At 35.5% G+C, this 72,089-nt stretch overlaps 2 protein-coding genes and 1 pseudogene across 2 annotated transcripts in view; 1 reads left to right on the top strand and 2 right to left on the bottom strand.

Annotated features, from left to right (window-relative positions):
- Nucleotides 1-27,159: 27,159 nt before the first annotated feature.
- Nucleotides 27,160-55,612, top strand: LOC129275840 (6-phosphogluconate dehydrogenase, decarboxylating-like). The gene is made up of 14 exons (XM_064109773.1): nt 27,160-27,333; nt 33,312-33,345; nt 33,703-33,744; nt 34,343-34,522; nt 37,511-37,576; nt 39,636-39,821; nt 40,570-40,704; nt 42,549-42,674; nt 43,410-43,473; nt 44,534-44,664; nt 51,107-51,240; nt 51,968-52,067; nt 52,593-52,715; nt 53,275-55,612. Exons 1-14 carry the CDS (start codon nt 27,320-27,322, stop codon nt 53,392-53,394), a joined length of 1,455 nt encoding a protein of 484 aa, XP_063965843.1. The 5' UTR covers nt 27,160-27,319; the 3' UTR covers nt 53,395-55,612.
- LOC135156700 (uncharacterized) lies at nt 38,344-39,616 on the bottom strand (annotated as a pseudogene).
- Nucleotides 55,613-64,117: 8,505 nt separating the features above from the next.
- Nucleotides 64,118-72,089, bottom strand: part of LOC129276597 (trichohyalin-like) — a 31,162-nt gene continuing 23,190 nt past the window's right edge. Inside the window, exons 19-23 of the mRNA XM_064109772.1 lie at nt 68,278-68,336; nt 67,461-67,546; nt 66,300-66,415; nt 65,237-65,278; nt 64,118-64,555 (exon numbers count right to left, since the gene is read on the bottom strand). Coding sequence (XP_063965842.1) covers nt 64,493-64,555; nt 65,237-65,278; nt 66,300-66,415; nt 67,461-67,546; nt 68,278-68,336 — 366 coding nt within the window. The 3' untranslated portion in view covers nt 64,118-64,492. The remainder of the gene's footprint in view (nt 64,556-65,236; nt 65,279-66,299; nt 66,416-67,460; nt 67,547-68,277; nt 68,337-72,089) is intronic.

Here is a 72,089-nt window from a genome sequence, read left to right as displayed (position 1 = left end):
AATACTACATACACTAAAAAAAAAGGTCTAGTCATTCAGACACAACCCATTTAATTCAAAATGATGCTACAGTCACAGCAAGAAAACGATTCCAATCCGATCAACGATATTCCAGTCGGATTAACGTAGCTTTGATCTGTCTGGTTTCGTCGGTGTAACTTGTGATTTGATTGGTTAATGAGCAAAAAAAAAATACGGGGACACAACATCGTGTGTATGCGACAAAATTCCCGAAGAGATATAGAGCAAAATTTCGAACTTTTCAAAATTAGAATCTAATTTTGCGATTAAGTTTGATATAATATTCAGAAAATAACATCAAATCCTACACTCGTTCTTTCCTTTTCTTTCCCCCGTTTCAATTTCTTCTTCGTCGTGGTATTTAATAGGGGATGGGCATGGCATGGCTCCAAGCCTCACCCCCCCCCCCCATACGCTAGTAACATTATACTTGTACTAATCCTGCTATACCGTAGAATCCATATAATGTTTATTACAAAATGACTTTGTTTCAGTGTGCATGTTGACCTTTTGGAAAAGATAGAAGAGACATTGTTTTTACAGGTGACATGAAAATAAGTTCTTGCATAAAAAAATTATCTAAGCATACCCACTTCGGAGGCTTGTCGAAGTTACCCCCCAATACTTCCTTTATTTTGACTTTATAAATTATTTGAAAGCATCGTTTTTAGCGAGTCCCACTTTGGGAAAAGGGAATTTATGTCATAAAATCTGTTTTTATTTTCATTAACCTCTTGGAAAAGATAGAGGAGACATTGTTTTAACCCCGACGTTACATGGATAGAATTTCTAGCCAATTATTGCCTATCTTCACGAGAGGCCAAAGCTATATACCCCACCCCTTTCCATATTTTTTTTTTTGAAAGCTGTCGTGTTAAGTTATAAGTCATGCACTCCCCATTCCAACATTTACTGTCCACTTGGCAGTATAGGTGTATTTTTATTTTACTGAACTAATTTTGTTATTGGAGAACGATGGAATTATTAAAGATATGCGTAAATAATATCAAGCCAGGTAGTCAACTGAGAACTCCTTACATGTTTATGACGTCATATTTTTAGCAGGACTTCTGAAACCGGTAGTACTGAGCACCTTTCAAAGAACAAAAAATCCTTCTTTCCTCTCGTTGGCGCCAGGAAAGAAGGAAGCATATCCTCAAAACCTTTGTGAAGAGTCCATAAAGTAGATAGTTTTCAACCGCTCTGCCTTTTACCATGTTTACGACGCCGTGGCGTTGTAGCTTATTTTTAAGGCACATGCACTTGTCAGAAAGTTCCTGAAGGGAAAAAAATGAACGGATTTTCTTTGACAAATAATTCTTTGAAAAACAGGGTTGTTATCTTAATGAAATAGTCAGACCCTGGGAGACTTTCTGGCATACGAGAGGTTCATCTGTCGTATCATAATATATGTCTGAACATTTTCCATCTTACGTTTCCTTTTGACTTTAAGTTAACATGCGTGATGAACCATGGACAATAATTGTTGCGGCTTTTATATTTTGCCCCCACTGATACATTTGTTGAGCATTCTATTTTATTAGTAATTCATGCCCGCCTTCCCTCTCACGGCTCCCTCTCTCGTTCCCTTTCCTTCTCTTCTTTTTTTTGCCCTTTCCTTTGTATTGTATTTTTTTATATAGGCGTATCCCGCCACAAGCCTAAGCTTACGCCTTCTTCTTTAAACCCAATATGTACATATTCATATTCGTTATAACAAATTGATTTTAGTATGAATTCATGTTTACAAAAATAGTAATGAAATGGAAGAAAATAAATGTTTATTGGAATTTTAAAAAATCAAGTTTTGCACTGCAGCATATATATATGGATATATATACAGTGCGTATCAAAAAAAAGTTTACACTTAGAAAAAATCCTGTAAAGTTATACATTTGTAATATCCTGAAGATTTTTCCACATTTTTACATTGGTACAGATCCATTTAAGCAAATGACGATATAACTGTCGAAAAATATTTCCGCTTGAGTGAGCACCACTTGCTTTTGAAAAGTTAGTGAAAAATGATTTGCGGTGAACTTTGAAATAGTTATGCGAATAAAAGTAGACCTTAATCACGAAGAACACGTGGAATTTAGCTAGTAAAGTTGATTTGAAGATATCTTTTACCTTTTTAAAGGTCAAGTCCACCTCAGGAAAATATTGATTTGAATCAATAGAGAAAAATCAGACGAGCACATTGCTGAAAATTTCATCAAAATCGGATGTAAAATAAGAAAGTTATGACATTTCAAAGTTTCGCTTATTTTAAACAAAATAGTTATATGAACGAGCCAGTTACATCCAAATGAGAGAGTCGATGATGTCATTCACTCACTATTTCTTTTGTTTTTTATTGTTTGAATTATACAATATTTCAATTTTTTTCAATTTGATGATTAGGATCTCCTTGCCTGAAGCACAAAATGTTAAAATAATGGAATTCCATGTGTTCAGGGAGGAATGAAACTTCATTTCACATGACAATGACGAGAAAATCAAAATATTTCATATTTCATATAATAAAATACAAAAGAAATAGTGAGTGAGTTATGTCATCAGTTCCCTCATTTGCATACCGACCGAGATGTGCATATAACTGTTTTGTGAAATGAAGCAAAACTTTAAAATGTCATAACTTTCTTATTTTACATCCGATTTTGATGAAATTTTCAGTATTATGCTTGTTGAATTTTTCTCTTTTTATTTAAATCAAGTTTTTGTTGGGGTGGACTTGTCCTTTAACTTGTTTCCTTGCCCAAAACACTTCGAAGGGTGCATTGCGCTCCACCCCACTCCCCCATGTACCGAGGCCATCGTGACGATATTTGCTTTACACTGAACTGTGATTTACAAGAAATAGCTTGATTTTCATTTTGTTAATCATTGTCAAGCTTGGAAAAAGTGTGGAGAAACAATTAGTAAATGAAAAATGACATGTAAACCCACTTAAAATGATAAAAACTTAGTGAAAAATGCTGGAGATGTCTGATAATTTTTTTTTAAAGATTCAGTTATGTCCTCAGATCCAGCTGGCACAAAAAGGGTAAAGGTTGTGCTTACTAAGTGTTGAAATTTCAATTTGGGTGTCAAAATTTTTACAAAATGCTTGAATGTATCCGTTTTATTTCAATAGACTAAAAGTGCAAGGGAAATGTATGAGATATGTTTCGCAGGGTAAGTTTGATTTGTCCCTTTTCCCTTGACACAGCGTGAAAACGAGCATTTCTGCGCAAACAGATTTCTGCGAGCTTTACAAAAATGGACAGTGCTCACTCAAGTGTAACATTCTGTCAAAACTTTTACTTTTATTGGATAGATGAGACTTAAACCCAAGATTATATGTGAAAAAATTACCCACATGTTGTATATTTTTTAATTCCCAGGGCTTTTTCAAAGGGTGGACTTTTTTTATACGCACTGTATATATATATATATATATATTTTTTTTTTTTTTTTCTGTAAGAAAGCTTACAGATACAAATGAACATTGCTGTTTGAATTTACTTGTGCATTTTACCGGTACTCATTTAATCTATACTAATTCTTATTCCTCTCAAAGGTCGCAAGAACAATGACAATGTTCTTTATTCCCTATAGCCAATATTGCTTACAAGATTTTTTAGCACAGTCGGCAAGTCAGGCCCTTGGGGTGCTTCATGAAACGCTTAATTTACGTCTAATTCTCAGCCAATCATATTCAGGTATTTTATTTGAGAAATATTTTTGAAATCGTTTATGAAACGCTCTCAAGGTGAACGCTAGGAACGACGCGAGCGAAAAAGACAATATGTTTTTTTAATAAAATTAGTGCGCTGACAGAGCTCGATATAACCAGAAATATTTATAATTCAAGATCAATAAGAGGCATGTATTTTCTATCCAACAATGGTTCTAGAATCTTAATTTTATTCTAGAATTTTTTTAATTCTTTAAACTAAAAAAGGACGGAAGAGGGAAAAGAAAAGGTCGTTTCGTGAGAATAATGAGGAAGGCAGAACGTGAATGGCAACCACGTGCCTTCGGCTCGTTTGCTCTTATTTGTTGTTTTATTGATTCAAAAATAGAAATGAAAATAAAATAGAATGTGTGCAAATAAGCAAAATTGTTTTAATTGATTTAATAAGATGGGTGGTGCCGTGGTGGCACCTCGCGCAAGGGTTTGCAAAGTCAGAAATAAATTACAGATGAATAATTTTGATACAAGATGTCGATAGTTTGTGCGAAAGGCATAGGGAGGGGGTAAACATGAGATATAGCTATATAATGACCAAAAACATTGAGTCGATTTGCTTCACTTTTCCCATCAATATTTGCAGCAGAATTAAAGTGGCGAGAATAAACTTTGAGACGTTAAAAAATATAGTATAATTTGGGGGAGGAGAAACTGGGGCGTGTCAAGTACTTACGAAGGTGATAGACTTGATACATATATGAGTGCATTTTGATAAGCATTACATGGAAAACCCTTGCAAGCATTAAATCTTTTTCCAAGTTTAAGAGTTTTACCATGATTCAGGTCCATAAAGTTCAGTTAATGTCACTGAATCCATTACAGTTTTTCCCGTCAGATACTTGATACGAAAGGTAGTATTAAAATCGAGATGATAATTACGAAGCTCTAATTCAGAGAGTCTGAATAACTAATGTCACGGAATTGTAAACAAATTATTCATACGTTTCCCCGTATTCTCTACAAAAAAAGTTCCTCTCTTAGCACCAGTTCGATATGAACTAAGCTGATATATTGACTTTAAAAACGTAAAGCAGAGCTTAACAGCAAGTTAAACTGTAGTTTGTATATAGTACAGTATCCTAGTATGATCAATATTTCAATTGATTGCTTACATGTATATCATCCATTAAAGTTTCAAGAGTTTTGGAAACAAAATCTCCATACGAAATGCGAAGATTCTAATTACCTCCTAATGTTTGGATTTATAAAGGTTTTTTCTCTATTCCTTCTTTGATAACTTAATAATATTGTCATTAGATGTTTAAGGATGTTGAAAACAGGATCGATAAAAGATAGACAAATGCAAATGTAATTTAATTTAATACCTACGACACTTACTGATAAGTATTGTACGCTTTAGAGTGTTAAATAAGGAACCAAGAGCACTAAAGATAGGCAACTAATATCAATGAATTTTTCAATACGTTTTTCCCTTTCCCCCATTTTCTGTGGAGCACTGATATATTATGAGCATGCCATGCAACAATAAACACGTATGTACCAGTGAAAAAAACGAAAGTGTTACAGTTTTCTTAAAGTTTATATAAATGAAATGTGGTAAGTATTCACTTGGAAGCTCGTCGAAAGATCATTTTCATAATCCATGCTCCAGGGCAGATCCAGAAGCTAATATCACTCGAAACGTCAGCTAATTCATTCATAATTCCATGGTACACTGCGACTTATATATATATTTTGGGGTCAGATTTTATTGAGAATTTATTTCAGTATTTTTCTCATTGTATAATATCAAGTCTTAGAGTATATGGAATTCCAATGATTTAAATAAACGCATCGAGTGCTGAATTCTTGTTCTGCCAATGCCAAGTATACTGTATATACGCTTTGAAGTGTTGGTTAAAATGCATGCACTGCTAAATAAGATATATTTCCAATTTTCAAATACTATTTCTATCTAAATTATGCAAACGAAAAGTACGCTTTTAAAATGTTGATTCAAATGTTTCCATTGCTATATAAGATATATTTCAATTTATATTATTCTTGTGGATGTTGGTATACAAATTCAGGTCGGGTGGAAAGCCCATGGGCTATAATAATTTTGCAACCTGGACTTGTATTGGAAATTGCCTCTATACTTTCTGTCTTTGTATAGCCTATATATATATTCTCATGTAGATTATTTTTTGCACAAATGCTGAATAAACTAAACTAATGATAATGCCCGCATATACTACTACCCTAATAGTGTAGCAGATTATCAAGTGTCGTATAGAATATTTGTAATTTTAATAACTATTTGCAAGTGGAAAGTTTATTGATTGATTTGATTGATTGATTTATTTATATAGACCTCTCGGTTATACAGTTCCACATTTATCAATTCCATATTTGATTGATATCGATCTATCAAATGTTTTGACTCGATAAAATTATGGAAACAAATACGAAATTGATTATACAATATTTGGTATTATCAAATCATCGACTGCATTTTGCTAAATTTGAAGCTATGGATAATATTTTGAAGGAAACAATGATTTAAATATTTTTATGATATGCCATTGTCGAAGATTCTTCAATTTTTTTCCACACCAGTATCTCAAAATCAAATTCTGAAAAATAGTGTTCTCTCCTTTTCCGAATAATACCTTGGTGCAAAGGATAAATATTCCATCGCATTATCAGATTTCAACTTTGAGACACTTGGTCTCCAGAAATTATGGATAAATGCAGATAACAGACATTCTGACGCAGACATATTCCGACGCAGGTGTACAGACAGACAGACACCATGGTCAATGGAAATAAAAGCGGCTTTCATTGCAAGATCAATATTGCTGCCTATGACTGACAATGATTCTTCATCGGTGAAACAAAACTATAAAAAAAATCTTTCTGAAGAATCGGAGAGAATAATGTTCCTTGACTCATCACTGACCTAAAACAATGGCGTGAGATGAAGTCCTTAAAATGCACGTGGCAATTCGAAATTTTACTATCCTCTTACAGGTGCTGACGTCATAATGTAAAATGAAGATCGCCATGATTAACGTTTAGACCTTTAGGGATATTTGAATAAAGGTGCGCATTACCTCATTACTTTGATGACAACCACAAATTGCTTGCATTCGCCGTTCACGAAATCTGATAATACTACACCATTCTATTGAGGAATATTTCGATTAATTTGCGTTTACTAAATATATCCATTTTGATTCCATGAAATCCAGAATTTCGATATGACAAACTGTTATATAAGATTATTATACAACAATGAGTGAGAAGAACATCCGTTTTCATGATAAAATTGGTATTTTGATTAAATTAATGGAGTACATTTCTTTGAATTCATCTTTTAGGAAGATAATATCTCCTTTTGCATGTTTTGCCAATCTGCCAACATCAATCCTTGAAAAGAAATATAAGGCCCGATTCATGATGAGATTGAACATAATACTCTTAATATCATTAATATCTAAGTATTTTGATATGAAAATGAGAGATGAATCCGTCTGATGAAATAAGATTAAGGGGCATTTTTTTTCCTAGTGGAAATAAATTACAGGTACGTTGATTCCGATAAGGCGAAGCCCAGCCGGTCGAAGGGGCTAGAGATGGAGCGGTTTTCAACTGCGTTCGTTGCCAGCTGTGCACACATAATTCATGGTGATCCGTGATATCGCGGTAGAATTGAGGCTCTTTTGGGAGGGGATGAACATGGTGAAGCTGTTTTTATATTTCTCAAGAGAGTTACTTTGAAAGTTGGGATCATTAAGGGTGGAGTAAGCAGGTTATGGGGATGGACACAAGTAAAATGAAATAAAAGGAGGATTATAGAAAGGAGATATCAAATGGGGAAGCTTTCAGTTTTATGCAAGTGTTATCATTATATTGATTTCCGTGCTGGGAGACATTGGCGTAACGAGCCAAAATTTTTGAGGGGGCCAATTATGGCGTATCGGGCAAATTTTATTTAAAATTTATAAAAATCTTGACATTTCTTCATTACGAAAATCCAATTTTGCGATAGTTTTTGACATAATGTTCGGAAAATAATATATTTCACCCTTCTTTCCCTTTCTTTCCTTTTCTCTCTTTTTTTCTTTGTCGAGATTTTTTTTTGAGGGGGGCAAGTACCCCAAGCCCCTCCCCCCATCTGTACGTCACTGCTTGGATGTGTTATGTTGTGATATTTTCGTATTTGAACCTTGTCACATGATGAATTCGAAGACAACAAATGTTTTGCGGTGTGAACGAGCCCCTGCTTGCCGAGTGTAAATATATTAACTTAAACTGGTTATTTCAAGTTTGTAAAATACGTCTAAATGGAAGTTTTTCACTTTGATTGGCTACTAATAAGCCCCATATTGTAGCACCAAAAGACAGTGGCACATTTTTGTCACCTCTGATCTGATGGTGTCGCCCCCTTCTGTGAGTCATGATAGCACATCACATCGGTTTCTGGCGCCTCAAATAATCGTTCCCAGGGCAGGGCCCTGGAAAAAAGCAGGGCAGGGCCCTGGGAACGATTTTTTTTTTGGTGGTGGTGCTGCTGAAGTAAATTTGAGAAGAAAAAAAGGGGTTCACTCCTAATCGAAGGCCGTTTTGGTCCCAAGAAATTTGAAATTTGACATGCAAAAATTTTTTTTAAAGGTTTCAGCACAAAATGTTTGTCATTTTCCATACATTCCTCCTATCCAATTTTACACGCCTACCAGAATTCCAGGTGGTGCTGCCTATGGAAAATAATACCCACAGCAGCCCTTGGGAAAATCTTGGGGTGCTTCAACCCTGCTTCCCATGGCCATGGGCAAGGGGAGCATTTCATCAACATTTGTATTTGACAAGTTGTCAGATCTGAAACGTTTCCTTGATCTTGATTGGCTGGAAAGCACTGTTACTATGGAAACGGTCGGATAAAACGTCTGACAAGACCTGCTTCGACTACTTTTTGTTTGGACTCATTATGGTTTGTAAGTCCAGTTCGTCTAATACACTCTGAAAAGGGATTAGTCAAAATGACCATTCTCTTGGTTATTATGACTCTCCAACCAATAAAACTGGTCAAAGTGAACCAAATTCCTAGTAGATTTTGGTTGATTTTGACAATTTTCCTTGGCTGAACACATAATTTAAACCAAGAGAACAGGGTCATTTTCATTAGTCATTTTGCAGAGTGTAGCCGTTTAGTGTCATTGCCATTGTATTATGGCCCATAGATTTATAGCCCTCCAAATTCGTCTAATATTACTCTAACAACACATAGTCAATAAGCTGTTTATTACTTCTAAGGAGACAAAGTAAAAGATAATGTCAGTTAGATGAAGTGTGAATTAGACCAACTCGGTGTTATGTCAAATTAGAATTACTATTTAAATGGGCGGTATTCTGGTAGCCATGGTTAAAATAAACCTTGGTTAACTTATAGACCACAATTTTATGGAGTGACAGTTGTCAACCCATTCACTATGTTTACCAATATAAATTATTATTAGTACATTACCATGATCATAACAGAAATATGAGAAAATCCATCAGTCCATAGATGTATATGGTTTAAAATTCTAGTTTAGACTCGGGTTAAACCTAGGTTTGAATATCAAAATACCACCAAAGGAATATGAGACAAAGTGTAGTGAAGACGAATCAGTAATCAGACCAAACTAATAGTGAACCAATTGTTTTTTCACCCATGTGTCTAAGATGTAGTCCAGCTGCTTGTTACCAGGTGAAGGCACATCCAGTGTTTCATGACGCCCAGTGTTTTCATGGCGCATTAATCGTGGCGCCACGACCGGTGCCAGGTTTGATGTGTAAAGGCCACCGCACACCTTACGACTGGTCTGCGACCCGATTTCAGAATAAAATGTAATAGAATTTGATGCTAATATTGAGACTTGGAATATCTTACTGTGTAATGTTCTAAATCATCGTACGAATACCTATGATAAAATTCGTGACTATGCTATCATCCTTCTTAGAATAAAAGCGAATTTAATATCTAGTCGTAATGACGTCATGGCAGTCGTACGATTGGCTACGATTTGAAACTAATTTGGACTTTACTCCAAAATAAGGACTTGCAATCTTTCAAAATTGTTATAATATTATTATTTCAATTAATTTTAACCTCAAATAAAATGATATGTTCCATTCACATCTTCAGAAAATGAGCAAAATGCGATTTGTTCCAAAATCGGGTCGCAGACCAGTCGTAAGGTGTGCGGTCGCCTTAAAAGCCGGTCACTTGGAACAAAATATTTCTATTGATGTTACCGTCACGCTTGTCTTCTTCTTTCATCTGAATTTCAATTGGTTTCATTTTACCTTGTATAGTGTGATCTTAATAATAAGGATTTTTCACAGGTTTCATACATAAGGTCGTTTTACACCATTTCTCATATAGTTTTGCAGTGAAAATATGACTCGGAGCTTGAATGTGACACTTAGCGATAACATACATGAACGTAAGTCTGTATGGTGTATTAGTTCTGCACGCTGACTAAAGCACCGCTAACTCGATATCAATCTTTTATAAAATGATGATTATAGATCCTCATCAAACTTAATGATTGGCTAAATTCGATCACATGACTTGTCATTTATTTTACGTGACAAAAAATGTTAATGCACTAGCTTTATTTACCATTCATTGTTTTGAGATGAGAATTGTTAATCTAATAACAATTATCCATATCACTATCTTAAAAAAAAAACATATTTTGCTCGGGCATTATAGAATAATTCACACACTTGTTAGCTTTCAAATAGCTATTCGCTCGGCTAAGTCTCGGGCGTGTTATGTTCCTAAGGTACCTCGTGCGTGTAATTGAATTCTCACTAATGACCAAGATGATGTGTACTATTTGGATGAAAATAACATGTACTAGAAACTGAAATAAAGCACTTCCCTTGTTAAAGATAATCTGATCAGGATTAGGGATACATGCAGCAACAGTGAATCTTTATATATTTTTAAAATTTGATATTCATATTCTTCCACTTTTCTGACACCTGTTTAATCTTATGAAAAGATATCAATTCTTTTGCAGGTGACGATGCATTGTGATAATCATACAGAGTAGATAATTAATATCGAGTGGGGTCGACCTGTTATTAACAAAATAAAGAGAGTAAGCTTCATTCGGTCTAATAAAGTTTCATTGTTGAGCGGCTACTTCAGGTCACCCTGGAAAAAATAGTCTTCAATCTCACACCCATTACCGCTCCCTTACTATTATGTTTTGATTAGTAACGACAACTTAGGCATACTCATTTTCTCCCTTACTTTAACGAACGTTACTTTTTAAGTTTGTGCATTTCCAAAGTAATCGTTTGGATGTATTGATAAAAAAAACTATAATAACTGTTCATGTCATTGCATGACAATGTAAGGTTTACATAACAAAATCATAATTTTATTCAAATACATACATCGCCTTCTTCAATTATGTGGAGTTAAAGTCTGCGAACATCAGACAACTTCAACCCTAATGGATCCTTGGAGAAAAAGTTCAAGTTTGCACCTGCGTGCTTCAGGCTCGTTCCCTGAAAATAAAAATGAATAAATATCAACGATTCACTATCCGCCCCTCCTGCTTGTTATTCTAAGGCGATATCTTCCTGATTAGCTTGGTTGGAAAAGAAATTAGTTATTGCTTCTCAGGAAAGTGAATTAAATGAAGAAGGAAATCACAGAACTCTGTTCACTTTAAATCAGACAGACACACCTGCACTTGGTTTAGAATATTGTATTTCTTTTTTTCCCTATAATAATCAAATTGATAGGGGTCTGCTGATTGTATCTTATTTAAGGTCAAGCCAATAACCATCAATAAGTTTCTTTTCTTTTCCATTTTTCTTTATTCAATTTCTTCATGATTCTCTTTAATCTTAATTTGTATTATATTATTATTTTATTTTTTTAAATTAAAAAGGAATATGGTGTTGAATATTTTTACATATTTTACATATTTTTATACAAATCTTTATGTATGCAGATGCAACAATTAAACATGTTAAAACATGCGTTTTGCTCATCACTTTAGCCAACGACCAGCGTATTCCTTTTTACCCAATTTGTATGATTATAGCGTTTATTTTTTCTTAAATTAAGTAGTACTACTACATACTACTACTACTACTACTACTACTACTACTACTACTACTACTACTACAACAACAACTACTACTACTACTAGTACTACTACTACTAATAATAATAATAATAAGGGAAATAATGATAATAATAATAATAATAATAATAGTAATAATAATAATGATGATGCTTATGGTGATGATGATGACGATGATGATGATGATGATGATGATGGTCATGGTCATGGTCATGGTGATGATGATTATTGTGATGATGATGACGATGATGATGATGATGATGATGATAATAGCAATAATAATAGTAATAAAGATAATAATAATATTAATAATAATAATGATAATGATAATAATAATAATAGAAACAGTACTTCTTGTATAGCGCATGACACATTATGATATAACGTATCTATATGCATTGTTGATTCGAAACGTGAAACATGTATATTAGAACAATAGCAATAGCAACAACAAAAAATATATAAGCCACCCCCCTACCCCGTTCCCGTTATGTGTTCAAATGGTAAATAATGGAATCCGAGACTTGACTTGGTTGACCTTCATCAAAACCTTTTAAAATCTGTAAACACATTTTCTATCCGACAATACTGTCTTCGAATGTCTCCACACTGTTTAAAAGGGAGTAAACGGGAAGGTGGAAAGCTGGGGAGGGATAGACTAAAGTGGGGGAGAGAGAGAAGGAGAGCGAGACACATACGCGCATACGCACACATATAGAGAGGGGTGGGTGCGTGAGGCGTGACAAGTATTCGATTCGAATAAACATTAAGGCCCCCTCACACCTAACCAAATTGCCTGAAATATGCCTTGCGATGTCTGGCGAAAGGCATTTAAAAAAAAGTCGTTTTCAATGGTAACTGATAGTAAATCATATTTACCCTTCGTGTTTGGGTTCGTACATCTTCTAAACTAACAGCTGCTATTCAAATTCGCACGGAAATTTTGAACATGTTTGAAATTTCCCGGCGAATTGAGAAATCGTTAGTCATCTGTTTGAATTCGCATCTCTTATTTAGTCTGCGGTAATCGTTCGTTTATCGTTCGTATGTTTTTGTCGCGCATAGTCCCTCTTCGCGCTTTTGCCAAAGTGGACCAATCTCGAAAGAACCGGTAACGAAGCAACACGATGACACAACGAACAAGATTGCCTGATCTATTCCCTCGTCTTCGTTGCTAATCGCACGCCATATCAAACCATTGCTCACTGTTCCTTCGTCTTATTGGGTTATATTAACCCTTCGCTCGCCTTCGGCCGCAATTTTCTCAAAGAGGTGAACCGAAAAATCGATATCCTTTGCATGTCATATTTATCCTTCGCTTACCGTTTGTTGATAAAATTTGACAATAGTTACTGATCGCATGATTTGACGGAAATTTTATTTTAATTCGTTGAATTCGCGTGCATTTCGTTCATTTTTCCCATTCGTCACCCTTCGTCCGCCTACATTCGGTCAGGTGTGAGGGGGCTTTTAACTCTATTGTTTGCGAATTATGTATTCGGAATACGGTTAAAAATTGTCGGGGTATCCAATTAAAATGAATCTTGCATTGAAATGAAAGGAAACAATGCCTGCATTCTGCCCTCCACTTTCATTGGCTCTTTAACCACGACATTTTTTTTGCCATGTCCTATCATGTCTAACGGGGGCCCCTAATTGGATAGCATCCAATGATTGGTACATCGTTTCTTAAATTGTCTCTAGAAACCAGTATGTTTCGCTTCAATTTAGAGGAACTATGCCCTTTACCTTTCCCATTTGCGAGAAGAATGACATTGATTTCATGACATTCATTTTCGCTTCTTTCTTTTTTGACGCCTCTTTTCAAAATCTGTGCGCAGAGTGCGGAATCATGCCTATTAAGAAAGGTTGTGCTCTACTTGTTTGCCTTTTAGGGACAAAGCTGCAAGGCTGTAATGTTTAATGATCGATAAATACATTTCTTTTTATATGCTGCTTTATGTTTGAAAGATTCGCTTTTCACTATCTACATGTGTTTAACTGTGTTATTTATAGGTTTGGACGTGAGGGTTCATCAATAATGAATTCCGTCGATTTTCCATAACGTCATGATTTTATGAGTATCGCCTTATAGAGTTACAAAACTCTGAATAACACAATTGAACAGAATTTTGTAAACATCAATACACAAACCTTTGTGCAGCGAGAATGAGAACTTGAACTTTAAATGCATGTTACCTTCGACTCATACAAGGCAATAAAATTTATGTTTGCTTCATTTACTGTTGGGTTCGTTGACATATAGAGCTGATTTATATTCTATATATATTCGTATTATCGTTTTAAGCTATGATGAAAGGGAGGCCCCCGAAATTCGATGAATGATTTGTCATTGGGAAAATGCTTTGACTCATTGACCATTCGACTTTCATTTTTTTCGTGAAATATAAAACTGACATATGCTTGGATTAAATTTCTTTTCAACTGATTCTATGATTGTTAACAAAGGTCTTTTTATCATCGTGGTTGGAACTGAGGTTTTATCAGAGGAGAGTCAAGAGCCTTTTACCGCTGCATTCTTACTTTTATTTGATTGACGCTTTCCCTCGCCTCCGTCATGTACACTCCTTATATTTTTCCTTCCATCTCAAGCTACACGACCGTTGTATTCCTGTTCACCATGGCACTGCATGGGAAGCAGGGGTGCTGGGGGTGCTGTGTACTTATTCTCCATAGGCAACACCCCTGGAATTGTGGTAGGTGTGAAAAAAGATCAATATAACCAAAATGATCTTCTTTTTTTGCTTGCGTGCTTGCTTGTCGAATTTCTCGGGACCAAAATGATCTTCAGTTTGGAGTAAAACCCTTCTTTTTTTTGCTTGTCAAATTTACTTCAGCACCCCCAGCCAAAACATCGTTCCCAGGGCCCTGCTGTTCACGTAACCAAACCCCCTCCTTACGGATGGAGGGTTTAAGTGGGGGTCTTATATTAAACTCTACCCCAAACCCCGTTAAAATCACTTCAACTACCTTACGTGTGCTGCACTAGTAGCACGCTTCTTGATGCCTGAAATGCGGTCTTTCGTGAAAACGTGTCCTGTATGAAGAATTGAGCAGAGGACTGGTGGTAGCATTCACAGCGATTTCGTGACATTGTTTTTGTCATTGAAGGGGGGAGGGGGCAGACGACCCCCTACCATTTAGGCTGCTGTAGAATTTGAAATTTGAGAGTGTGGGACAGAATCACGCCCAATCGCCGATAGGATTTCTGATTTCAAGGGGGGCGAAACTTTCCCCTCACCCCCCCCCCCCCAAAAAAAAAGATCCCCGTGGAAAAAATGCCTTTTTTCAAAATGGAAAATGTTTTTTTTTTTTCAAAATGACATACTCTTTTTGAAGTAAGACAGTGCATTCTAGGTTAGAAAATCACAAAAATTTTAGCTCGCGCTCGTTTAGTAAGGTACTCATCCTGTTCATGGTTACAAAAATGCTTAGAATGTCCAGATTTCAGGTTGGAATATCACAAATTTTCAGCTCGCGCTTCGCGCTCGCATTATTTGATTGGTGAGATATGTATCCTATTCACGAGTCATGAAATGCAGTCCTTAACAGGTTCGTTTTCCGGTCAGTATATTGAGTAATTCAATTTGCATAATTTCTAATTATTCTTTACCCAAACTGATTATAGTCTATAAAGTGAACTTTTTATGAACCAAATTTTGATTTGACAAAGTAGCAAATATTAAGAAAACGAAGTTGAAAGTAAACCATTTGCACTATAAAAAAAATACATTGGGTAAAAATGATCCATGAGGGTAATTATGTGTCCAACCAAAATTGGGCACTTCTTTTGAGCATTTTTATTTATCCAGTCTGACGAAAATTGTGCCCATTCTTAAGTAATTGCTGCTTATTTTTAGCCTTACTGGACAATATGCTTCCCCCACTGATTAAAAAAATACTGCCCAAACTTGGTTGGAATCATAATTATCCTCGTGCTGGTTAAATTTTTACCCAATATTTTTTACAGTGTGGACATTAGACTAAATGAGATTTACACGAGTATACTAGGCATAAGACTGGAGCGTTGTGGCCCAGTGGATTAGTCTTCGGACTTTGAAACAGAGGGTCGTGGGTTCGAATCCCAGCCATGGCGTAATTTCCTTCAGCAAGAAACTGATCCACAATGTGCTGCACTCAACCCAGGTGAGGTTAATGGGTACCGGTAGGAAGTAATTCCTTAAAAAGCTGTGTGCGCTATGAACGCCTAGCTTAGCCGGGTAATATAGGAGCGCCTTGAGCACCTAACAAGGTGGATATGTGCGCAATATAAATACCCTATATTATAAGACTAAGTGTTGTGTAGACGAATCTGTAATTAGAGCAAATAAATTAATAGTAGACCAATGGGTTGAGTACCTTAATAAACAATAATTGATGCGAGCGCGAAGCGCGAGCCAAACATTTTTTGATATTCTAATCTAAGATGTATTGTTTTTCTTCAAAAAGGGTATTTCATTTTGAAAAAGGGCGCATTTCCTTTTGAAAAGAGACATTTTTTTCCTACGGGGATATTTTGGGGCAAGTCCCCCCCCCCCCCGTTCCGCCGTCCCTGGAAGGAGAGCAAGTACTTGCTGACCAAGTGCATTAAGCGGGAAAGAGGGCGGGGGTCGATTGTAGGACAGGATTTCTCATGACATTGAACGTACCAGAAGTCGTGCAGGTATGTTAAGTGCATTCACCTCCATGATGAGTTTGTGAAGACATCAAAAAACGTTAACAACGCTTTCTAGACCGTGTCTCTCCTATTGACTCGTTACTCCTCACATGGACCCAGTGGATGTTTAGACAGTCGATTGAGATTCAGACGACGTGTACTTTTCATTAAGGGGGCACGGGGAGGGGTAGGGGGCTTTATCCTTCTACATCCTTTTTTTTTCAATAAAGATGACCCAAAACGTAAAAATGATATCATCTTATTGTATTTGGGGGAGCACGGACAGCATCCCACCTCCTACCCCTCTCTTTCGTCCCAGCCCTTCTCCAACTATCAGACCATTCCGCACCACTGTCATTTTATCTGTTTCTTAAGATGAAAACATTTCATACATAATTATACAATCACACAAGGTAATATGAATATCTTTGGTGATAGAAAAATAAAACAGTCGAACTTAAGATTTTTTAGTCAAATCCATAGGAATTAGAGCGTAAGAAAGTACATTAAATCTTAGAAGATTTTTTATTCGTTCATATCGAATCACTTATACTGTTCTCATAATCTTGTAAGAATTGCAAAAATTACTATTTTCTTGGATCCCATGCATGCGGTCAAATCATTTTCATAGTCTCCAACGAAACGTTGAGAAGATTTTATTAATAAAAAAGACGCGTCGATATTTATCAATGTGGTACATTCTATGACCAAGCCCCCCCCCCAAAAAAAAAAGGGAGGAAAAGATAAAAAGAACCAAAAAGAACCAAACGTAAAGCTGTAGAAAAATGGTTAAATGTGTGAAAACATATTTTCACTGCATCAATATCATGTCAAAATCTATCAGAAAATTACATTTTCATTTTAAGGAATTCAAATTGGTCGCCCGCAATTTTTTAAAAATAATTTTGCCCCGGACGCCATGGTTGCCCCTCCAAGTTTTGTTGGTCCATTGCCCCGCTGATTTCCATGTTGTATATAGTTAGTTACAATCACTGGTGGATCCAGGGGGGTACAGCCTGCCCGTGCCCCCCCCCCCCCCTGATAGGCACAATTAAAATTTGTAATGTAAAAATGCCGTTAAAACAGAAGTGTGCCCCCCTCCCTTGAAGACCTTTTTTTCTTGTCTTTTTTTTTGCTTGTCAAATTTTTTCTCGAGAAAATGTGCCCCCCCCCCCTTTCGAAAAATCCTGGATCCGCCCAGGTTACAATCATTATTTGAAAATGAAGTTCGAAAAGTGGGTATTATACAAAAGTAATGTCTTTGAGAGAACTCAAGAACTTTCTAGATACTTGTATTGAAAGATACCAAAATTATTCATTATTCCGATGTGTACACGTAGTTCAATCATATACATCCGACTCTTTATAATCCAACTAACGGTTATATGTCTCGTAATTATTTTGTATCATTTTAGGCGAGTTTCACATCTTATGGTTGTATTTCTTCTATTATGTGAATTTTATGCGTCTTTCAATTCGAATTTCTATCTGATCTTTTATTTATGTATTCCTTGTATCGGTTACTGAACGGTGTAGCTTTAATCTCAGTCCGAGTGACGATCAGCAAAGTAATTCGCTATATTGATAGCCCATTTAATGTGAAAAGAGTCTAAAGCAGTAATGCCTGTCAGGGGCGTCGATCCATTTTTCAGATTGGGGGGCAAAATTACGAGTCAACGTTCCCATTCCAAAGGCGCTCGATCACATATAACACACCCACCCACACACCTATATATTTATGTATGTATATACAGTGCGTCCCACAAAAAACGAAACCGAGATTTATCGATGATTTATCATAACTTAATCGCAAATACAATAGACAAATGACCTACCATTGTAAAGCTTAGAATCTCCTCTTTCATCTGAAATTACTTAGATTATTTCTCATTCACGCATGAGTGAGCAAAAACAATCTGAAAAGGGGATACCAAAAAGTCACTTGGCGGGCCGTATCTGGGTTTTAAAAAGAAAACCACATTTTAAAAAAGTTCAATATCTGCTCTTTAATTTGATACCTCAATTACAGAAAATGGTCAAGAAATAACAAAGTTCTGGTTATTTGAAATAAGGCTTGAATTTCAATAATTTCATAAAATGAAGAGGTTTTAAAGGCTAGCGTTCAAACTCACTCGAGACTCCGTTTTGTTGACGATCAGCCATGCGTTAAGACTTTTGTTACCGTGCGATAGCTTCTGTGGGAAACCGGTGAAAACACGTTTATTTCATGAAATTATGGAAATACAAGCATTGTTTCGAGGGATCATAACTTTTTTACTACTTGACCATTTTCTGTGATTTAGGTATCAAAGAAAAGAGAAGATATTGAACTTTTTAGTCATGTGATTTTCTTTTTGAAATTCAGATACCCCCCGCCAAATGAGTTTTTGGCATCCTTTCTTCGAATTGTTTTTGCTCAATCATGCGTGAATGAGGAATAATCTTAGTAATACCAGATGAAAGAAGAGATTCTAAGCTTTACATTGGTAGGTCATTTGTCTATTTTATTTATGATTAAGTTATGATAAATCATCGCTAAATCTCGGTTTCGTTTTTTCTGGGACGCACTGTATATATATATATAACTCATGAGAAAGAGACACACATCTTACCAACAAATCAATGCGAGCGCGAAGCGCGAGCTGAAATTTTTTAGTATACTGACCTGAAAACCGGAAAAAGGTACCCGTTTAGGACTGTTTGTAGTAACTCATGAGGAGGATACATATCTCACTACACAGATAATGTGAGTGCCGAGAGCGAGCTAAAGTTTCTTTATATTCTGACCTGAAAGCTTGGTATTCAAAGCATTTTTGGTACCAATGATTAAGATGGGTATCTAAAACAATAGATGCGAGCGCGAAGCGCGAGCTGAAAATTTTGATATTTCGATATTTAGATATTTCAATATTCAAATGCTCATAAATTTCTTTTATTGTTCGTTCATTTTTTTTGTATTCTCACACTTCTAGTGATTTTTTTTGTTGTTGTTCGTTTTCACATAAGCTAACATTTTCAAAGAATTTAATTTTCTTCAAATGACCAAAGGATGAAAACTTTGATATTTCGATCTGAAAAAATTGACGTTTTTAATGAAGAACAAGATATATTGCAAATCGAAGCGGGAGTTCTTTTGAGGTTTAGAACTGAAAACCGGACATTCTATTCACAATTTAATCATGAAAAGTAATGGTTTTTGCTACAGAAATGATGCGAGCGCGAAGCGCGAGCTGAAATTTTTTATATTACAATCTGAAAACGGACATTTTGAGCACGATTTTAAATAAAGAATGAGTTGTGTATCTCAATCTGAGTTCTATGTAACTGAGTTCTATGTAACAGAACAATCTTATTTTATTTTTGCACATGTGGAATTATTGGGGGGCAAAACGATATGTTTGCCCCCCCCCCAATATTTTCATTGGTGGAGCGATCGCCCCCTGCCCCCCCCCCCCCAGGATCGACGCCTCTGATGCCTGTGTTGAGATGACTTTTGGGTTAAGTCCAATCGTTTACATGACAACTAGGTTCATCTGAACACGCGCTGTCACTCTCCCGCGCTAATGGCACCTCATCAAACGTCACATCTCGATCTAATGGAGAAGTTTTTATCGATAAAGACGTGACAAAGAATCTATTGACAACCCTTAAAACTGATCTTAGTCCTTCTTTTCTCTTTCTCATTATTTAACCTTTCCTCAATGTGAACTACAGCAGACATCTGTGATAGGCGGATGAGAGTGAGACATGGTTATATCAGGAAGAAAATAGTACATGGATATTATCGTACAGAATATATTCCGGTAACCGATGTAACCAATGACCAGGGGACTTAACCACCTCAACTCGAACAGAACATATCATGATATGAATCTTTGCCCCCCCCTCCTGTATTTATCATATAAAAAGCAGAATCCTCGATATTTTTTCTAAGTTGAAAACAACTTATGGGAAGCTGTGTAGGTTAAGCCTTGTAAACGTGGGGCAGAGAGCATCGTGTGGGCTTATGATACCATTGCTTTTTCATATTAATTACTTTACACAATACTCATCATCATAATCATGCTCTTCATGGTCATCATCACCACTAGCGCCAAACCATCATCATCATCGCCACCACCAACACCACAACACCACCATCGACCATCACTAACAACATCATCATCCTTATCATCATCAACATCATCATCATCATCATAACCGCCACCATTACCACCACCACGACCATCATCATCATCATCACCATCATCATCATCACCACCACCATCATCATCATCATCACCATCATCATCATCAAAATAACCATCATTTCATTTCATGAATCCCCATTTTTCTATTCCGATACAGTGGCGGATAAGGACTCCTTTTCAAAAAAATCCTTTTAACATGTTTAAGAAACATAAAAAAAAGAACGTCCACACGGAGGTCCTATATCATTGTATATACTGCCTTAGCATTTAGAGTCTGGGAAAATAGCGATGTCGAATAAAAAAAAATACCATGTCCATGGACACTACGTGCTGATCGAACTCTTAAAAAATTGACAAGATACATCCAAGCTACTTTTTATGACTTCCGATGGATGTGAATCAGATGAAGTGCAACCAAAATTTGATAAATGCTGATCTGAGACTACCACGTTCTCGATTCAACAATGTAAAAAAAATAATTAACAATCCTGCAAAATGCTGAATGCAAATGACTAATGGAAGGTAATCGGTATTATACATAGAACTTCGTCCCAGATACAACATAAGCCTATTTTTGTAATCATAATGTATAATATTTTGATGTTTTCTTTTAGTCTGACAAACAGATTATATAAATCGCTGTATGGTTTCTCTCGTCCTTAGTAAATGTTAATGCTCCCTCAGGTGTGTGATACTTCTCTGTCTACATATTGATCCGTTCAATTTAGCTCATTTCACGGAATCGTTGATCCATCGCTTTATTCAGCTAAACCGGGGGATCTGCTGTAAAATGGAATCTTTGAAACCAGTCAGCAGGTATGAATAGGGGAAAAAAGACAAAGAAAGAAACTAATGAAGGTTTGAGAAAAATTGAATGACTAATATGAACATTATGACCATTTAAAGGGATGCTCCGGGATAAAGATAATTATATCTCAATAAATAGAGTAAAATTCACACAGCCAAATGCTGAAAATTTGATCAAAATCGGATAACAAATAGCAAAGTTATTGAATTTTAAAGACTTGCATTATTCTGGTGAAACAGTTCTAGGCATGCCTTCATGAATATTCATGAATGTGTTAATGATATCATATCCCCACTTGTTCTTTGTATGGAATTAGGTTCATTCAAATTTGTTCTACCAAGAATTAAAACAATTGAACTGACAACTGATTAAGTGAATTAGTTATTTCTTGCTGCAAATTATTTCATCATAATGGAGACACATCATCATTTACACATTGATGAAAAATGATTTCATGTAATAATATAAGAAAAAGGAAAGTGGGGATATGCATATTTATTCAGATTTTTACTTTTTATCAAGGCTATCCATAAATCAAGTGCACTTTTAACGGGAGGACTTGTAATGAGGTTTCACAGAATATCATGGACAATGTTGGTACTAACAAAATGAATGCAAATTGGAGGATCTCCATAGTATTAGTTATTTCAATACTCAAATGCTCATAACTTTCTTATTGTTCGTTCATTTATTTTGTATTCTCACACTTCTAGTGATTTTATTCTTTGGGTGGGTTTTTTGTTGTTGTTCGTTTTCACATAAGCTAACATTTTCAAAAAATTTCATTTTCTTCAAATGACCAAAGGATGAAAACTTTGTATTAATGTAATTAGTGAACACTTTTTGTACTAAAATTGAGCTTTCTTTTAAGGACAGGTCCACCCCCAACAAAAAAGTTGATTGGAATAAACGGAAAATCTAACACTAAAAATTTCATCAAAGTCGGATGTAAAATAAGAAAGTTATGACATTTTAAAGTTTCGCTAAATTCACAAAACAGTTATATGCACATCCTGGTCGGTATGCAAATGAGGAGACTGATGACGTCATCCACTCACTATTTCTTTTATTATATGAAATATCATGATTTTCTCCTCATTGTCAAGTAAATAAACGATTAATTCCTTCCTGAACATGTGGAATTAGCATTGTTTAATACTATATGGTTCAGTCAAGTTGGCCCTTATTGTCAAAACTGTAAAAAATGAAATATTGTATAATTCAAACTATAAAAAACAAAAGAAATAGTGAGTGACGGACATCATCGACTGTCTCATTTGCATGTCACTGAGTTGTGCATATCACTGGGTTTTTTTTGTGTGAAAAATAATGGAAACTGTAAAATGTCATTACTTTATTATTTTACATTTTGTTGAAATTCTCAGCGTTATACTAGTTTGATTATTCAAATCAACATTTTCTGGGTTGGACATGACCTTTAAGCGAGATAGAGAGGGGGGTGGAGAGAGAGAGAAGGGTTCATATTTGAATTTCTCAATATGAATAAAGTTATTGTCCAATTTCATTCTCTGTATTATTGATGGTTATCTCAACAATTTTTAATTACTTATTTACGACACACAGTCAATGAGAGACTTCAAAGTAATGGTCAGTTCACTCCCCCCCCCCCCCGAAAAAAAAATGGTGCAAAGTTTCACCTTCTAATTGTAGTTGGGCATTCATCACTCCAAACAGGAACAAAGCGGTACGTTTACCTTTTTCATGTATGGGGGAATGGGTTGATTTAGAACAATGCCAATTCGTCCAATTGCCAACTCGTCTAAATTTTGGTCTACCATCAGTTCGTCCAATATCCACATGGTCTAATTGCCATTTCATCCACTCACCATTTCGTCATAATAACCAGTTGGTCCAATAGCAATTTAGTTGATATACCATTTGGTCTAATTAGACTAAGTGTTAATTGGTCAAAAGGAATGAGAACAAAACGAACATTAGACCAACTGGTTATGAGACGAAGTGGTCATAGACGAACTAGTGATTAGACGAAATGATGGTTGGACCAGATGGTTATTGGACCAACTAGTTGCTAGACGAAATGTTGATGGACAGAATGGCATACGAATAAATGAAGGTATAGACCATGTGGTGAGTGGACGAGCTGGCAGTGGACGAAATGGACGAGTACTGCCATTATCTGTCGTCTTCATCCAGAATTCCAGCTTTCCGAAATCTCGTCAACGTTCTTGTTCTCATTCTTATCTGTCTCCACCACATACCTGTCGGACTAATATGTTTCAGTGATCAATTTGTTACATAATTCATGGGTAATTGAACATAACGCACCAATTGAAATATTTTTCCCCCGTTGGTCGAAATGTAGAAAATTACAAACACACTCACCACAAGCTTAAAGAGGCATGATATTAATAGTGTTATTGTATAAAGTTTCTCTTTATGAAAGTATATACACATGCGTTCGTTCTCAAATGGCACCAGTCCTGCATGTTGTTTGTATTCATTGCGCTCGGGGAGTTGCGCTTGGGGGCAAAACAATTCTCATTTCACCATGCAATCATTTATTTCTTTCTTTTTAATTGTAAAATATATATGATATTATCTAGAAGGAAATAACAGATATACAAATACCAATACAATTCATTCTATCAGTAACAGGATAATTGACGTCAACAGAAGTTGTGTTCAATATGGATCACAGATACAGACAAAACAAAATATTTCAAAGTTTCCTGACTATCCTTGGTCTGTATAACTGCACATTATAAGTAGAGAGAACAAGGGCGGTCGGAAAATATTTGGAAAAAGATAACTAAATATTCATGATTTCTTTTCTCAAAAGGACGTCTTCCAAGAAGTTCAGGTGAATAAACCAAACCGAAGAAACTTGTTTGATGCTTCATAATCCGTATACTGAACATGAAAGGACATACGAAGATTTCCCTTGTGTCTCCTTGGGTTTCGTTGCCATGGAGCACATGATCTGATGATGAATATTTTCTCATGGCTCAATCCTTTTTTATCCTCCTAAATAATCATTCAGTATCCAAAATGAAAGAGAACACCCAGATATTCAGCCTGAATTTCATGTTGTTTTCAAAACAAAACAAAAATATTCGATATCGACGCGTTTGGCTGAACTGCTCGCGTCGCATAATATTTTGATCCAGAGTAAAATTTCAAATACCTGGGGATTTTTCTCAATTATCTTTTTTCTTTAAATCATTGATACTGTGAGTTTCCCTAAAGCTATTGTAGTATAATTAACCAACTTGTATTTTGGATTGTTTTGTAGATCATCTTATTGCCTGTCTCATTTCTCCTTTTTTCAACCTTTTTCTTTTAAGATTTTTTATCTTGCTTCCTTTTGTTATCTAATTGGCTTTCGAATTTTCTTCGTCTTTTTTTCCGCCTTCTTCATTCTATCTCTTATATTATACTCTTCTTTATACTTTTTTAATTTATTTTTCTCGTTTTCTTCTTATTTTGTCTTCCTCTTTTCTGAATAATTCTTTTTTCTCTCCCATTATTTCTTTTTTTTTTGGTTTTCGTCTTCAGTTTCCATCTTCTTCACCATTTAACGACTATTTTTTTCTCTTTTTGTCCCTTTTTCTTTCTCTTGATATTTCTTGTAAAAAACTCCCTCTTTTTTTAATAAGATGACAAAGAGCACTTCATAAAAAAATGCAAAGGTTTATAACTGAATATCACTTTACATGTTCCTCTCATGCTCGTTTGAAGAAATTAAAAGCAATGATAATGGTCTACATGTTTGTTTAAAATTGTTACTTATTATTTGCCCCTAAGTACATTAAGGGCCTTCAAAGTTTTAACAATAACCTTGTTAATCATTATGATGGCGCTCTTCTCAATTCACAGTAGAAGCAAGATCAAACTATACTAGGTTTACACAGTAAAAAAAAATTATACAACGCTGTTTACTATATGAACCTTACAGTAATTGTTTAAACAGTTTAAACAAGTGTTTAAATCTTAAGCAACAAAGTTTAATTTTCAATATCTAATGTTCAATAAATTAAACATGACTGTTTAAACTGTTAAACAAATACTAGGTTGATATATTATACAGCGTTGTATAAAATCTTACTAAACAGCGTTTTTACTGTGTAGCTTATGAGCATACACTCCATGCAGGTTAGCCCCATTTTATTGACTGAAATATATAATGTATTTTGATAACCAAATTGACACATGAAATCACATCTGTGATTCCAGTATTATCAGTAAAAAGTATTATAAACAATGAGAAATGAATGAAATTTGATGATCAATATAGGGCTGACACAAACTTTAACATGATCAAGTTAGTGTTCGTCACTCAAAAAATATTAACAAGTTTTTGCACCGCAACTCAGAACGAATAATTCAAGAACACATGAAGTTAAAGCATTGAAAATGTCCGTCAAATGACAATGAACAGCTGGGAGGTCTTTGTCGGAAATTGAGAAACCGGAACAGCAGATCGTCTTAAGTTTTTGAGCTAACGAACAGTTTAAACTACTAGTATGTCGTAATTGTCCATAGTCCAGGACGAAATTGCTGGTTTGATTCACCAATTTTCGAGATAATGAGAAACTTCTTGGATGTTCTTTGTCATGAAGGGCACTTAATTTTGGTGGTGGTGGTGTGGTTCAGTGCAGGGGCGACGGAACCAGACGGGCCTTTTTCAAAATGGAAAATGCCCTTTTTTTTAATGAAATGAAATGTACCCCTGTTCAAAATGAAATACCTTTTTTAAAGGAAAACAATACATTTTAGATTACAAAATCACAAAATGTTTGGCTCGTGCAGTTCTGCATTCACATCAATTATTGTTTAGTAAGGTATTCTTCCTATTCATGGTTTTAAAAAAAAAATAGAATGTCCAGTTTTCAGGTTGTAATATCACTGGGAATATCACACACCTTTGACTCATGTTTCGCTCTCGCATCATTTATTGTTTATTAAGGTACTCATTCTGTTCCTATAGTTACAAAAAATGCTTAGCATGTCCAGTTTTCAGGTTAGAATAATAATCACAAATTTCAGCTCACGCTTTGCGCTGGCGTTAATTATATATATAGACACATCTTTTTTCATGATTTACAAAATTGCTCGCCTTAACTTTTCATGTCTTAAATGAAATGTCAAAAAGTTTGAGCTCGTGATTCGCAACATCTCGCAAGGATGCCCTTTAACAGTACAGTGTAATTAGCGCCATAATTGACCAAAAAGCGAGTTGTACAGCTTCGATCAGATTTGATTTTTTTTTTCGAACCGCTCGATCGCTCGCGGAAAATACCTAAATATCAATCAGAAATCTTTGCTAATCTTTATTACTACAAAATACACGTTAACTTCTTCACACATAATATAATCTCATGGTGAAAATGCCCATTTTGACATAAATCTAAATGCCCTTTCTTGGCTTTGCCACCCCCCCCCCCCCAACGAAATACGTTCCGCCGCCCCTGGTTCAAGTGATAGTGATGATGATCGAAGGTGATCGAATCAAGGTTTTCTGTTTTAACCCGAGAAAATTGAGGTAAAAATGGAAATGCCAAGGAAATCTCCCCCCCCCCCCCACCTTCCCCGCCTAGCTCCTTCAAAGTCTTGGGGGGAAATCCCGTGAAGCACACATGTGCATCACACACCCACTCATACTTTATATTGCATGCACTGCACACGTTGCACCGGCACCAGTCACGACGTCCGTTGCTCTAGCTCTCGAGATCTCCGCATTTCATTTGCTTCCGGTATCTCGTCTGACTTCGGCTGTACCACGGCAAAATCTCTCCAAAATCAACCATGGCTGAACCAGTGTAAGTGCTATTTTATCAATTTCAAGAAAATAGATATATAGGGGGAGGGTAATATGATTCAATCAACTCGAAGCATTTATAATTTCAATTTTAATAGTAAAATAAAACGGATGATTGGGGGTGTGGAACTTTGGCGAGGATTGCTCGCTGGCCTTCCATCCTGTGAATTTCCCAGGGTCAGCGCCAGGCCATTGGATTCGGCGCGGCGATGACCAGCATGCTGCAAATTTATTCTTGTAAAATGTAGGAATGTTTTATGACATGCTATTCTCCCGTTCATCCATGTTTGACCTTGGCTTAGGATCCTTGAGGAGGGGTTTGAAGAGTAAGAATAAGATCAAAGCACATTAATGTCTAGAGACTAGACCAAAAGCTTCAGTCTCTGTAATCTGTATTTTGGTTGTTCCGCTGAACTGCGTTGGCTCACTCACTAGTAAAGTGTCAGAAATTGTTGAATTAATCCCCAGAAACGACGGTTATTCCTGTCTAATTAGTGTCGACAATAATGACGTTGCTCTCCTACTCGCGCTCGTCACAAGTTAGATATCTACCGTAATGTCACTTGCACGTACATGTAGGCCTATATTTAAGTTGTTTCATTTGCACACCCCCCCCCCCAAAAAAAAAAAAATTGAAATTGAAAAATAACTGCATGTAATTACAACTTAGAAGGTTTTGAAAAACCATTTCATGCCAGCAGATGGTAAAAATCAAGTTTTAAAATAAATCCATATACTGATAAAAGTGATAAATCTTATTTTTCTTCTCGAAATGCTGGACCCCATGCTAGACAAAAAGTTTTTGAGGAAACGTGAGAATAAGTCCAATGTTTTTATAATCTTTGCATGCTTTTGTCATAAAAAACAGACTTAAGCTTTGCGCTATGAATGCACTACAAAGAAAAAGGATTCAGGGATGCTTTTGTACATGCAGTGTCTACATCACTTTAAAATAAAAAATAAAGAATGAACTACAAGTATTAAAAAGTTTGAAATTGAAAATAAAGCTATCCTATAATGAGTTTTGTATAGTTTGAAAGAGAAAAGTATGTGTAAAGCCTTTGTATCCAGCTACATGTACATGAAAATTAATATGAATGTCAGACTTTTCTTGGACTGGTCATTGAAGGGTATTTTCCAATGCCTCAGTGATCATGGCTGATTTTTTCAGAGTTTGGAGGATTTTTTATGTTCATTTGATATTATAACTTATAAGATTCTGAGATTTTTAGTTGGCTTTGCTCATTTTGACCAGAAATTATTAGATTTGATTCTACCTTCAATGAGGCAACATAAGAATTTATTTCATCCAAAAATATTTGTAATATGAATACCAATTTTCAAATTAATTAAATGTGAGAGCCATCAGGAAAATTACAAGCTATGAAAAGTATGATCATCAGCACTTTAATTATCACAGACAGGTCTGAAAATATGCATCATCCCATTATAATTATTCATGCATGACTGATCACATTTTGCAACTTGTTGTATTAAACATGTAACATTTACAATCTAGCAAAATAGGATTTTGTTTTATTTCTAGCAAAGTAGTGCATACATGTTTATCTTCTCCTTTTTAAGTATTTCCTTTGGACATATTTCAAAACTTTAGATTGTGCAACAAGGTGCTCAAATACAGTTGAAATTAGAATCACTGCTGAGGTGTAAAACAAATCGTAGGCTGATTCCAGAATTTGTTAAATTTGCTGGATATAAGTTTAATATTTTAGAACATTATTGGGCATTTGACTTGCTGGCTTTCTGTTGTGCTTTACATGTATGTGTTTTTAGGAAGGGGCTTGAGAATTTGTTTTCAAATTTTGGTGAATCTTTCGTATCGGTACCTGAAAGTTACAAGCTACATGTACATGTATATGAATGTAGGAAAACTAGATACATACATGTACATGTATGGTTTCCATACAAAGTATTCAGGCAACTATTTAAAGAGGACTCTGTTTGAAGCCCCACATTACTGCTTTGAAAAAGCATTTGTCAGATCTACATGTACTGTACATTTACATGCTAAGCTGCATTAAATGCAAATGAGTTGAAAAGAAATTCCTATCATAGACCCAAACTATAGATTCCTTCACTTCCTCATTTTTTGTTCAGCAACTGTTTACGAGGAGGGGACAAATTCTGCTTTCATTTCAATTGTTGATAACAACACCATGGCCGCGATAATTACTGACCCATGACTCTAGTCTAAATGTCTTTTTATGCTCAAGCAGGAAACAGTGATATCCATTGATTGCAATACATGTACAATGTAGGATGAATTCAGACTGGTTTACTAAAAACTATTCAATCTGAATGTTGTGTCCTTAAGCACTTGAGCATTCAGAGTGATGAATATTAGTTGAAAAAAAATATTGTCTGGTTGTTGGAATGGAAAATATGCACTGAGTGTGTCTAATAAGGAGACCATTGACTAGAACAGCCAATTTTGCTTTTAAAAACAAACTTTAATTAGCATTTTTGGTCACAAGAGTAAAGCTATCAGTCCTACATGTATGTAAAAATCTGTCACACAAAATTTGGGATGTGATACTTTATTCCCCGCAGAACCACACGTATAGGCTTTAATAGAACTTTACTACTGATGTACTTCTAATCTTCTACTCGGGTTTACCTGCCACATCAACCATTTCATATCATTATTAAAAGTACTATAGACATACATGTACATGTGACTGATCCTGGTGGGTGTTTCATAAAGCTGTTCGTAAAGTTACGCACAACTTTCCGCATGACTGGAACATGTTCTTAGGTCCTAAATCAATTACATAGGGATGTCACACAGCTCAAGAAAGGATCACTAGTCGCGCGTAAAGTCATTCATATCTTACAAACAGCTTTATGAAATACCTACCAGTACAGTGAAACCTGTCTATTTAGACCATACATGGGAGAGGAGAAATCAAATGTGATCTTTATCAAGTGGTCTTTTTGGACTGGTTTTTGTAATACAATGGGAAATTTATACTGTTCAAGGGAAACCAAACTTCTGATGTGGTCACGAAAGCAGGTTGGTCTGTTTTATGTACAGAACATGAAGAAGTGCGTCTTAGCTCTGGATATGGACAAACTTGTAGATAGTCCCAAATTTCACTCCAAATTATTTGAGTCTTCATCCATGTTCTACAAAAAGTAATTTGTATGCCGTTGTACATTCAGTGCATGCAACCAGGAAGTCATTTACACCCTTTTCTTTGCAATTCTTGTTTGCATCCTGTTTTCATGAATCCCCCAAATTTTAGCTACTACTGTTTGGTTGTGGTTTCCTTTATGAGAGTCATGTCCGCAAGAAAATTTTTGAAGAAATTGATTTTTAAAGGAAATCAAACCCTGGGAAAATCAGTTTTGGTTTTATAATTAAAAAGATGATAGAAAAAAAGCAATTGAAACAAATTCTATCAAAGTTGGTTAAAAAGTGAAAGAGAAAGTGATGATTATGTTTTGAAAGTCTTTTTTTCATATACTGTGTATGTGTGATCAGTTGAAATAACAGTCTTCAAAATCTAAATATTGCCCTTTATTTTCAAAAGGTTTTATTGACAACTCCAGTTTCCATTTCAAAGTACTGTATGCACCTTAGGCAATCTGCCAAGTACCACTATCGCTTGTAAATTAAGCGATAATATTGCCAATAATAAGGCATGCAAGACACAATTTTCAAACATGGGGATTACTATTTTGCCACATGTGGTAGCATAAAATTATGACAGAAAGTATGTAAATCAGGGAAAATCCTGTAAAATGAATTAGGCTAAGGGGTGTTGCAAGAAAATTTTTGCAATTAATCCCAAATATTCTGTTGCAATTTTACAATTGATTGATCACCTTTAACTATGGCGAATCAGATTACACTCCTTGTTTCATGAAGCAGATTTAATAGCATAATCAATCGCAAATTTGCAATTAATTGCATGGCATATGCTTGATATTGGGAACGAAAATAGACTTGCAATTGATCGCAAGTTTCTTGCATTGCCCCATTAGAGACTATAGATACCAGTGTTCATGAGACTTTGAAAGTTGGCTTGTGCATTTGTCTTGGAGTGATGAGGACTGGGCAACATTTGTAATGTATTGGGTCATGTGTTGTCATGGTAACAACATATAAAATTGTACTGTCATTACAGTACATGTATGTTTCTCACATCACTTGTTTTGTGTTTTCTTAAGTGCTTCTCTCTCCATCCCCTATCGATTAATGTTTCCCAAATATTATTTTGCCTGCATACACTGCAGTACAAACAAAAGTATTGAATATGACACAATGAAGTATTTCACTTCATGTACAGTTAAGTTAATCTGATGAATTTTTAATTTTAATAAACAGTGAAATGAAAAGTTTTGAAATGTTATTGTGCGCAGGGAAACCTTGAATAAATAACCTTGAAATACACTGTACATATATGCTGTACTGTAGCTACTGTCTTAAACATTTGTTTTTGTTTGTTTGTTTGTTTGTTTTGTGTTTGTCTTTAACTGTCTCAAATGTTGGAGGATGGTTCTGCCAAATGTTACTTACAAGTCCTCTCATGCATCAATTTGTGCATGCATCCGCTGTTAGAGTGAGTGAGGTGTTTGGCTGTTCAGAATGTTAATGGAGACTTTAATCTAATTTATGAAGGGCATTCTTGCAATTTTAAAGTCACCAGGAATTTATGCACGTCTAAAGTACCTACAATACAGGTACATGTACATGTACGTAACTGTAAATACTACATGTGTACCATGAATACAAGTGGCTGCTGTCTGCCACTGGCTTTCCGAGACAAAATTATAATACTAGTACTTGGTACAGTGTCTAGAAGGAGAGAGGAAGGTGGAGCTAGCACTACTCCTGGCTGTACATCATGAAGTTTGTCATCTCCACTATGTAGCAAAAAATGAGTTATAAAAAAAAGAAATTGGCCCAAAACCAACAAATTACTGTACAGATTTAAAATGAAATGCAAAAAATATCTTTTTCAAAAACTCTATACAGTAAAAATTTGTGAAAACAAGGGTTATCAATAATGGTTGATTGTTTTATGGAATGCATTATTGCAAGTTGTTATAGCAACACCACCCACCATCATGAAAATGAATTCCTCTCCAAACACGCTGTCCAGTCAAATGTTTGTACATTCAATTACCGTACAGCAATGCACAATCTTCTCACACTACCCCTGTGGCAAATTTAGATATTGCAGCTGAAATTGAAAGCGGTAGTGATTTATCTGCAATGGATCCTTTCTGATTAAAGATTGCGCCTAGATATCTGAAGCCTCATTCATTAGCATGCACGCTGCACCTTGCACTGTGACTGTGCTTTAGCAAACAGTCCAAACAGGTACACTGCATGCACCTGTGAAAATGGACCATTTCCTGGTTCCTTTCAATGCTGAAAGGGAGACATCCATTAAAAAAAATCCTTTTAAATTGATTTATCTAATGACGAGTTTGAATAATGCTTTAAAAATGCAGACTTTGGTCTTGCAGCATCATATGTTTATGCCCTGCTCCAGAAATTAATTGAGCATTTTGTTGGAGGTGCAGTGCATATCAACTGATTTAATGATTCAGAAAAAAAAGACGCTTTCATGAAGTTTAATACTGTGTTTTTCTGGTATGAAGTGTGAAAGTGTCATTATGTGTTGTTGTGAGAAATCAATCTTTAAAAGCTTGAAATACCAGTCCATATCAAGAATATCACTACATTACTCATAGAAATTAAACACATTTTGTTTTTTAGTTGAAATCCAGCACTCAAAGATTTGTGAAACATTTGTTTATGATTTTGTACAAATTTAGTACTTAATTTTTCCAAATGCCAGCTAGTTCTTAAACCCTGAAATTCTCCCACAGTCATGACATTTGTACTATCCTTTGATGAAAAAAAAGGTTCCAGTGTAAATGGATAGATTGAAAAGCAAGTCCTGTAATTAAAATTATAGATTTATTCTTAATTTATTTTTTCAGTGCTGATATTGCCCTCATTGGCTTGGCCGTCATGGTGAGTTAAATTTTTTTTTCTCCCCCAAGAAGAAAATTTCCAGCCTAAAATGTGCCCAATTATTGAGTGTATATGTATGTATTTTCTCAAAATTTCATAATTTATCTCTGAAATCTAACATGTACATGTACATGTACTGTATTGTTAATATCCATTGCTTCCAATTAAAATGAATGAGAAAACAGAAATATATTTAATGAATGATGACAGAAAAACGATTTCTGCTATTCTGCTAGATATTAAGCATTATTTATTGTATGTATTCAACAACCAAATCTGACATGCAAAGTGGACTTTTATGGGGTTTGTTCTTGAATATTAATATATTTCCTGTACATGTATATGCTTCATTTCTAGGGCCAAAACCTTGTCCTCAATATGAACGATCATGGCTTTGTGGTAAGTTGATATACATGTAATTTTAAGGTTCCTTAACTTCCTTCTAGTACATGTATGTAAATATTTCTGTTCATTTTACCGTTGATATTTTTTCTTTCAGGGGAGGCTATTGTTTTTTTACTATGAATAATATCTAAATGTAAATCCCAGGGGGATACGCAATTAATTGATTCAAATAAATGAAGAAATCAAATCAATATACATTGTAACAGGGACATGAAGCAGATCTAAAGCATTTTTGGTACATGTACATGGTCAATAATGTGATTTTTCTAAGATTTCAAATGTACAAAAGTTTAGTGGTCGCTCATTTTTTGGGGGGCTGTTGATTCTTAAACAAAAATCGAATGGTAAAATCTTGGGATATATACGTGTAGTGCACTCTCTCAGTAATTTCTTCATTTTTTTCTTTTTAAATGGTCATTTGAGTACTTTTCTTGAAAATGTAGTGATTGAATACATCAGAAAGCTACAGACAGACCATATCCTGAATATGGTCCACAGATCATCCCTTTTCAATCATACTGGAAGTCGATCGTTGCTTTGAGAATGCAGTAAAAAAACTAAATTAATGTGAAATCATCTTTCATGAATTCAGGTATGCGCTTTTAACCGTACCGTCGAGAAGGTCGATCGTTTCTTGGAGAATGAAGCCAAGGGTACCAAGGTTGTAGGAGCCAAGTCGCTTGAAGACATGGTCAGCAAACTCAAGAAACCTCGTCGGGTCATGATGCTTGTCAAGGCCGGAAGTGCTGTAGATGCCTTCATCGATAAACTGGTGAGAACAGTTGCTCTTATGAATTTAGAATTTTGATATATGGACATAAAATTGTATTCAATCCAGTTTTATATGTTAGCATAACTATTATTTTCGGGACATTTATTTTATTGTGGTATAAACCCATTCGACTCCATGAATGAGGATAGCTATTTTTCCACTTATTTGTAATTTACCTCAATTTTCCCATTGGTTGTATCTGTAGAAAATATTTAAAAAGTGCTTTCATATTTATGCCCCCGCAGACGAAGTCCGGAGGGGGCATTAAGCGTTGCCCCTGTCCGTCCGTCCGTCCCCCCACTTGGTTTCCAGGCAATAACTCGAAAAATATTTAATGGCTTTTAAAATTTTTTGGTGTGTAGGTACAAAAAGATGACAACAAAATACAGGATGAGTTCGAATTCGGAGTCCGCAGGTCGAAAGTCACAGCTTATTAAACATGCGAGTTGGTTTCCGCACAATAACTCGAATAATATTTATTGAATTAACATAGAAAAATAAAAACACCTTACATGGTCATAAACAGTAAAGCAAAGTGAGTTGTGTCTAATATTGTACGTACTAGTCTGAAAAGAATACTGACATTGTCTGTCAGTTTGATATGTCTCCTTGGAAAATATATTGTTGTTTTACAGTATGCAGAGTGGTTTCTAGATATACTGTCGAGTAAATTGGCAAGGCCGTTGTACTGTAGCTGATGACCTTGCTTCGTAAAACAATATATTTGTTTGAAATCACTGGCCTGGGTATAGCAAAATAGTGAAACCTGTATTGTATGCAACAGGAAAAAAGATAACTTGAATAAAAGATTGCTCAGTGATGCGTGACCCTGCCAAACTACTGTGGAGATAGTACTTGTGAAAATGGTCACCAACATATACCGGTAGTATTACAATTTCTCTCATGCAAAATCTGCATGCGTACATGTACATGGAGCCAAAGTTCCACCTACCTTACATAAAAGTTTGCATCCCTATGCGAGTTATTCTGAATTCATAGAAATTTTTTCATTATTTAATCTTAATTGAACCCTAATTCTGTTAGTGTAAAAAACATGATGGCCCGTATTCTGAACTCTGGTTTAAATTAAACCCTGGTTTATAGTCGTGGTTTAAGTATGGAGAGCCATTTGGAGCACAAATCCCATACATTTCACATTCAATTTGTCAACTCATGGCACCCAAATTGTTTGTAATTGTCTGGGAATGATAACTGAAGTACAGTATTTTTCTTCGTTATGAAAGCAAAATGAAACAAAATAGTAAACAAGAAATATACAATATGAATAGAGTTTTTTAATTTTTGGTTCCCCATAAATTTAGCACAGGGTTAGACCGTGGTCTAAGTTAAACCTGACTTCAGAATACGGGCCTTCGAACTGATATGAATGGCATTTCAATGTACAAAATATATTGTAAAATTGCTTGAGACCTTGTTCAATTTGTGTGAAATATTTTGGGTTACCCAGTAATTGTATCAGCAAACATGGTACCTGCCTGTAATTGGAAATAGAAATGTGCATGTACCAGCAACTTAAAGGGGGAAGTCCAGCATATATGAGTGAAATATTAATGAAAGCATGAAATGTATAAAGGAAAGATTCATAATAATTGCTGAATGCCCTTAGACATTTGACAAATGAATTGAGATGGTGCTATTTGCATTCCCACACTGGAGCTATGATTTCTACATGTACATGTATAGAATCAAATCATGAACATACTGTAGCAGTTGATTTATTTTCTTAACTTGTTAGATCTAGGGCCCGTCTTCCAAACAGTTGAGATTGATCCGAGCAATCGCAACTATGGGAAGCCAGCAAAGTCAACATGTGAAATGCATGTTTGTTCAAAAATTATTCTAGATATGAATGTACATGTATATCCATAAAAGTCATTGATTTCTTGACAATTTGATGTGTTTTCCTTTGTTTGCAAATTTCCTGTAGAAAAAATTATGACACTGATGGATTTCCAAAGAGTTACGATTGATTGGATCAATCGTAACTCTTTGTAAGACAGGGCCCAGAATTATTCAGGTTTGAGTCATTTTTGAGCATGTGGAGCCTCATCAAGACAACTTGTGCAGTATTTGCTGTAAAGTATGAACATACATCATGCTCATGTAGTTTCCTTAATCACGCCATAGTGAGCTTTTTTTGTAATTTGCTCAAGAGCATTGTACAAACAAAGGTAGACAGTTATTTAATTTCAAGACTATTTACTTTGCAGTCTAGAACTTTACAGTTCACTTTAAAAGCAAAGGTCAATGTCCGAAGAATTGAATAGTTACATGTATATCCCTTGTAGGCATATGCTTCATAGTTTTATGTTTATCAGAAGTTGACTTTATTTCTGCTGTGTCACTGCCACTATGTCCAAGCTGATAATATTGTGTGCCATTCGTGTACATGCATTAGTTACAATCGGTACAATTGCATTGTACCGTACTGGTAGTACTGTACATGTACATGTAGTTTGCGGCATTGTGAAAAATAGTTTGTTCTGAAATTCTCACACAGGTACCTATCATTTACTCCTTTTTCTTTTTTTTTCCTTTTTTTTTTGGGGGGGGGGGGTTCTGTTAACCTGTAAAAGAAAAATATGTTTTAAAGATTGCACATGATTTTAAAAATTGTCTAAAAGTAAAAGCACTTAAATTATAAACTGATAAATAAATGAAGGATTCTCCAGATTTTGCAACATTCCAAATTTGATTATTCTTCACCAATGACTTGAATTAACCTTTCCATGTGCATGATCACATCTAAAAGTCAAAGAGTTATCTTTATACAGTAGCTCTCTTCTGAGTACATGTATGTAAATATTATTATTTGTACATGTACAATTCTTTTAATTCCTTATGCCATACATGTATGTTGTACATTCTGAGTACTGTATGTTTTGTTTTTCTTAATACTGTATGTTACTTGTACATTCACTTATGATTTTTTTTCTTTTTTTCTTTGTCTTGTTTAATTCTCCATAGGTCCCTCTCCTTGAGAAAGGTGATATCATCATTGATGGTGGAAACTCTGAATTCCAAGACAGTCAGGTGCGTATTAAAGCTGGTGTTAAGCTAGGGACCAGGGGGAACAAGAGGGAGGAATGGAGAGAGAGAGAGGGGAATATGCATAGAAACAAAAGATGGAGGAAGAGATAGTGATTGAGAGCATAACAGCCAAATTATCTTTATCATCGATTTACGTTTCATTCAATAAGCTGATAAGATATAGAATTGGGCTAGGTTTATACCTTTGTGTCCTGCATTTGATCTGATTGTAGGGAGCAATTCTTCTGAGTGATTTGGTGTTCTGTCTAGGATTCGGCAACCAGGATCTGAAGGCGGGTTTAATAGTTATGGTGGGAATTATGCTCAAGTCTGTTTGGACAAGGACACCCAAGTATTTTCACCATGTTTACTTGATTTAGAGTCTGGTTGCCTAGTTATACGTGGTATTTACACAGATAAGAAACATCGAAAGTTTCATGAAACTAAAAAATTCACCAACAGCCATAATTCAATGTTGCACAAAAGTCAATTCATAATGATCACAAATTCACATGCAACAATACTAGTTCCTAAAAGTATTCTTAACTCTAGTCATCCATGAAAAAGGAGAAACTTCAGCAACACAAATTGCTCGCTCTCTGCACTAGGGAAACAGTCCCCTCATTTTTCATTCCTGCCTGGTACCAATTCACCTCACTTGGGTTGAGTTGTGGATCAGTTTCTTGCTGAAGCAAATAATTCTATTTTAAGTGGAAGTGCCAAGGTCATGGAAACGTTTAATTTATCAGCCATCAAAGTGAATACACAGATCATCTTTTCTGCGGTAGTCTCAATATCTGTATCGAGCAGGTCTTATCGTAGTGGAAAAAATGATGTTGAGGTGAGGTCATCACCATAGAAACCAAGATAGCATTATCAATTCTATCTTGGAACAGTTTATAGGTACATGTATCTTTGCAGAGGATGGTTGAAGGTACATGTATGTATTGTATTGTATTGTATATTTATTTTCCATTCATAAAAACATGCAAAATACAAACAAAATACATCAGATATAATTACAAAATAAAATGAATACATATGAATGGCTGGATTGCCCATTCAGAGTGGTAGTTATTACCACTCTGTTCTGTCTAGGGGTCCAGAACGTAATAAAATAGATCAAACTGTATTATAAACATCATTAACAAGCAGAAAAGAACAACATTAAACAAAATGTAAAGTAATGAAAACTAGACAATAGACATAAAACAAAATTTAAAGTTATGAGTTCAAGCTATAAGCAAATACACCCCCCCCCCCCCCCTCCAGACAAAACAATGTGTTGCTCAGAGATCAATGTAATTTGAAATCTTAGAGCTCAAAGCTCTAGATGTAAGCACTTCTATGCTGATTAGCTGGTCCACACCGCAGGGCACCGAGAACAAGGCTGGTTGAATTCTTGAATCGTATGTCACATCTGCAACTAGGATGACAGATGCATTTAGACTTTCAAGCCAGTCGCTTGTAACGTCTTCCCAATTGATACAACATACAGAAACCTCGGTCTTTGAAGCAGGAATTTGATTTGGATCCTGTTTCACAAGTCTGTGTTGTTCCAATCCATTTTCCTTTTCAACACAGCACATCTCGTCTTCTTCTAAGGAACCAAACACCAACATCACACTTGCTATACACTGCTCAAGTGTCCTAAGTGGAGTTGTCTGTGAAGTTCTATGGCTATCTTGGTCATTGCAATGTTCTAAAACAGACATAGATATCCCTGCATTGCTCTGGTACATCTGTTGTGAGTTGTTTATATGGATGTTTAATAAAATATTTATTGAATACATCATCATGGCAATCAGAAAATGTGTAGGTCAGAGGTTGGCAGAGGTCACATACTGCTAGACCAATTAATCCTAAACCACTCCCAAACTCCATTACTCTCCTGTATTGTTTTGTGCTATATGTGTTGCTTTATATACAAGCAATCTATTGCAAGGGCCACAAGCATCTTCGGACATTGTATGTGCTCTTTAAAACAACACCATTTATTTTCATCAACTCTTTGCAGATCCGTTACTTTAATATATCTTCCATGTTTAAATTTTGTTTTTAGAGGAGAGTGAAGGCTCTGGAAGAGAAGGGCTTGCTGTTTGTTGGTAGCGGTGTAAGCGGAGGAGAAGACGGTGCCCGCTATGGTCCCTCTCTCATGCCTGGAGGCTCCCCGAAAGCATGGCCCTTCATCAAGGATATCTTTCAGGGGATCTCAGCCAAGGTGGGCAGCGAGCCATGCTGCGATTGGGTAAGTACTGCTGCAACCTTGAATTCTTTCATATCTATTCATGCTTTTTAATAACCTAGTTGCTCTTCTTAGCTTTTACTTTGTAAAGAACTTTTGACATTACATGTACATGTATATATGATTCTGGAGAGTACATTTAAATGGACCATATGAAAAAGAGAATAGAAGACAGAATTCAATCTTTTAAAAGTGAACAATGAAGTAGATTGTTTGACTTCTCCACATGTGATCTTACATGTAGCAAATCTCACCTCACAACATTCAAACGTGCTGTAGTGATAACAGGACTGTAAATGTCCACTGTTTGTGTTTTCCTTGGACGTAATGTAGTTTCTCAATGAAGCATGTGCTATGAAGGAAACTATCCTTATAGCCTATCTGCCATCACATCATGTCCTTGACCAGGGGCCCGTAACACAAAGCTTAGCAATGGTCGTAGAACATTTTTCAACGATTGATTGCATTGACTACAACTTACAATCAATTGTAAAAAAAACAAGCGTGCGATTAATCGCTAACCTTTGTGTTATGGGACCCAGGATGAGCACTTACATGTAAACTATTTTGGAGAAGGAAGCAAAACTTTCAAATGTCATAATTTTCTTATATCTAATGCAGTGAAATTTTCAGGGTTATGCTTGTTTGATTTTTGTCTCTATTTATTCAAATTCTTTGTATGGCTGAACTTCGTCTTTAAACAGTCATCGTAAAAAAGTTCACTGTTTTCGTTTTTATCCTGTGCTGTTAGGTCGGTGAGGATGGAGCCGGTCACTTCGTGAAGATGGTGCACAACGGTATCGAGTATGGTGATATGCAGCTGATCTGTGAGGCCTATAACCTGATGAAGGATGTACTAGGCATGTCATGTGATGAAATGAGCAAGGTGCGTATTCCCTACTATAACTGGGTAATCTATGTACAAAGCCTATGGGAATCACAGAATTCAGTGGTTATTAAGGATTATAACCTGATGAAGGATGTAGTAGGCATGTCATGTGATGAAATGAGCAAGGTGAGCATGAATCTATTCCCGACTATAACTGGGTAATCCTATGTACAAAGCCTATGGAAATCACAGAATTCAGTGGTTATAAAGGATTATAACCTGATGAAGGATGTACTATGCATGTCATGTGATGAAATGAGCAAGGTGAGCATGAATCTATTCCCGACTATAACTGGGTAATTTATGTACAAAGCCTATGGGAATAACAGAATTCAGTGGTTATTAAGGATTATAACCTGATGAAGGATGTACTATGCATGTCATGTGATGAAATGAGCAAGGTGAGCATGAATCTATTCCCTACTATAACTGGGTAATTTATGTACAAAGCCTATGGGAATAACAGAATTCAGTAGTTATAAAGGATTATAACCTGATGAAGGATGTACGAGGCATGTCATGTTATCATTTTTGTCTCGCCTGCATAGCAGAGCGAGACTATAGGCGCCGCTTTTCCGACGGCGGCGGCGGCGTCAACATCAAATCTTAACCTAAGGTTAAGTTTTTGAAATGACATCATAACTTAAAAAGTATATGGACCTAGTTCATGAAACTTGGACATAAGGTTAGTCAAGTATTACTGAACATCCTGCCTGAGTTTCAGGTCCCATGACCAAGGTCAAAGGTCATGTAGGGTCAATGAACTTAGACCATGTCGGGAAAATTATTTTCAAAATCTTAACCGAAGGTTAAGTTTTTGAAATGACATCATAACTTAGAAAGTATATGGACCTAGTTCATGAAACTTGGGCATAAGTTTAATCAAGTATTAGTGGACATCCTGCTCGAGTTTCAGGTCACGTGACCAAGGTCAAAGGTCATTTAGGGTCAATGAACTTTGGTTAAGTTAGGGGTATTTGTTGAATTACCATCATAACTTTGAAAATTTATGGATCTAGTTCATGAAACTTGGACATTAGGTTAATCAAGTACCACTGAATATCCTGTGCGAGTTTCAGGTCACATGACCATGGTCAATGGTCATTTAAGGTCAATGAACTTTGGCCGTGTTGGGGGTAATTGTTAAATTACCATCCTAACTCTGAATGTTAATGGATCTAGTTCATAAAACTTGGACATAAGAGTAATCAAGTATCACTGAACATCCTTTACGAGTTTCAGGTCACATGACCATGGTCAAAGGTCATTAAATGTCAATGAACTTTGGCCGTGTTGGGGGTATTTGTTGAATTACCATCCTAACTCTGAAAGTTGATGGATCTAGTTCATAAAACTTGGGATACAAGAGTAATCAAGCATCACTGAACATCCCCTGTGAGTTTCAGGTCACAAAACCAAGTCAAAGGTCAGTTAAGGCCATGTTGGGGTAATTGTTGAATTACCATCATAACTTTGAAAGTTTATGGATAGAGTGAATGAAATGTGGACATGGGTGTAGTTGACAGTCTTAAGTATCCGTTCAAATGTCATTTATGGTCAATGAACGTGGTATTATGTCATTATATGAATGATGTTTTTGTGAATAATTATTTTATAGTAGTTTTCAAAGTTAGCACTGCTGCTATATTAAATTGCGTAATGCAGGCGAGACTGCCAGAGGCGTTCCACTTGTTAAAGCTTAGGATGTCCTTTTTCAAGCTGGCTAAAAATCTCAAAATTGATTTTTGGGGCGAATTATTGTTGATTTGGGGGCGGCAGATCATAGATGATGTTTATACACCATTTTTACAAAATTGCCATACTCTTTATGTTTTTATCAGGTATTCGAAGACTGGAACAAAGGAGAACTTGATTCATTCTTGATTGAGATCACCAAAGATATCTTGGCTTTCAAGGATACCGATGGACAGTATCTCGTTGAGAAGATCAGGGACAGGGCTGGACAGGTAACTGACCTTTGACCTATATAGGTGTTCAGTACATACTAACAGTGTATGTGTATTCCTCGGGTTGTAACTAGTTTTGAAATTTCTAGCAAAAAGAAAATGATAACTCCATACACAAAAATTCATGGAGGATGAGAATGTTTTAAATTATTTTTTTTCAATGTCTCAAGGTCAAATTATACCAAGATATGCAACAGCAGCGTACTTCAAAGATACATGTATATATCCAATCACACTGTCATGTAGGTTGCGTCATCCATAAACAGTTGTGCTCAAAAGTTAGGGAACCCCACTAGATACATATACTTAATTGCGAAGTCAGGTGATAAAATGTTACATCCAACAAAGTTTGTTTCGCTGGGCTCGCCGAACCTTATAGTGTTTATAGTCTACATTCAACACTCGGCATGGAGGACTACACTTTGTGGTGGGTTCACTTACTGTTGAGCACAACTGTATGAACAATAACCGCTGGCCTTAAATTTCAATATCTTAAGGGCAAGGCTGCTCTTCCATAGGGTACATATCTCGATTCAAGCACAAATGGGAATAAGGGCACAACAAATCTCCAAGGTGAATGAGAAGGGCACCAACACCAGTCAACATGGCATCCACAGCCATGGCCTTGGAATGATTTCAGCCATGTACTGGTATTAAAAACAAGATCAAATAATGATGTGTTTCCAGCCAATTATCCTTTAATATTTTTGTGTTATTTCATATTCTACCGTACAGAAAGGCACAGGAAAGTGGACAGCCATTTCTGCTCTGGATTATGGTATGCCTGTTACGCTCATCGGTAAGTTTTTTTTTTCTAATGGTTGATGGATTGAATTTATTCATTCACAGAAAACTTGCATAAAAAAAGGACTGCTTTTCAGCAAGTCTGTGTTACAAACATAAATGAAACCTCACATAGAAAGCAAAGTTGAATATAAAATTGGTATAATATAAAGAGAGAAACATGAATCATTTAAAGAAATAGTATGGATTTTTGGATTTTCATGCAATGTTAACATGAAACGTAAACAAAAATTCAATCTAAATAGAAAAAATAAATAAACAGGATAGGGAGAAGAAAAACAAACAGGGGAAAGAGGGAGAGAGTAAAATGGGAGACAGAGATAAAAGAAGGGATAGATTGGCGAAACTAGTACAGTTCATCTACCTATTGCTTGAATTGGTAGAGCATTTACAAAGATCTTGTCGTATTCTTGTGTTCTGAAGGATATTGGAGATACTACCTCATAGAAGTGTATTTGAATTATTCTGCAATAATCAGGGTTCCCACAGTAATGGAAAATCCTGGATAAATTTGTGGTCATGGAAAGTCAGGGAATTTGGAAAATTTGTGAAAAGTCATGGAATTGCATTTACCTCTTGGCTATGGCAGCTTTCCAGTTTGTCGTGTCTTGCAACTCTCATACTCTGTGATCATACTCTGCTATTATAATTGGTGTTCATGATTTCCATTTTTCCCAGTTTTGTGACATCCCAAATTCTACATCACTCCCGAGACGTCACGGGAAGTCATGGAAAGCGGCAATTTAGTCATGGAAAAATAATGGAAAATTCATGGAATTCTGTTTTCAAATTTCTGTGAAAACCCTGATAATGACCGATGCTATTTGTCATCGAATCTTACTATTATTAACACGGTATTCATTTTAGTAGGTGAGGCTATGTTTGCCCACTGTCTATCTGCCAACAAGGAGGAGAGAGCTAGGATTAAGAAGTATGTATATGTTTGTTGCACCTGCAGAAGTCTTCAGTATGATAAATGGAACTCCCATCATCATGATTTTCCTATCCATCCTCATCACCATCAAATTTTACAATAATGTTATTTGTTTTAATAGGTGAGGCTGTGTTTGCTCGTTGTCTCTCTGCTATCAAGGATGAGAGAGTGGAGGCTAGCAAGCAACTCCAGGGACCTGCTGCTACACCATTTACAGGAGACAAGACACAGTTCATTGAAGACATCAGACAGGTAGGGACTTAACTACTTATGAATCTCATTCCCGTGCTTTAACCCTTTGCGTGCGACGGGCTTCCACAGAAGCCCAGCGAGTCGTTCACTTAGCTACGACGGGCTTCTACAGAAGCCGAGATATGTTTGGTTTAATTCAATGAAGTTTTTCAGCTTTTTCGTAATTGTTATGTACTAAAATCTCTGCCACTATTTCCTTTATAAACCTATTTCGATAACAGATTGAAAAAAATATACAGCTACGTGGGGAAAAATCCCGAAATTAGGAAATCATTTCAACTTTACCCGATTTTCTCGTTGGAGTCTGACGGGGAGGATAAATTTTGTGACGAGCACGTACGCGCGCGCACAAGGCCTGATCACGTGATTTGTTCTGATCACGTGATTTGATCCATATCGTTGTTCTGATAGATGTACGCAAGATCGTCACGTAATAAGCTACGCGTTTATTCACCATTTTCGTCTTATTTGTTTCATCAAGGAGATATCACTTTAGATAGAATGATATCTCCTTGGTTTCATTGATCGATTGTATTTTCAGAAAAACAAAAAGCTTGTTATGTCTTAGTACTTTGAGCTGATCTTGGTGCACTTTTGAACTTTTTCTCTCCCCATTATCCCCCTTCTTATTATTTTTGTCTACTATTCTGAAAAAAGGAGAAAAGAAAGCAGTTAAGCACACCATTCATCTTCTGCTCTTTTAAAAAAAGAAACGTCCATGTAGTTCATGATATCGGCACTATCCGAACAAAAGAATGTCTGGGCGGCCACTCAAACAAATTCCTTCCGAAAAGAGCAGGATACAGATGGTCAACGCCCCGAACAAAAGGAAGATTAGTGTTTATCGGCAGGATGACCCATTGAATGCTTTTCGTACTTAGCAATACAAAAAGCTTTTATGAATACTTTTTTTTCGACCAACAAACCGTATCTAAAAAGAAAAAATTGTCTCATTTACCGACAACGCAGGTGCTTATGACATCCGTCAGTGATTCATATTGCATAAAAGCGCTACCCCTGGGTGATGATGCATATAAGGATGAACGAAGAATCATTTAGGGAAATTATAGAAAAAATATGTTCAGATGTCACGGAGAACGAGAGAGAATGAGAGACAGAGATAAAAGGGGGAATAGACAAGTGCGCTTTTGCTAAAATTCCATGAATATCTACTTAAACGAATAACAACATGACTTTATTTTTTGGTTAGATTACTTTTAAAAAATCCCACAACGTTTGTTTGTCGCAACTCGGTCCCCAGACCCTTGCCATACTGACGAATTTTTATCATTATTCTTGTTTGACCTTGCCCCCTCCCCAGATGGAAATGTTCTGAACTACACTATAAACTTGCTTGTTTGTCTCCTCTCTCCGATTTTCTGTTTTTAATTGCGAGTAACGCGGTAGAAAAGATAAGAATAAAGACCGTCTTGGCCACTTTTTTTCCCCGTTACGACCCCCCAAAAATATTGCATTTGGGGCGCTTACCATGGTTAGCATCTAAACCAAAATATTTGGAAAAAGATGTTATACAGGGACAGCAATGTTTTTTTATGGTGCAGGGGTTGAGCTGTGAGACGGGGGTGAAGCGGCTAAAAAAAATTACAATTTGTTAATTCATGTCATTTTACAGAATGAATTTATAATAGGTTAGGTTTTAGAAGCTCTCCATCTTATTTCCTTTTCTCTCCCAGATGAAAACTTTTGCATTGAAAAGTTGCCGGAAACATAATCACTTCAAATGATAAAATCAATAATGAACTAAAAGTTTCCTCGCGCGAAATGGAGGAAATAAAATGATACAGGATGATAATTTGTTTGTCTGGTGTGTCATCCGATAGAACCCTCTCAATCCTACAAACTTTTATTCATGTGTGACCTACACCCCCCCAAAAAAAAAAATGTTGATACCGACCCAAATTTTATTGATTTTCCTACTTTTTCGCCAATTTCTTTCTTCTTTTTTTTAACCGGCGAATAGCGTGGTAGAAAAGATTCATAGAGGAAAACAAATTGTTTCCGTTACTGCAAACAATCATTTGGGGCGCTTACCCTGGTTAGCATCAAAACCAAAATATCTGATTTTTTAAAATAAAAAACAGGGGCCACTGAGCGTTTTTTATAATGGAGGGGTTGAGCTGAATGTGGGAGGGAGTGGACCGGCCCCCCAAAAATCATAAATTTATATAGACTTCGGATTTTTTTTGTACATGTTTGCTGAAAGGGGTGAGGACTGAAACTTCCTACCAACTCCGCTGCCTCTGTACTATGAGATTGAACGATTAAAACGATAGAGACAAAAATGAATTCTAACTATTGTGAATGTTTTTTAATGATTTATTTATTACTTTGTTTTCGGCTGTGAAATCAAGGAGACAATATAACAAAACGAAGGAGATAATCGAACAAAACGAAAGAACATGATTACGGATGCTATAATTTATTCAAGAAAAATTACTTTATCTTACTTTCAGTAATTGCTATCATGGCTCTTTTTGAGGGAATAGTAAGATAAAGAAAGAAACGTAGAAAGTGACAAGAAGAGAGTTGGGAGGTATGATTTCAGACTTACAATTTTGGTCACTTTCATTCGTTTAACACTTTGAAATAATTTCAGGATATTACAAATCGAATACCGGTGCGCAAACTTCAGGAACAAAATTATTTTATCATTATAATACTAGTAGCTGCGTGGAAAATCAAATTATTAATAAAATGAGACGTATAATTTATGAAAAAGTCTAAAAAAGAAAATTATTTTTAGTGAAAGATTGAGGCCTGTCTTGCCATAACCCTAAGCCCCAAGTTCACAAATAGTTTAGTTGTGCATTTTTATACAATGATGATGATGATCATCATCATATTGTCTTTTGCGAAAGATATCTACCCATGTTATCAATATAGAAAATGGAAGATGATATAGAATTCATTGTGAAATGACAGTTACAATAGTAATTTTAAAAGGTTTTTCGAGACATTATTTGAGAAACTGGGGGAAAACCCCCCAAAATTTTCGACATGATGACCACGATGAAATAGAACGAGAGGCCCACAAATCCAACCATCTCCGATACAAGTTGGCAAAAACGAGGCATTCTCTCTGAACCTTTTCCGATGAAGAGAGAGAGAGAGAGGGGGGGGGGGAGACGTTAGATGTAATGTAAAATGACAGGTACTGAGAAGAAAAAATCAGAAAGGATTGAGGGGGATGGGGGCGGGTATATACCTCGTAATCCAAATCGGGAAGAAGGAAGACGATACAGATATAATTTAAATGAGAAGAACTAAGAGAAAAAACGGTGTAGAAGGGAGGGGATATAGAAAGACGATAGATATAAGGGAATGAAAGCTGTAGATAATACATTCGGTTACAGGTTAGAAACCAGAGAAAGGGAAAACGAGGAAATCCCTAATTGGCACCGTTTTATAAATACATTATACATGTACATTTTATATTGACAAATGCGCAATAATTTAAACAAATTTACCATCCGCCAGTCAAATAGAAGGATTTCAGTAGCTTTCAAGTGTTATTGAAAATTTGTAAACAAATTTTATATAAAACGGGCCCCTGGTTTATATTTGACCCCCCCCCCCTCCGCTTTCTCTCGTTCTCTCATCCTATATTGCTCTTATTTTTGTCTTCTATTTCAAAGGAAACAAACATAAAATAAAGGAATTTAGCACACCGTTTATCCTCTGCTCTTTTGAAAATGAAAAACGTCCATGTAGTTCTTGATCTCGGCACTCCCCAAACAAAAAGAAAGTCATGGCGGACGCTCAAACAAATTCCTTATAAAAAGAGCAGGGGACAAATAGCCAACGCCCTGAATAAAAGGAAGATTAGTATATTTCGTCAGGATGACCTACTGAATGCTTCTCGTATTTAGCAATACAAAAAGCTCTTACTGCTTTTCATATTAGGACAGTAACATTAAAAAAATAAATGTTTACTCATTTATTGACAAAACATGGCAGGCGCTTAAGACATGGCAAGAACATTTTCTTCTTGAGCATGACAGTGCTTTCTTCACAAAAAATACAATTTCCCCTGGGTGATGATACATAGAGGGATGGAAGAAGATGCAAGTGAGATTAAAAAAAAAGAATAGAAAATGCAAATCGAGATACATGTATAGGAGAATGATAAAACGACAGAAAGGATGGAAGGGCAAAAAGAGGAAATGGACCAAAAAGGTATAATGTAAACCATAATGTGCGCTTTTGCTATTTCATGAATATTTACTTATAAAGAATTATAGAATACTAGTCCCTCACCTCAATTTGTAACTCACGCCATTTTATAGAATGAATTTGTCATGTTAGGTTTTGGAAGAATTTCATCTCATTCTCTCTTTCTCTCCCAAGCAGGTGAAATTTTTTGCATTGAAAATTCGACAAAAGCATAATCAGTTCAAACGCTAAAACTAACAATGAACTAAAAGTTTCCTCGCCGGAAATTAAGGAAATAGAATAAGAATTTACGTTGAGGCATCCACCTAAAAAAAAACATGTTTGTTTGACGTGTCCCGACAAACCCCTCTCAATCTTACACCTAACCCTCCCCCTAAAAATGTTATTAATTTTTTTCGCCAGTTTCTTTCTTCTTTTTTTTTTCTTTTGTTTTTCTGGCGAATAGCGTAGCAGAAAAGGATCCATATAAAGAAAAAAAAGACAGGTTGACCTTTTTTTTTTGGGGGGGGGGGGGGCGCTAACCCTGGTGAGAATCAACACCCAAATATTTGAAAAAGATGTATAAATATATTTAATTCAGATGCTACAATTTCAATAGATAAAAATAATTTACTTTCTCTCATTGTGACGAACAGTAATCGGTAGCATGGTTATTTTGGAGGGAAAAGGGAGATAGAAAAATGAAACGTAGAACAAGACGAGGAGAGCGTTGGGAAGTATGATTTCAGATCCACTATTTGAGTCACATTTACCTCCTTCGCTCTTTGAAATTGCAACAGGAAAACAAATCGAAGACTGGTATGCAATCTTCAGGAACAAAATAATCTTTTTATTACAAACTATAATTCATTAAAGGAGAAACAAAAGGCGATTTTAGTAAAACATTGAGGCCACCGTCTTAAAGCCCAGAAGCCAAAAATCACAAAATAGTTTCGGACTTTCGTTGCGCAGCATCATCATTGTACTTGCAAGGGAACATTCACCCTTTTTTATTCATTCTGGAAAATAAAGGTATTTGGTATGCTGTGATTTCACCCAAAACGGATTATCGTCGTAATTATTCACTTTGCAAATGATCTGTATACAAGGGGGTTAAGAGACCATTCATGAGGAGCGTGACAATAGGCAATGCCGAAAAAAAGCACCAGAGCAGACAACAAAGCGGTATCGATCGAACCCGACTTGTCCGCGCGTGCTGATTGCCCTTACGCATTTTTGTACACAGTGCCTATTGACTTGGGAAAAAGCGAAGATTTGGCAAAATAACAGAACTTTTTCCTCATAAATTTCTTAACTATTCTGTTGGTTTGAGAAGCGAGACCTTTAGTTCTAGAAAGAAAAATGTCTGATCTTTCATCTTTACATTTACTAAAAATCCTGAAAATACTTCAGTTTGGCGCAATTAGCAATAGATTAGGAAAACACCGCCACAGATCCAAATACCAGCAATGTACAAAAACAGCTCCGCCGCAGGGAGGGGTATCCGGTTTCACGGGCCCGCACGCAAAGGGTTAATACCCAATCCCCTTTTTATCACTGTTTTGAAAGGGGGAGTTTCCCCTGATGATAAGTTGGATTCAATAAAAGACAAATTAGATTTAAAAAATATTGGTTAAGTTTTGATGAAAATCCTTCAAAGATTATGAGAGCTATGAATCTTCAAATATTTTGATTTGTGACATCATATGCAAGCAGCTCCCCCATATATCATGAAATATAAATTCTGTGAGTTTTGATTTTTGAATTGAACATGATGAATAGAAATAATTTCCTTAAAGAAGGTGGTGTAAAGTGATATGTCCACACCCCCCTCCCCCGCACAAAAAGAAGTCACTTTCAATATACATTAACCTAACTTTATTAAAAGCATGAAATTTAAACTGAAAAAGCAAGCACATAGATTCCTGCTAACACAGCTTAACACATGTGGGACTGTGTATTATTATTGCTTGATTTGTCCATTCTGTATCTACAGGCTCTATGCATCACAAATCGTAAATACACCCAGGGATTCATATTGATGAGAGAGGCAGCTAAGATCTCTAACATAGGGTTCAGATAAATTAAACCTCCTTTACATCATTAATGTTTTTCTTTTCTCTATCTTCAGGCCCTCTATGCTTCAAAAATCGTATCATACGCCCAGGGATTCATGTTGCTTAGAGAGGCAGCTAAGATCTCTAACGTAGGGTTCAGATAAATTAAACCTCCTTTACATCATTAACGTTTTTCTATTCTTTATCTTCAGGCCCTCTATGCTTCAAAGATCGTATCATATGCTCAGGGATTCATGTTGCTGAGAGAGGCAGCTAAGATCTATAACTGGAAGCTCAACTATGGAGGTATCGCTCTGATGTGGAGGGGAGGTTGTATCATCCGTAGGTAAGTGCATGTTGTATGGCCAAGATGTCTTGATTATTTTATACCGACAGTTGCCTGGGAGGGTTTTTGTTTTCTTTGGTAAATATCCAGTACACCAATAAGAAGGTAAGAAATGGCTAAATCAAAATAATCAATTTTCCCTTTTTAGTGGAAGAAAAGCCTCTTCCTAATTCTGGACATAGTAAAGTCAGACTTGCTTTGGTGACCTCTTGCATAAAAGGATCACTCCCCATAAAGTTCTACCCCCATAAAGTTCTCCTCCCCCCTTCTGAACTGTTATTGAGCAATTTGAGACTGACATGGACTTACTAAATGTTACATAATTTTGGAGCTGTGAACCCGGGTGTCACAAATTTGGTCCCAAAGATGTATGTGCAAAACTTGAAAGTAAAAAGTTGGTGAGCGGTGCAGTAAAATTTTGTGCATGGTGGGGTAGTCACAAAATTGGTGGAGGGAGGGGTCACATTGACCCCCCCCCCCCCAGTTAAATAGGGATAACAATGGTAACAATGACAAAGGATTTTAGAGCTCTTTTTTTTTTCTTTTTGACTTCCCCAAAATAAGTAGATTTGGGTCAAGAATTCTTAGAAATAAGCATTTTGGTACCTCTCTGCTGATTCCCTGTCAAGGGGAATGCTTCGACATGCTTTTAACATGCATAGGTATGAATTGATGCGAGTGGTCACACAAACACAGTTTTATAAGTATTTTTGTTGTTCCTTTTCAGTGCATTCTTGGGCAACATCAAGGCTGCATTTGAGAAGAACCCTGACCTTACCAATCTCCTACTCGATGACTTCTTCAAGAATGCTATCCACAAATGCCAGGTCAGTATACAAAGTTTTTGAAATTATGTCATCAAAACTTTGAAAGTATATGGATCTACTTTGTGCACCTTTGACATTAAGAGGGTAATTAGATATCACTGAATATCTTGCACGAGTTTCAGGTCACATGATCAGGGTCAAAGGTAATTTGTGGTCAACAAACTTAGTATTTTATTAATTATGAATTGTATGTTTTGTTGTTGTTTTTTGTGTTTATTTTTTATGCTTTTTTTTTTTTTTTTTTTTTTGGGGGGGGGAATTAGTCATCTTTATAGTTGTTTTCAAAGTCAGCACTACTTCTATATTAATATGGTGGCTCAGCTACAGCCGGGGTAATACTATGATACCAAGTATCAAAGCGCAGTTGAGTATATGCACATGGTAACTGCACTATATAAATGGACATATTATTATATTGAGTCATGTACATGTATGCAGGTGAGACTGCCAGAGGTGTTCCACTTTTAATTACTGATACTTATCAATTACTTTTCATGATCCCCATTTCCTAAATTCATTGATCAGGCATCATGGCGTAAGGTTCTAGCAACAGCAGTTACCATCGGAGTTCCAACCCCAGCTTTCAGCACCGCCTTGGCCTTCTATGATGGCTATCGTTCAGCTCGTCTTCCAGCCAATCTTATACAGGTTAGTCTTCCTAAGACAAAGGCAGTGGAAAAAATTTGCTTGAACCAATTGCGCCAAAATTCACCATTTATTCACCAGTGATGATGGTTATGGGGATGTTGATGATGACGACGACGAAGATGGTGATGATGGTGATGACGACGACGATGACTAAGATGTTGATGATTAGTGATGATGATGATTATGATTGGTGATGATGATGATGATGTTGATGACGATGATGACGACGGCGTTGATGATGATGATTATTGGTGGTGATGATGATGGTGGTGGTGGTGATGACGACGACAACGATAATGATGATGTTAATAGTGGTGGTGAAGACATTTACATGTATATATTTTTTTTTTGAGAATTGAAATGATGACGATAATGATGAAGATAATGATGTTAATAATTGTTGACGATGGCATTGATTATGATGGTGATGGTGACAAAGCTAATGTTAAAGTGATTGTGATTATGATGATGAAGATGATAGCGGTTGTTATTTTGATAACAATGAAAATTGGAATTAGTATTGTTATGACTATTATAATGATGTTATGTCTTTTTTCAGGCTCAGCGTGACTACTTTGGTGCACATACCTATGAACTCCTCTCAGACCCGGGCAAGTTTGTTCACACCAACTGGACTGGTCATGGAGGAAACGTTTCATCTAGTACTTACAATGCTTAGAGTCCTTCTTCCACTCAAGCAGTATATTATCAACAAGCACACTCTCCTGAACATATGGTAGCATTTCCAAAAACAACTGATTTTGAGCTACTAATGCAAAGTTGGTTAACTATATCTTCATAAACAGAAGGAGGTGATAACAATTCCAAGTCTACTTCTTTTCAATCAAAACTCTAGATAATTTTATATCCCATGGTACTTTTGGAGGGGTTATTTGGCTGCATAAAAGTTGCTATTATGGTAACGACGATGTTAATTACCATGGTAACGATGCAAAATAGTCAGTTAAAATGAAGGATTTCATGTAAATTCAATTTTGGAAAGCAAAGATGTCATAATAGTCGCATTTATGCCACAGGGCCTTTATTATGGTACATATAATCTATATGAACCAGTGCACAAAAATTGGCCTTGCCAGGAAAGAGGAGGGGAGCCGTGCTTGTTGGAAGTACTAAAGCTGACATAGAACTTAAGCATTGTTTTCTTAAAAAATGGATGTTATATAATTTTATACTACAGAGATATAAAAAAAGATTAATTCAATATACTTCTAGAAGACTTTCTATGAGATTGCAAAGCACATTTTCTATACGAGATAACAGATGGCATATGAGTGGTGCTTAATGCTAGCTTAGTAGGCGGTGTATTATTAATTTTGGTTTAACCATATTTATTTTCGATGTTCGTATTTTGTCTCATGCTAGTTGAGTTCACCAACATCCGGGAACATGGTTCACATTAGATTTGTTACGATTCTGAATTGCTCATTATATTAAAATTTGATTACATTTTTTCTTAAGTAGATTAAAAAGGCTTTCAAGTGGAAGATTATTTTATGTATAAATTTGCTTGTTCCTTGATGCAATTCTAGTCAGGCTATATGTGCATTAAATGTTATGCTGACTTTAAACAGAGATACATGAGCTAAATTCTGCTCAATAATCACAGTACTGGTTGGCTATTTCTTGTCGGTCACTGAAACATTTTTCAATCATGAGGATTTAAAATTCTATCTTTCTTTATCCCATATATCAGACTAATTCATTTACTTGAAAGGGGAAAACATGTCTTTTCAACTATCAGAAAAAGTTCACGTAATAAAATCACATATACTCCAGGATGGTATAGGTAATTTCACTGCATTCTTGACCACTCCATACAAATACAATACACTATACTAGTGTATTTCATGAGCTCAGAACAGCAATGATACTGTGTTATTTTGGTGAGTGAATAATACTTGTATTGGCAGAGCTGTATACATTCCACTTGACTTGAATAACAGTCTGCTGCATGTCAACTTATATCATTTTCCCCCTTCAATGTTTACATATTTGATAGTTTTATTTAAATGTCCAATAAGGGAGATGTGAATAACATGCAAGTCATGTGTGGTATAAGCACAGGGTTGCATGGGTTTGGTTTACTTGAAGTCCCATAACAATAGTGGATGCGCAAAATGGGAAAGAAACTGAAAATCGTGTGATTAAATAAGAATAGATCTAATCATCTTGCATTACTGAATGATTTATCCGTATTTTAGGCTGCAAAGATTGCTGACAATGTCCTGCTTAGACTGTATACATGTACATAATGCTGTATCATTTTCATACTAAATGGTATTTTTTGTATTGAGGAAATAAAATGAAAATTTTGGTTGTTTTCTTACCAAGTAAACCAAAACTCATCTTGAAAGTCAACTCAGGGGGATGTTTCACAAAGATTTAAGTATGACATAGAATCGCACTTTATTGCCGACGCGTACATGATATGCAACTTGCAATCTTACTGATCGATTCACAACAGTGCGCCTCTTCTTTGCATGATGTCACCAATGCAGTCATGCCTAAGTCATACTTAAATCTCTGTGATACAACCCCCGGATCATGTAAGATAATTTTGTTATTTGATCAGTTTCAAATTGCCTGCCTCTCGCTGACTACATCTTTTTCTATTTAGGCTGTGTTGTTGTTTTTTGTCATCAGTACTATAGCACTAAAACATGTTACTGTCCTATGCAAAATGATAGTGTAATTGATATGATTATGTCATATTAATTAGAATTATGATTTATTTTCTTCACAGCCACTCTGTTGTACCTATACTGACACGAGTCTTCAAAGACCAAATTCTACACTGTTTTGATTGTATTATATTTTAGTACTCTCCCGATGCTTATCATGAAAATAAAAGAAAATTAATCAGAGTCTAACTGGAATTTATGATTTCTGTGTGTATATTTTCTGATGTGTCTTTCTAAAAAAAGAAGGCAGATCTTCTTCTCAGAAGTCACTTTCATGGGACCACATCTTTTTTGCATATTTGTATAATTTGGGTGCTTTTTCAAAATGCTCTTGATTTTCAGTTTGTGTATGGCTGGAGACCCTTTCTAGTTTCTAGTGCTAGATGTAGATGAGATGTAATGCTGAGTTGGTCTAATTACCACTTTAAAGGTAAAAGAAAGAAATTATTTCATGAGAAACTCTTTAAAATATTATCATATATCTAGATCTGGTACATTAGTGTAAACTTATCTTTGTGAAATCATAAAATCCGATGATCCGATAATTCTGATGATCACTAACACAGAAAAGCGTATGTGGGACAGTCTGTTGCTTATTTTTCTCATGTCTCTGCAATTACGCATTTTCTTCCAGAGCCATTTGACATCTATTTTTTATTTGTACATATGAGCACTTGACTGGTAATGTTCTTACATGTAGATTCTGTTGGAACTCATTTTGAGGTATTTATCTTTAAGTCTACGTATTTAAAAAAAAAATCTGTTCATGAACAATTTATTTAACCATATGGACTAAGTGGCATTAGACCAAGTGGATATTTAGACGAAATGGGCCCAGCCTAACTTGAAAATAGACCAAATGGCAAGACCAGGGCCCCATCTTACAAAGAGATTGATCCAATCAATCGTAACTATGGAAATCCATCAGTGTCATAATTTTTCTACAGGAAATTTGCAAAATGTCCTTTGTAAACAAAGGAAAACACACCAAATTGTCAAGAAATCAATGAATTTATGGATATACATTCATATCTAGAAATTTTTTAACAAACATGCATTTTATATGTTGACTTTGCTGGCTTTTCATAGTTATGATTGATCAGATAAATCACAACTCTTTGTGAGACGGGCCCCAGATGGAAAATAGACAGAGTGGGAATAGACCAATCAGCACACAGATGAAAAAAACATACATCCCCAATTACCTTCATTTCTTTCACCATCGATTTTATTGAAAAGAGAACGTACAATTACACATGTCATTTCATACTACAAATAAAACGATCTCATGGACATTGTGAGAATATGATGAAAAATATATATTATTGTTATAAGATAAAATAATAGCCAAGGATTCTTGATGATCTGACACGTTAGGAAGGTATTGATAATCTCACATACACAGTAAGTACGTATACATTACATGTTGGGTTCAAGTATAAAAATAACTGAACAAACATTTCATGGATCTACATGTATTGTATATTGTAACGAATACATCTTTTTTTATTAGTGATGGCATAACAGCAAAGTTCAACCCCAACAACAAGTTGATTTGAATAAATAGAGAAAAAAAATTAGTATAAAATTTGAAAGTTCCATAAAAATTGGATTTCAGTAAACTATAAAAGAAATGACTTCTATATTAACCTGTTGACAATTGAGTTCTGAAAGAGTTATATGCTTTGTACAGGGATCATCCGGTTTTAGTCACCATTCGGTTAACGATTCACTTATTTTCACAAAACGTGTAAGGCCCATTGAGCTTATCTTTTTGTTGGGTCATTGTTGGACTTTACAAATTCAGCACATACAACCTTCACTTCTATCAAATTTTCTGTCCAGCCTTGGCCTCCACAATAAATGTTCAAAATATACATGTGATTTTTATTACCAGAGAGAGCTATCATCAAAGATATCTCAATTTATAATTTTTCATTAGTGTGTAGGTGAATAATAATAACATATACCTGCGCTTAAATACTTCATGTTTTTAAGCACTTTACATTGTAACTATTATTACCCAGTCATCGGATCCTGGCATGTCTACACACAATGTATATATCTCTGCTTATCTTCAATTCACTATTCTCAGTCAAACATCATGTTTCTTACCATGCTGAAAAGTACTAACTGAAGCCAGTTTTTTATCAAGTCTGTCTACTTAAAAGAGGAAACAACAAAAATATTCAAGTTTCTAAAATACATCTCAATAATGGAAAAGTGACATCACAGAATACATGCAATTCATATAAACTCTCTAAAATAAAAAGTACATAGAAACTTTTAAACACAATAGCTGATCTGAAATAATCTCAAAATACATTTATGTCTACAGTCTACATCAGATCCAACTGATAATGTTCTTTACGACTTTGATGTAAAGTAGCCCTACACCCAAGATAAATTCTGTGTTTGGTGTTTGACTTCAGCCGAAGATTCTACATGTTTCCTTGCATTAATGTATGGTACGTGTACAACACCCTATCAAGCCTAGGTGGAATTTAGGGGCTCATTCAAAGGAATGAAACTCACAGAAGACGGAATAATTAGAATATAACTCTACAAATAATACATTATATTATAAATTTGAAAGTCGTGATAGAATAGTTGCATTTGTACATTGATAATTTGTTCATTACTTCTCTTTGATCCAAAAGTGCTTATCAAAACTACAAGGCTACATGTATACTGGATGTATGAAGAAAATGAAGACAGAAACATTTAAATCATTAAAATGAAGAATAAAATTGCTTGAAACTACAATTTTATTTTGTTATACGATTGATCCCTCTTTTTTTTCTTATACACCAATGAAAAATATATTTAGGGGTAAAATGTAAAAGTGCAGGTAATTCACATGCCTCTTCCTACTTAAGAAAAAAATCTGCTTTCAAAGTATTACATTTTCAATTCTAGACAACCATCATGCTCCTTTGAGGCAATGTTGACATGGAACCTGTATACCGTCACACTTACATGTACATGTAGATGTACTTCAAAATGATAAAAGTTTGATAATCACTCATGTAGTATTTTTCTTTCAAAATATAAAATTTGGGTTTCATTTTCTTATACACCCAGTAAAGACAATGAAGTTGAAATAAATATAACAGAATAAAACATATGAAATCTGAATTATTATAAAAATACAGATAAATAAATCAACATATTCTAATTCATTCACATGATATATACTTCAATTCTTCATAAAAATCAAATTGCATATTAGTATTAATTCCCATTTGATTTTTCCCCAACGATTAGTTTGCAATCTTAACCCTATTCTAATTCTTCAAATATTAATGATGTTAGCACATGTTCTTGATAACATCATACTCAATCTTTGGCCAACTGGTGTGCAATTGTGATACGAACAAATTTAAGCTACAAATCAATTTTACAAGATATTCTAATTTATAAGACTACACTGTACATTCAAATTGCATTATATCAAGAGTTATGTCTATAACAACATAAACATACAATTTCATACACTTTCACCAAGCCCCCCCCCCCCAAAAAAAAAAAAAAAAATAGTGCATGCATGTGAGATTGTGGAGAAAGATAGTTTGTGAGAATAAGAGAGAGAAAGAATGGTAGTTTTTGAGTGTGAAACAAAGAGTGAACAATTTTGGCAATTCAATGAATGAAATTTCTGGGACAAATGACACTCCAGACAAATGACTCACTGATTGACATGCACAAATAGTTTCACATTAAAATGTACATGTACAATTATGAGAGGTAGAAGACAATTGAGTCCCATAATGGGTGGTTCCAAAAAATACTGGGGGAAAAAAATGCAGATTTTCCATTTTGTCATACACATATCTGTAAAGACCAACGGATCATGAAAAGTTTTCTTGCAAAGTGATAATAACATAATGCTTGTATAGACTGAATATTGGTAATGAAATCGTTTTGACCACATGTTATGAAGAAGCTCCTATTGACCATTTCTGAGCCGTTAACAGTGCAGCAAATATGTAAGCCTGCTTGGAAAACAAACAACTTTGGAAGAGACCTTGTCATGAATAAAGTTGGAAAATGAAATGAAGATAAATATATTCATTTTTGGCCCTCAAATCAGCATTTCCCATGCCAGTTACATTTCGGAACATGACACACAGTGTAAATAACTCATTTAATCTCCAGTGTTTTGCTATAATAGTAAAAACATACGTCAGAAGTCTGTAAAGTTTTGTCAACAAAGACAAGTGCACATATCTACAAAACATGTACCTGAAAAATACATTTGAACAATCTATACTACCGAGTACTCACTCGTATAATATAATTCAACAACGCTTTTAAAAAGCAGGAAATCTATCATTTTTGCTATTTTGAGGAAAATCTGTGCAATTTACATGTGTACATAACAGGTATGTCAGCCTTTTTTTTTCTTCATTTTTTACATAAAATATTCCATCAACAAGTTTACACTGTAAGTAATGATCCTTTATTGATTCCATGCTGTAGGCAATCTATAAGGGTTGGCCTTGGTGGAAATTTGTTTAATTTGAAAATAAATAGAACCAATCATTTTTTTTTAAATACATAAAAAAATATCTACCTTGGCAGGGGCTACATTAAGTAATTTTTACCTACATGTATTTTAACATGTCACCTTTCATATCTACATGCATCTCTAACCGGATCCATTTTAATTTTGCTTCTCAAAAGGGGTGGGGGCACAGCTGGCTTGTGCCCCCCTCCTCCCCCCGCCCCTTTTGAGAAGCAAAATTAAAATTTGTAATGTAAATGCCGTTAAAACAGAAGTGTGCCCCCTTTTTTTGCTTTGGCTTGTCAAAATTTTCCTCGGAAAAATAAGCCCCCCCCCCCCTTTGGAAAATCCTGGATCCGCCCCTGGTTCAGCATATGCCAACAAACGTTCCTATTTTTCAATACAAGACATTCAATTCTTAATATCAAAAATTGCCTTTTGTTAACAATACAAAATATTGAGAATTCAAATTCTGTATATCAAGAAATCATTTAGTGTTAATAAAAGTGGAGTATATGCACATAGTCACCGTGCTATATATATTTTTATTATTATCATTATTGTTGTTGTTAATATTAAATGTACTATTATTATAGTCATAATAATAATAATAGGCAATTCTTGATATCATGAAAGAGAATTAGTTGAGAAAACGAGTATTCCACACGAAACATTGGCATACAGACTACAATATCTAGGTACTGTACATATACATGTATCGTTTCCATTATATTTTTAAAAATCAAAATTAAAAAAAAGAAAGGTACGAAGCAGTAAGGCACAATTAGCAAAGAAGATTAACAGTCAGCAGTTGATATAACTTAAGCCTTCATCTCAGGGGGATATGCTAATCAGTGTTTCCACTTTAAAGGAAATTTTCTGAATTCCGGGAACTCAGAAAATTAGGATAATTTTAAGGTAATTTTCGGGAAATTAAAAAATTCCAGGAAATTCTGGGAAATCAGAAAATTACAATTAAAAGTTCCAACTTTCAATATTCATGTTTGCCTCATACGTGGCTCAAAATGTTCTGCCCACACTCCACTTGCATTTTGTAATTTTTAAAGGGGAATCCAGCCTTGGCCATAAAATGTTGTGTTGGAAAGGAGAAAAATAAATTAAACAGAATGGCGAAAGTTTGAAAGAAATCGGACAAGCAATAAGAAAATTATAGCTGCTTTAAAATTGAGATCACTAATAATATGTAGATTTCAAATTGGCAACTGGGTAAGTAAATTATGACAAGGGGCAAGGACAACTTTCCCATAGGCCATGTACTTTATTATCAGGGATTTGTGGTTTTCTCCTAAGTACCCATTCCCCTGGGGCAGTAATCTAAATATAATCCAGGTAGTATATTGTTTTATGTTCTCATGAAAGAAAAATATAATTTGAAATAAAACTTTTGGGGAAAATGAAATTTTAGCCATAATATGTATTGGAGTACATGGAAAAGTAGTCCTTGCCTTACAGCACTATGACATCCCATATGCGGCCAATTTGAAGTCTCCATGGGTATAGTGATTACCGATATTTACAATTTTTAAAAATTCATAACTTTTTTGTTGTTTGTCCAATATTGTTCAAACTTTCACCTATCAACTTGTCTGATTTTTATTTTTCTTATAAAAACAAGTTTTTACTTGGGTTGGATTCCCCTTTAATAAGTGCATTCAACAAAAAAGCTTAAATTCCTTGATTTTGGTCCCGAGAACTGCGCAGTAATGACTTCTTCAGCGTCCCGTAGAGCACAGCTAATATGCCTCGGTAAATCTACAACCATCCATGTCATAATTAAATCTATCAACAAGTATCAATATGTATGAGATAGAGATACAAATATTCTAGCAGCGAGTAACATGTGGATTACCCTTTCATAAACCTTAATGAGAAAATGATGAATGTGCCCATGGTTATTCCACAAATCATATGGCGCCCTCGCGAGAATGACGTTTGGAGACATGATCAATCATCTATTCAAAGAAGTTTTTTCCTCTGCAAGCTGACATGTAATTTAAACATAAATTTCCATCTTAGCAATAAATGAAGTACATATATATATTATCAATGTTCCTAACACAAAATAATGCCACATATACATAAATTGTTGTAAAACAAGCAGGTTTCACCGAGTGATGTACAATGCATGTAGTAAATTGGTTTCTACATAAGAACTATTTCAGAAAAGAAACATGCCAAGCTATTACAATTTCAAAAAGAACCGGAAATTCTCAATGACAATTCTACATAATTTATGAGAAAATACTCAAATGTCCATTCTACATAATTCTTCAAAATCTGGAAATACTTTCGTACAAGTCAGACTTTATGTCAACACATGTAATCAAACCGCAGATGACTGGTAATAATTCATTGATTTGAAAGATAATAAATTGTATCAAATTTTAGGAGTTTCAATTTCAACAGGATTTTTAATTTGAATAGGATTTTTTTTTTTCAATTTGAGAGAGTCAATATCTTCTCAGAATCAACACACATCTTTTATCTATGCTCACTTTTCGAGAAGAATACATTCACTTCATTTGAAAAGTTAACCATTGTTTAAGAAAAAAACCCATTCAGAATCATAGAGAGAAACCTGCTTCAGTTATTACTGCTCCTCATAAGGAAAGCATAAACTGATTTTCATTTACAGATAATAAAATCACAAGAAGTTTAAGGCTAAAAAAGATGAAAGTAAAATAACACACATCAGCTTGATGGATGGGTGTGTTTCACCAACCGAGGTACCAGTGATTCCTTATCTACAAATTTCCACTCAGCCAATTAGATGCAAGGATTTTAGTAGCTTATAACACTGTCATTATTATGGACAAGAACTTGATGAACCCTCCTCTTTCACACAGGAAAAAAATTGTGCACCTAATATCAAGGTTTATGTAAATTTATGTAATATTTGCCCCATTCACAATCGGCGTGTTTCTACAGAGAATCGTTAAAAGCGGCTTATCTTTTCCGGAATCGAAAAACCATATCGTCCTTAAAACCAACCTGTTTCTACAGACCGAATAATCCGAATAACTCACATTCCGCATCTCAAATAAACGGATTAACATGGCATTCATCACCTCCCAGAGGTGGTTATGAGAAACCGTATTTTGCGCGATGCGGTTTATCAATAAACCACATCGCGTCTGTTTCTACAGGGAAGTTTTTCGGAATTCTGGATACTTACGCGGGTAATACCTTTTAATGATTCTCTGTAGAAACATGCCGAATGACAGCAGTAAAGGAGCAGTGTTTTTAAAGCATAATATACCTATATTGTTAATTCTATAACTCACATCTATTAGTATTACCTACATGACCATCACAGTGCAAATCAGACATTCATTTCAATAGAATTTCAAAAAATACAGTTCAACTCTTCCCATCTGAACCACAATGATAACATAATCATTTCACAGAATTACCATTATCTCATAAAAGGAAGGCAACATGACTGTTTTTAATAAAGGGGCATTAAAACATCGTCTACCAGATTTAAAGAGTATCAAAAACATCTCCAACTGCTTCAGACTTCCTCCCCTTTTATGAGTTGTGCAACACGTCATTGAGAGGAATTCAAAGACATCTCTCAATATCAATGCACGATCGACAATAACCAAAAGCTCCCAGAACTTCTGGTTATTATTGAAAGCAAGAATCGAGTTCATGCTATTAAGTATCATACATATTCTCTTCAATAGTTCCTGCTCGATAGCACTTGACAGTCAATTATATATCTCTTCAGGCATATGTTCAATGCCATGTCCAATCGAATTCAAGCAGAACATACATAAATGTAAAATTCTCTTCAATAATACCTGTTCAGAAGCAATAGAGCTTTGTCTCTTCAGGTATTTATTCAAGTGGCAGTTTGTTCGATTTCATGCAAAGCCTCATACTTATTCTTTTCAACAATACCTGTCCAGTAGCAATCAAGCTTTGATTCCCTCTTCAGATATCTTTTACATGGCAGTTTGTTGAAGTTCAAGCAAAGCCTCATACATATTCTCTTCAATATAAAGATCTCTTTAGTAGCAATGAAGCTCAAGTATACAAATCACCTCTTTAGTCATCTGTTGAATGGCTGTCCAAGCAGAAACATACATTCTCTTCAACAATACCTGTTCAATAGCAATACAACTTCGACTTCCTCTTCATGCTGTATGTTAAATAACCGTTTGATGGAATTCGAACTAAGTATCATGCGTATTCTCTTCAAACCTGTTCAGTAGCAGTAGAGCTTCGACTCCAACTTCAGTCAGTCTGTTGAATGGCAGTTCATGTGAGTTGAAGCAAAGCATCACATATTCTTCTTGATCTGTGACCCGATCGGCCGCAAGAGACCTTTAAAGTGGACAAGGACTCCTACCACGGTTTCAGATCATAGTATCCTAAAATCCTTTAGGGTCTCAGGAAAAAGGATCTCTATAAAACGCACAGTTTATAGCAGCAGAAGATAGGTAGGAAGATCGCATACATAAAATATTTGTTCTTTATCTTGAAGAAATTTTGTTCATAAAAAAGTCAAGTTGCTTGAAAGCACTAGAGGTGAATCAACGTCACATATCTCCTTCTCTTCTACTATCTGCTCTTTCCATGGGATTATTGTCATATTCTTTATCCTGTAGAGAGAGAGAGAGAAATATAAGAGAGAGTTATATAGACAGAGAGAGAGGGAGGGAGACAAAGAGAGGATAGGTGTTGGTGTTAAAACAGTAGGAAACAACAAGCAAGACAACAGAGAGAGAAAAAAAGTTTGAAGTGGGGGGGGGGGCAATCAGAGGGCAGGGGGGATATAAGAAACATACAAAGAAGATAATGAGAAAATGGTGAGATGGTGTTGAACAGAAATGAAGATAGGGAGAGAGGAAGAGAGATTAAGTGCACAAAAAAGAATACTGATATTTTGGTCAGATTGTGAAAAGCCGTCTTCATTTCTTATATGTATGATTTCAACCACATCTACAATGTGAATAGGTTCGATTCATAGCATATGACAATATAAACTGAAATATAGCCGTCAATGTTTCAAAAAGATCACTGTCATGCCAAAATGCTCACATGACCCAAGCTTGAAATGTCTTTTCAATTACCTCGAGACGAGAGTCATTTTCATGTAATTGTGAACCAAATTCTTATCAGATTGTCTCCTTTCAATATGCATTCATAATCTTCAGTTTACCCATCAAACATTTATTATTTTATTTGCAAGACATAGCCATTTTCATGAGTATAAAGATCTCTGTGACCTCTGACCCCAAAATCTAATCATTAAAGAATATATTGAAAAAAAAAAATCTTACCTCATCTTCATCATCCCCTGGATTTTGTAAAACAGGATTTACCTATAAGTAAAGAGAAGGGAAAATTATTGAAAACATGTGCGCAATAATCTTATTGACCAGATTAAAGATGATAATGAACCGTATGTAGGTTCCTATCATACACCAGGGGCCCGTCTTACAAAGGGTTGCGATTGATCCGTTCAATCGCAACTATGGAAAGCCAGCAAAGTAAACATATAAAATGCATGTTTGTTCAACCAAATTTCTAGATATGAATGTATATCCATAAATTCATTGATTTCTTGACAATTTGGTGTGTTCTCCTTTGAGTACAAAGGACACGTTTCAAATTTTCTGTTGAAAAAATTATGACACTTATGGATTTCCATCGAGTTACGATTGATTGGATCAATCGTAACTTTTTGTAAGACGGGGCCCTGAGCTGCCAACCTTAGTTGTGAAAAAATCCCATTCTATATATATCTTTATCCCCTTTTCAAGCCTAAAATCCTATTTTTCTTTAAAATTTTGAAAAAAATACGAAAAATCATCATTCCTACTAGTTTCAAAATTCTATTTCTATGGGGAAAAACCTATTCAGTGTCACTTTATCCACTTTCCCCTTAAAAAAATCCTAGTTAATAGGATAAAATCTAACTAATTGGCAGCTCTGATAAACATTTCAAAGGGGACATTACTGAAGGGATACCAAGTTGTGGTCTTTTAAAGACAGGTGATCTTTTCATACAGATGGTCCCTAAAGTCTGGCAGGTGCAAACCCTGATTGAAACTGTGATTAACAAGTGGGTCTTCACACAAGACTAGTACATACAGGGCCTTCTGTACACAAGACATTGTAGGCTACACATTCAAACCACATAACTTGAGTGAAGGGTTTGCACAACAGACTAGATTTGACTGCATAATCGCCAATGGTGGTTTTACACAACTGCCCCAACTTTACAATACAATCTACATGGACAGGTTTTTATCTATCTGCACATAATATGAAAATTTTACTCAAATATCACGCCAAGCACGGGGCCCCTGGCAGAATGTGAAAAAAGAGATAATAACTTACTATATTTATATTTTGATCATTATTTTTATTATCATCTTCATTTCGTACATCTCCCTCATCATCTTCATCATCGTTGGCTTCCTCATCATCTTCTTCAGGGGCTCCTTCACCAATATCTACAACAATGAAAATCATGTAAAGGGAAAATCAAAAGGGAATGAAACCCTTGGAGCAAAGGAGGTTGTGTGAGAACAGAAAAATTAGAGAATAAGGTACATGTAAATGAAGTTTTGAGGAAAAAATAGTCAAACAATAAGAAAGTTAGGAGTGTTTGAATGTCAACATCACTAATATTATGGGGATTCTCCCATTGGGTGGGGGTTCTGGCGATGACACAATTGCTCCTGCGATGCTTGCTCCAGCCTTGATATCTCAGAGAGCATGGGAGTTGGGATTGTAATAGTTTTTGGCTCAGAATCATGTAAAGATAATGATTAGGGTTTATTTAGTTAAGGAGGTTGGATTTGATGTTTCGCTTAAAGTGCAGATTTTCCATCGGAGCAATTGTCGCCAGAGCAAATGTCATGGAACCGTTCTGGCATTGTGGCATACACTTGTAATCCAAGCTTCATGGGAGAACTTACGAATTGATGCAGAGGTTCGAGCCCTGGTCACGTCTTTTTTATTGTGACGTTAGACATATGCCCAAGATGTAAATAATCGTATTTGATTGATGCACGTCTTTATATAACTCCATCTCTCTCACACACATACACATTGGCAATGTGACCAGGATAAGTGATGTCAATCAGTTGCAGCGAACAGGCCAAATTTCTACCTTGGGGGTCGACATCGCGCGTAGGCAGGCAGTGCAGAGTGCTAGTGTACTGCACAATGTAACTGTGGTGCTTCAAAAATAAAACCCATATTGAAAAAGCGGAGAAAGAATTCACCGAAAACGGTCTGAATTTCGCAAACAAATATGCAGGCCAATTTCTCTCCCACCTCCTAGACCCTAGTAAAAGGTATAATTATGCAGGCCGGTCAAGCAGCGTCGGACCGCACTGAATAATCGCATGCATGCATGTACTAGCGGGCGGAACAGATGTAGAGTTTTTCTGCCTGTCCACTGCAACCGATAGATGGCGCATCGTATTGTGAATCCACCGAATTCAAGAGAAATATGGATAGTAGTAAAAGGAAAGCATTTCTATTTCTTACCAATAGCATTTGGCATTTGGACTTGAGCATCTCCTCCATTCTCTCCATTTTCTATATTATTATCTTGTTCTCGTAATCCAAATTTACTGCAAAACAATAAATAACAAAGAAACATTAAAGTACAATAGAATTAGTAGCAAGTTGGTACCTTTGTACACACTGGTTCCCAACTGCTTCCATCGGGGTCAGGTGTGACTTTGTCAGAACTGGCATGCCAACAAAAAATGAAGTAGGGAATGTTTCGTGGTTCGTGTAAACTTTCGATCATAAAGCAACTTTCAAACCTGTAATCATCCAAGTAGAACTAACTGTATGGAAATAAAATTAACTTGAGGATTTTTCTATTTAATGGCCTAAACATTTATTGGCTCAGCCATATTTGCTTACAACTGTAGGACTTTGCCCTAGGTTCTAGCTCAGGACAAGGAGTGAAAAAAAGTTGTCGTATTCGCAAGCAAATGTGGTGGAGACCAAACAAAAATCAAGTGTCATAATGATAAAGGCTAATTAATTCAAGCAAGAAAAATGATAAATTCTGCACATTAGGTTTATTACCCTGGTCCCATTTTACCTTTCATTTTCCTTAGGGTAAATTAAATATATTTCATAGAATATCTTAATTTCATTAAATACAAAAAAGTATTTCACTTGTTTGGGCAAATATTACAATGCACTCATCTATGATTCATGCAATATTGGTCCTTGCTCATGAAATATATTTGTATTCCATTCTGAGCCATCCAATATGATAAAAGAAATAAATTTGAAAATTTATAAAGTTGAAGAAAATCACTTTTAAACATTTCCTTTTATTTACCCATTTTCTCTTTTTTGTTCTTCTCTGCGGCCATCCTGCTCCATTCTAAATTTTTCACCCTGTAAAGAGAAAACAAAGATATGTTAAACAAAAATAAATAAGTATTTAACCCTTTGCGTGCGGGCCCGCGAAACCGGATACCTCTCCCTGCGGCGGAGCCGTTTTTGTACATTGCTAGTATTTGGATCTGTGGCGGTGTTTTCCTAATCTATTGCTAATTGCGCCAAACTGAAGTATTTTCAGGATTTTTAGTAAATGTAAAGATGAAAGATCAGACATTTTTCTTTCTAGAATTAAAGGTCTCGCTTCTCAAATCGACAGAATAGTTAAGAAATTTACGAGCAAAAAGTCGTGTTATTTTGTCAAATCTTCGCTTTTTCCCAAGTCAATAGGCACTGTGTACAAAAATGCGTAAGGGCAATCAGCACGCGCGGACAAGTCGGGTTCGATCGATACCGCTTTGTTGTCTGCTCTAGTGCTTTTTTCTTTGCCTATTGTAACGCTACTCATGAATGGTCTCTTTACCCCCTTGTATTCAGATCATTTGCAAAGTGTATAATTACGACGATAATCCGTTTTTGGTGAAATCACACCATACCAAATACCTTTATTTTCCAGAATGAATAAAAAAGGGTGAATATATTCCCTTGCAAGTACGATGATGATGCTGCGCAACGAAAGTCCGAAACTATTTTGTGATTTTTGGCTTCTGGGCTTCAAGACGGTGGCCTCAATGTTTCACTAAAAATCGCCTTTGGTTTCTTCTTTTCATAAATTACAGTTTGTAATAAAAAATAATTTTGTTCCTGAAGATTGCATACCAGTGTTCGATTTGTTTTCCTGTTGCAATTTCAAAGAGCGAAGGGTGTAAATGTGACTCAAATCTGAAATCATACCTCCCAACGCTCTCCTCGTCTCGTTCTACGTTTCATTTTTCTATCTCAGTTTTCCCTCCAAAATAACCATGCTACCGATTACTGTTCGTCACAATGAGAGAAAGTAAATCATTTTTATCTATTGAAATTTTAGCATCTAAGTGTTTTATTTTGTTCTTTCATTTTATTCATTTTTTAACCGTTCTGGATTTTTTTCACAACCGAAAACAAAAGTAATAAATTAGCCATGAAAGATTTGTATCCCGTTTTGTCTCTATCTTTGTACTAGTTCAATTAATTACAGATGCGTTGGAGTCGGTATGAAGCGTCATTCCACCCCCCCCCCCTAAATTCAGCAAACGTATACAAAAACGCGAAGTCCATAAATTTGTGATTTTTAGGGGCCGGATCACTCCCTCCCACATTCAGCTCAACCCCTCCATTATCGACAATTTTCGCGATATATCTGCTGCGCGAAATTTTTTGACTTCGCCGCTCACTAACTTTTTACTTTTAAGTCTCGTGCAAATTTTGAGACCAAATTATTGTAGATTACATCGCACACTACCAGCGTTCAAAATTTTGCGTCGCTCGCGCGATCGGCGGCCAAGATCTTGAGGGGGGCCATAATGCCCCCCCCCCCCGGGAATGACAAGAATCAAAATACCCCGGGAGATTTAGGGTTAAGCGCCTGCATGTTTTAAATAAGTAAACATTTACTTTTTTATTGTTACTGTCGTAATATGAAAAGCTGTATTCCTAAGAGCTTTTTGTATCGCTAAATACGAGAAGCATTTACTAGGTCATCCTGACGAAATACACTAATCTTCCTATTATTCAGGGCGTTGGCTATTAGTCCCCTGCTCTTTTTTATAAGGAATTTGTTTGAGCGTCCGCCATGACTTTCTTTTGTTCATTTTTAAAAAAGCAGAGGATAAACGGTGTTTTTAATTCCTTTGTTTTCTGTTTGTTTCCTTTGAAATAGAAGACAAAAATAAGAACAATATCGGATGAGAGAACGAGAGAAAGTCAAAAGTTTTCCAGGGGCCCGTTTTATATAAAATTTGTTTACAAATTTTCAATAACACTTGAAAGCTATATCATTCTATTTGACTGGCGGATGGTAAATTTGTTTAAATTATTGCGCATTTTTCAATGTAACATGTGCATGCATAATGTATTTATAAAACGGTACCAATTAGGGATTTCCTCGTTTTCCCTTTCTCTGGTTCCTAACCTGTAACGGAATGTATTATCTACCGCTTTCATTCCATTATATCTATCGTCTTTCTATTTCCCCTCCCTTCTACACCTTTTTTCTCGGAGTTCTTTTCATTTGAATTATATCTGTATCGTCTTCTTTCTTCCCGATTTGGATTACGAGGTATATACCCGCCCCCACCCCCCTCAATCCTTTCTTTCTGATTTTTTCTTCTAGTACCTGTCATTTTACATTACATCTAACATCCCCCCCCCTCTCTCTTCATCGGTAACGGTTCCGAGAGAATGCCTCGTTTTTGCCAACTTGTATTGATCGGAGATGGTTGCATTTGTGGGCCTCTCGTCCTTTTGCATCGTGTTCATCATGTCGAAAATTTTGGCGTTTTTCCCCTGTTTCTCATATAATGTCCCGAAAAACCTTCTAAAATTACTATTGTAACTGTCATTTCACAATAAATTCTATATTATCTTCCATTTTCTATATTGATAACGTGAGTCTTTCGCAAAAGACAATATGATGATGATCATCATCATCATCGTATAAAAATGCACGACTAAACTATTTTTTGTGAACCTGGGGCTTAGGGTTATGGCAAGACAGAGGCCTCAATCTTTCACTAAAAGTTATTTTCTTTTTTAGATTTTTTCATAAATTATATGTTTCATTTAATTTGATTTCCCACGCAGATATTATAGTAATAAAATACATTTTTTTCCTGAAGTTTGCGCATCGGTATTCGATTTGTAATATCCTGAAATTATTTCAAAGAGTTAAACGAATAAAAGTGACTAAAATTGTAAGTCTAAACTGATACCTCCCAACTCTCTTCTTGTCACTTTCTACGTTTCTTTCTTTATCTTACTATTCCCTCAAAAAGAGCAAAGCAATTACTGAAAGTAAAAGAAAGTATTTTTTCTTGAATAAATTATAGCATCCGCAATCATATGTGGTTTTTTATTTGTTCTTTCGTTTTGTTCTATTGTCTCCTTGATTTCACAACCGATAATAAATCATTAGAAAAATATTCACAATAGTTAGAATTCATTTTTGTCTCTATCGTTTTAATCGTTCAATCTAATAGTACAGACGCGGCGGAGTTGGTAGGAAGTTTCAGTCCTCACCGTCCTCACCCCTTTCAGCAAACATGTACAAAAAATCCGAAGTCTATATAAATTTCTGATTTTTTTTCGGCTGGTCCACTCCCTCCCACATTCAGTCACGGAAACATTTTTTGTCCTCTATGAATCTTTTCTAGCACGCTATTCGCCAGTTAAAAAATGAGAAAGAAATTGGCAAAAAAGTAGGAAAATCAATAAAATTTGGGTCGGTATCAACCTTTTTTTTCTTGGGGGGGGGGAGGATGTAGGTTACACATGAATAAAAGTTTGTAGGATTGATAGCATTCTATCGGGTGACATGCCATACAAACGTGTTTTCTTTATTGGGGGGTGCCTCAGCGTTATTTATCATCCTGTATCATTCTATTTCCTCCATTTCGCGCGAGGAAACTTTTAGTTCATTATTGGTTTTATCATTTGAAGTAATTATGTTTCCGTCAACTTTTTAATGCAAAAGTTTTAATCTGGGTGAGAAAAGGAAATAAGATGAAGAGCTTCTAAAACCTAACCTATTATAAATTCATTCTGTAAAATGACATGAATTAACAAATTGTATTTTTTAGCCGCTTCATCCCCGTCCCACAGCTCAACACCTGC

This window comes from Lytechinus pictus, chromosome 14 (assembly GCF_037042905.1).
Source record: "Lytechinus pictus isolate F3 Inbred chromosome 14, Lp3.0, whole genome shotgun sequence".
Lineage (NCBI taxonomy): Eukaryota > Metazoa > Echinodermata > Echinoidea > Temnopleuroida > Toxopneustidae > Lytechinus > Lytechinus pictus.
This window is presented reverse-complemented; position numbering and strand designations above follow the sequence as displayed.

Bases quoted from the DNA above. Each gene is read 5' to 3' on its own strand.
- LOC129275840 (XM_064109773.1), top strand. The intron at 34,523-37,510 runs GTGAGAACAGTT...AATTCTCCATAG, and splicing joins ATGCCTTCATCGATAAACTG to GTCCCTCTCCTTGAGAAAGG. The intron at 52,068-52,592 runs GTCAGTATACAA...TTCATTGATCAG, and splicing joins ATGCTATCCACAAATGCCAG to GCATCATGGCGTAAGGTTCT.